The sequence below is a fragment of the Lagopus muta genome, chromosome 22, assembly GCF_023343835.1.
Source record: "Lagopus muta isolate bLagMut1 chromosome 22, bLagMut1 primary, whole genome shotgun sequence".
Lineage (NCBI taxonomy): Eukaryota > Metazoa > Chordata > Aves > Galliformes > Phasianidae > Lagopus > Lagopus muta.
The window spans coordinates 5,702,407-5,762,012 of NC_064454.1; the positions used below are offsets into that span (position 1 = coordinate 5,702,407).

Below are 59,606 nucleotides of genomic sequence, written 5' to 3' on the forward strand. Positions count from 1 at the left end.
GAACAGTGGAGCCGATTTGGGTCAGGGATTAAATGATTAAAGATCATTAGGATTTGAAATTTGAGCAACGCTGGCTGATCTGTACAGGGGAATACATGGAGCCTCCCCACCTCCATGGGCTGCAGCCGCCTCTGGTCCCCACCCACCATGAAGCACAGAGCATCCACTAAAAGGGACTTTGTGGAAAACATAAGTCATGCACAGCTCAGGGCAAACCCCACCAAACCTGGGATGTAGAGAGGGAAGTGAGAAAGGGAAGAGGAAAAAGGGCTGCTTTGCTTTCCTTTGGAATTTGCTTCTTTTGGCAAACATTTTTGCAAACAAGCTTAGCGATAGGAGTGGCAGTGAAAAGAGCAGCTGCTAAATGAATGTTAGATGGCATAAGTGGAAGACAAATATTTGATATCCTCAATGTGAATTATTATTATTTACTTTTAATAAAGTATGGCTGAGGGCCTCGGTGCTGAGTTGTCCTTGTGCTAGGTGCTGCATCCATGCTGAGAGCCTGACTGGAGGGAAACACTGTATATTCAACTGAGGAACTAGCACAATCGATTTCTGCAATCAAATTAAGTTATACTCTTCAAATACCAAGCGTCAAAACGTAGGGGGAACATTCATCAGACCAAACCAAACCACATTTTAAATCTTTCTGCAGTTGCCACCTTTTAACCAGTGCTAAGAAGTAAATCTCATGGAACGGCTCAGGTTGGAGGGGAGCTCAAAGCCCACCCAGTGCCACCCCCGGCCATGGGCAGGGCTGCCTCCCACCAGCTCAGGCTGCCCAGGGCCCCATCCCACCTGGCCTGGAGTGCCTGCAGGGATGGGGCACCCACAGCTCTCTGGGCAGCCTGTATAAATATTTTGCTCAAATTTCAACCACTTCTGTAGATAACTGCTGGGGATGGGAGGGAAGGGATTCAACTTCTTCATTTCCCGAGAAATAATACAATTAGCTCTACCAGTGATTAAAAGGTTATTTGCAGACATTGGTGGATGATCTCAAATACAGAACAAAATCTGAAAGATGGATTAGCAGCATCATAAGGCTGGGGAGCTATTAGATTAGTCAGAGGCTCTACTCAGAGAGATCTAGCATTAGTTTACATATTAACAAATTAGGGAAAATGGTCTTTTGTACAAAACAGGATGTTAGGTCTACTGCAATGCAATAGTTAATTAGAAGGAATGTTTTTTTAGTCAGAAGACCTGCCTCTGACAGCAGCCATCGTCATGTGAGAACACAGGAATGAAGTCACATATGATGTTCACCCTACCAATGCAGCATTCACCATGGCCATTACAGATTACACTAGAACCTGAAGTGCAGAACATGGTTATTTCCACAATTGGCTTTAATGTGTGCCCAACAGAAGGGTTGTTGATTTTAAGAAAGGAATTCTTCATCCTTAAACACTGAAAATAAGAAAGAAAGGGACAGACACTTTAGTGGGGTCTGTGTGGTAGGAGAAGGGGAAATGGCTTGAGACTACAAGAGGGGAGATTGAGGTGGAGCTGAGGAAGAAGGTTTGGCAGTGAGGGCGGTGAGGCACTGGCACAGGTTGCCCAGAGAGGCGGTGGTGCCCCGTCCCTGCAGACAGCCAAGGTCAGGCTGGACGGGGCTGTGAGCACTGCTGAGCTGTGGGTGTCCCTGTGCGCTGCAGGGAGCGGCACCAGGCGGCCTTCAGCTCCCTTCCACCCAAACCATTCTGTGATTCCATGTTCTGGCTGGGAGTCCAAGACTGAGAGCACACACAGTCAAAAATAATGTGAAAAACAGTCCTTATCTGCCCATCCTTTCCACCAGGCTGAGCACTGTTCAAGTGGGCTGTGTTTGGAGCAGCTCCAGCTTGCAAAATTCTTAATCTGCCAAATGCTGAACATGGTACAGCCTGCCCTGTACCCACGTCTTCTCCAGGAGTGATAGGAACCAATGGCTCTGCACCAGCAGCCTGCCAGGCAGGAGCCATAGCACCCTTTTCATTACATGGGTAAAGGCAATGAGGATGGTTTCTAGAAGGAGATTATTGCTGGAGGAAGCTATTCATACATCCTACCATTTGGAAGGAAAACCACTGATCTACAGCATAAAGAGCCCTCCTGTCTTTCCTGCTGGGCACCTGCTAAGCCTCCGCTGAGCAGGACTGGCAGCTCCAAGGGATGCTGGGTTGGCTGGAACCAATGCTGTGAGCTTGGAAACCTGACTGGGGTGGGAATAGTGCTGGGGGTTCCTCATCACTGAGGGAGAGGAGCTGGGGCTGCTGTGATTCTCCTTCCTGAGTTGCTGTTGGGTCAGTGGCTCAGACATGGGGTAGTGCAGAGCTCTGAGTGGTGCTGAGAAGCAAAACACTGTGCATAGAAAATGTCATGTTTTGAATAACACAGTACTTGAACACCCCTAAAAACCCCCACTGTAAAGGGTTCCCTTAGAGAAAGAGCGTGGAGGAAGCTTCTCCTCAGGCTCTTACAAGGAGTTGATGGGGAAAACTGTTACATCGGATAGACATGAAGGTTGTGCAATGTTGAAGTTAAAATTCAGTTCCAAAAAACCCAAATCTTTATCTCTCATATCTACATCTGGAGGTGCACAAGTAGCTAAACCTGCTGCCTGCATAATCTTATTGCTGGAGAGAGAGAACCACTAAGAAAGGCAATGAGAGGATATCCAGAGAAGGGCAACAAAGCTGCTGAGGAGTCTGGAGCACAATGGGGTGCGATGGGGAGCAGCTGAGGGAGCTGGGATTGTTCAGTGTGGAGAAGAGGAGCTGAGGAGAAACCTCACTGCTCTCTGCAGCTCCCTGACTGGGGGTTGTGGTGAGTTAGGAGTTGGCCTCTGCTTCCAGGGAACAGCAATAGAATGAGAGGAAATGGCCTCAAATTGTACCAGATTGGATATTAGGAAAAATTTCGTCTCCACAAGAGTGGTCAGGCAGTGGCACAGCTGCCCAGGGAGGTGGTGGAGTCACCATCCCTGCAGGTGTTTAAGAACCGTGGAGACATGGCACTGAAGGACACAGTCAGTGGGCAGCATTGGTGGTAGGTGGATGGTTGGACTGGGTGATCTTACAGATCTTTTCCAACTCAGTAATTCTAAGATGAGTAATTCAAGGGATTTTTCATCAGCATGAGCAGCAGCAGCAGCAGCAGCAGCAGGTTCTATGGTTCTCAGCCAGGTCCAAATTCACAATGTTTTCCTAATTCCTGACCTTGCCTCCTCCTCAGTGCCTGTGGATGCCATGCCCTGCAGATCCCTGTTCCCTGCCTACTGCTCCTCGCTCTCTGGGCCAGCAATTCACCACACACAGCAGCTCAGGGCTAATATGCAAGGAACAACACAATTGCTCCAGGAGCTGCTTCCCCTCACACAGAGCTCCTGGACAGGGAAACATAGCACCTCCTCCTCCTCTTCCTCCACCTCCCTCCTCCAGCACAACACCATCGCCCTTAATTGCGGTGCCTGCAGTGCATTCTCGGTGGAGCACAGAAAACAGCATCAGGAGACATCTGCAGGACAGAGGCTGTCAGTTTGACAGCTTTCCTGTGGCCCATCGATTCCACATCTTCTGAAGAAAATGACAATATTCAGGAAGGCACTGTAGTGTACAAACATCACTTAGACATTGATTTCTGGGAAATAGAAATGCCTTTGGAGCAAATCTGTCTCTGAACACCTTTCCCACGCAGCCTCGGGCCAGATTGGAGCTGCAAAGTGTGGGGAGGAACCAGGGCTGGCATCGGGCACAGGGCTGTGACCTTGCTGCTCCATCCTGCCCTTGACCGCTCGGTAAATCCGCAGCTGGATTAGCTGAGGCACGCTAACAATCCGTGTGGGCTCCCAGCTGGAATTAAGGTGGCTTTGCCGCAGTTAATTCAGGATGGAATTTGTTCTGTCTCAGGGCTCTGCCCACACCTGCGTCCCACAGCCCTGCATGAGCAGCCCTGATTCTGTGCTGCCCTGGCAGCGGTGTGCAGAGCTCCAACCCCATTCCCACAAGGCTGCAGGTGCCAGTCCTCCCTCTCCCTTACATTTATGATCCCATCCCCCAGCCTCCACCCATGCAGCTATTTGGATAAAAGCACTGAAGACCCCTCCTTTCAGGGCGGTTTTCTGAGTGTTGCTCTGTCCTCTGCTGAGAAACCATCGGCAGTGAAGGGCCATGAAGCACCGTCCTGTTCTGGGCAGCACCAAGAGGCATTTCCCAGTTGGTCAGGGACACTGATCCTCCCTTCCTGCTTGTGAACTAACACCGGACCTTCCTGACTTTCTCCTAAAATGAAAATACAGGAGAAGGATGGCGGTGCAGTTGGGTTTGCAACCAAAAGTCAGTTTTATGCTTTCCCCCTTTTTTCCACCAGACTAAAAGCTGAAACAGACCAAAGCCATTACACTGAGTTACAAGAAGCACAAGGTCAGCTTATTACTCTGCTCCGGAAAATAACCTTGGTGTTCATCAATACGATGTGACTGCGCCTTGCACAAAATGCTCTTGGAAACAGCTGTGCAAGATGTGCTGAACACAACAGCACTGCAGCTCTAACGTGGGCCATCGCTGTGCCTCTCAGACAGGAACGTGATCGGGTGTGGGAAGGGCAGTGGGAGAAGGGAACTGGGCTGACCTCGAGCTGTTCTGTTTCCCAAACCAGAGCCCAGCCTTTACCAAACCTCCTGGTGACCAAACACCCTTTCATGCCCATTCTTTTTCTTGATCCTGGAATGAATCTGAGCCATGGCTTTGTAATTTTGTGCAGTTATCGAGTTGGAAATGAACCGCAGTCAGAGCTCGGGAGCTGGAACAGCCAAGGAGCTGCACATACCAAATCATTCAACTCCTTTTATACTTTCCAGATACTTTTCTATGTTCCTGCTTTATTTTTTTTTCCCCATCCTGCATTATATGCATGTTTCTGCCTTCTGTAGATAGCTTTGCATTATCAAAGGGCAACAGGAGAAAAGAAGAAATTGTCGCTGCATTTAGCATTGATTTTTCCCCCTTCACTCTGAGTCACATAAGCTAACATTTAATTAATTTCTGACACTTTGACAGTTTTTAAGAAGACATTTGTAGAGCTATCAAGTGCTGCTGATAGCACTGTCAGACAGACACTTTTTGAATTATCAGCCATTAAGGACCCATATGCAACAAATTTCCAGGGTTTATTATACAAATTGTTCTCTGAATGAAAAAAGCGCACAAAAGCTCAGTGAAACATAAAGAAACCATTGTTCCCAAGTGAATTTGATATTTGCAAATGTTTTGCTATTTTGATCACTTACGTGGTTTTATAAATCTGATTTGCTTTGTCTTTTAGTGAGAAAATTAAATGGCCTTTTTTAGGGTCTGTTGAGAATGTGGCCGGATTTTCAAATCACAGTGGTCTTTATGGAGGTGAAGCTTGGCAAATATGAAACGGGTGATCTCAGGAAGTGCTGAGAAGTGAAACAAGGTCTGTTTCAAACCTGAAATCCCAAACAAGCAGCCAAAAACTTCAGCTGCTTTTAAACTTTTTGACTGCAACCTCTGACATGTCCCCTTTATGTAATAACTGCAACTGATAGCCCAGACTGCAGAAATCTGGGGGAATTAACCCAAAATGGAAATGAACTTCCCAAATCCCTGCCCAGGTACCTGACCTTCAGCTTAAGCTGTGCTCTGGATGTCCGTAGCACTCCCATTCAGCAGCTATCTGCACATGGGAATTCAGAAGCAAGGCCGCGTCCGCATGGTAATTTTGGTTTTATTTTACATGACAACATTTGACTGTTTTTCCAACACCTTCTTTGTGCAGGGTGGAGCCGGGACCTGGCAAGTTCACCTTCATGGATCCTCTAAACCTCTCCTGGTACAACACCGGGGACAGGAATTGGAGCAAGCCACTCAACGAGTCCAGTGCAGACCAGAAGCCTCAGTATAACTACTATGCCGTGCTGCTCACCCTCCTCATCTTCGTCATTGTGTTTGGCAACGTGCTGGTCTGCATGGCTGTGTCCAGGGAGAAAGCCCTGCAGACCACCACCAATTACCTGATCGTCAGCCTGGCGGTGGCGGATCTCCTGGTGGCAACTCTGGTCATGCCCTGGGTGGTCTATCTGGAGGTAGGTGGCCCAGCTTTGCCTCTCAGCACTGAACGGTTCTGGTATAGGAGTACCAAGGGGAAAGGTTTGGCAGTTTGGACATCAGCTATTTCCAGACCTCCTGAACTTCCCCAGAAGTGTTATGAGGGAGAATTTCTTCTCAGAAAGAGTGGTCAGACATTGGAGCAGGCTGCCAGGGAAATGGTGGAGTCACCATCACTGGAAGTGTTTGAGGAAAGGGTAGTTGTACTATGGAGGGACATGGTCAGTGGGCAGTATTGGTGGCAGGTTGGACCAGATGATACTAGAGGTCTTTTCCAACCTTAATAATTCTATGGTTCTATGTTTTAAATTTCGTAATAGTTGAGTTATTCAATAGACAGACATGATAGAATATGACAGGTTTACTTGAAAATACGCTACTGTTCAGAAGGCTGAATTACCACCCAACTGCTTTGAAAATCTGGCCTATAAATCCAGGGATCAAGAATGAAAGATCTCAAGTTTGTTTTCAGGACTGCACCAACAAACTGTTCCCAAGCACAAGAATGAGCCCGAAACACCATCATGGGTGTCACACTAAAACTGCACCGAGCAGTAATCAGAAACCTATTCCTGAAGGACTAGAGTAGTAAGAAGAGCAAGCAGTTGTAGAAGTAGGTTGTAAATCCAGAGCTTTTATGTCACAATATATAAGAGAAGCAGACTCACAAGTGAGCTACTTGTCACATTACTGCTGTTAGCATGTCGCTTCAGTACAAAAGAGCTCTATGCTTCTGCAGCACAGAGCCATACTTGAGTGGCACATTGTTTTAAGAGAGCCAAATACTCCCAAAATACCGTTTACCCAGCAGCACAGGACTATTGCAACAGTAAACAGCACAAAAGAATGAAAAGCATCTCTGGAGAAAAGAGTGGAAAAGAGAAGCTTCCCCCTGTCCTTGGCTGGGATGGCTGCATTCCTCAAGCAGCCAAGAGCTGGGATGCTGGCGACCGACAGAGAAAGCGTAAGACTGGAACTACACTGAATTTGCAATTCATTTTCAGGCATTTCATTAGGAGAGGAAATGATAAAACAGAGGCAAGCAGTGGAAGAAGCCATAATCAATCAGCTCGTTAAGTATTAATGCAAAGCAAAACAAATCCGCTGATGTGACACGGGCTGTCGAGAAGCCACAATACTAATTATCACTCCAGTTAATTATTGTTTGTGTGGCACTTTAAAAATGTAAAGCATTGTGCGTGTGCTGAAGCATATTAACATGACCACAGGCTGGATGTGACTGTAGCTAATGCCTCTGGGATGAGTTACACTCATCTATTGTATTTCTGTCTGACAACAGCGCTCGTGCTGCGAGGAGCCCTGGCTCTCTTTGGGCCAGCCATGGGGATAGCAGTGTTTTCCATGCACTCAAACCCATGGGTTCAGGAACGTGACTTTGCAAAGCCTTATCTCTGGCTGGGAACCTTTGCCTTCGGGCAAACTCTAGTCGAAGTTACTGATGTGACTTTGTCTCTTAAGAGATTTTTTAATCACTGAGTATTCATCTGTCACTCAAGCTTCAATGCAGTCATTCTTTCTTTTTCATGCTCCCTATGGTTATGTATATCAGAGCAGAAATAACTGAAGAATAGTTATCTTATTCATTCTATTTTCAAATGCAGTAGGACTCTATTTTTATTAGAGGGAAATATACATTTTCCATCACATGCCAAATACAGCAGTCCTAATAATTGCTATTAAACTTAATTTTCAAAGTTCAGTTTCAACAGCATAATACAGGAGAAAACGTCTACTGGTAGCTAGAAGCGTTATCTCTCAGTCTCTGTCTTTATCACAACAAGTAACGTGTCAAAGGATTTTCACTCTGAATTAAATTCATTTTGTTCACAAAAATTAATGCACATTAAATTTCTTCCCCGGCTTGATAAACAAAGACACAAAAGGAAGGATCCTTCTTCCCTGTTACTGATCTTTGCCAGGTGTAATTAAATTTAAAGCATAAGAGCTTTAAGGAAGAGCTGTGAGTACAACTAGTGTTGCTTGGGATATGCAGTCTCTGCCTGTCCTGCCAGACCCCTCCATAGCACTCCTAGCAGGGGATCTCCTGCACTGACTGCGTTCTCTCTGCAGGTGGTTGGGGAGTGGAGGTTCAGTCGGATCCATTGTGATATCTTTGTCACCCTCGATGTCATGATGTGCACCGCCAGCATCCTCAACCTCTGTGCCATCAGCATTGACAGGTGAGGGCTCTGCAGTGACAAACCCAGGGCAGCTCTTGCAGGGTAATGCAGGTCTGTGCCTCCCGCTGCAGGTACACGGCCGTAGCGATGCCAATGCTGTACAACACCCGCTACAGCTCCAAGCGCCGGGTCACCGTCATGATTGCCGTGGTCTGGGTGCTCTCATTTGCCATCTCCAGCCCAATCCTGTTTGGCCTCAACAAGGCAGGTGAGTTGTGCCACCTGCAGCTGGCTTTTTGCATCTACCAGTTTCTGTGGGGTAGAGTGCTCCTTCCATTCTGGGTGCTTTCAGATAGAGGAGGGGATGTTGGTGCAGGTCCGACAGCAGGGACAGCGAGCCCGAAACCTTCTGTCTTCCAGATGAGAAGGAGTGCATCATTGCCAATCCTGCCTTCGTCGTGTATTCCTCTGTTGTCTCCTTCTACGTCCCCTTCATCGTCACCCTGCTGGTGTACGTGCAGATCTACATGGTGCTCCGCAGGCGCAGGAAGCGCGTCACCACCAAGCGCAGCAGCCACGGCCTGGACTCGGACACACATGCGCCGCTGAAGGTAAACTCTGTGGCTTCCTTCCTTCACTAAAACCATGAGGGACTCTTGGCTCCATTGCTGCCTCTCCAGAGTAGTCTCCATCCTAGCACTCTAGTCACATTGATTAATATCTGCTTCATGCCCTGTGCTTGTGTTTCCACGTGCCTCCCCCACCAGCAACCCTTCCTAATTACTATCTGCTTGTGTAACCTATGAGCCGGTGCTTGCCCCTTAGGACAAATGCACTCATCCAGAAGACGTGAAGCTCTGCACAGTTATTGTGAAGTCCAATGGGAGTTTCCAAGTTAATAAGCGCAAAGTGGTGAGTGTTAAAGAGAAGTGGTAGTTTTTCAGAGCACTCAGCTTTCCTCTTTTCTCCCTTCTCAGGGCTCAAAATGAATTTATGCAGTGTGGGAGAAAAATAAGCTAAGAACAAAGGTTACCATTCAATCTCAAAATTTAAATATTCTTCCTGTTCCTTAGAGTGAAGCAGGGGGTTTAACACCACAGAGCTCAAAAAGCCAGACTAAGCTCACCTAAAGATCAGCTATAAAAGCCATGACATTTTAACAATTTTTGTCTCTTTGATTTTCTTCTCCTCTCTATTATTTACTTTAAGTCTTGGACTGCCTTGGCTGTGTTGGGTTTTCTTGTAGATTTTGTTTTTATTTACACCGTTAAAACTGAAATCAAATATATGAGGAGGGGAGACAGTATCTCTCCCATCTCTTAACCTCCTTGTGCAATGAAAGAGCAAGAGTCATTTCCTGCAGTTCTGTCAAACTCAAATGTATTCTCACATGTAAACAACTTTTAGACCTTTCTCCAAGGCTCTCCCAAAAAGCAGGGAGGGAGAAGAGGTGTTGATTGTTCTTCAGCGTCATCCAGCTTCACTCACAACGAATGTAAGAAACATTCATTGCTCCTCCCTGTATATTTACCTGCCTTATGGTGTGGGCATTTGCTTCTCATCCAGGAGGCGGAAAGTCACATAGAGATGGAAATGGAGATGGTGTCCAGTACCAGTCCCCCTGAGAGAACCATTGCCAAGCCAGCAGCACCAAGCAACCACCAGCTGGTTGTGCCCATCGCCTCAAGCCGGTGCACCTTGGACAGCCCTGGGAAAGTAGAGAAGAACGGACATGCCAAAGAAAATCTACACACAGCCAAGGTCTTTGAGATCCAGTCCATGCCTAATGGCAAGACGAGGAGCACTCTTCTCAAGGCTATGAACAGGAGGAAACTCTCACAGCAGAAGGAGAAGAAAGCCACCCAGATGCTAGCCATTGTACTTGGTGAGAGCGCACATTGGCTTCACCCCGTGTTCCTCAAGACAGGCAACAGCTAGTCAGGGTTAAGGCACCCAGTCTGAGTGCTCAACACAGACTGTTTTCCCAGGTCCCTAAAGGAACAGTTCCACTCAGTACATCAGAAATGTGTTCGTGTAAACAGGCAGGAGGCTTCAAGTAGGAAGGCTGCATCCCTCCAGCCAGGAATGTGGCATGAGGCTGTACAGAAGGCTCAGGAAGCTGTCCAGCTGTTCAGTGATTGCAGTGCCAAAAGACAGGGGCAAGAAAGATCATGTGCTTTCTAATACAGCTTATAGCACAAGAGGCAGCATAGTTCAGTAAGAAACCGGTGCCTCTGAAGGCCAGAGGTTTTGATGCAGCCTATTTACAGCAGCAAAGAATTTCTTTACCACTTGGTTACTCAGGATATAGTCAGAGACATAGCAACAAACAGAAGGTTTACTGTTCTCCTTCTCAGAAATTTTCCAGTTTTCAGCAATCAAGATCTGTCTCTTTCCTTTCCCCCCAGGTGTTTTCATCATCTGCTGGCTCCCATTCTTCATCACTCACATCTTGAACATGCACTGCGATTGCAACATCCCCCCAGCAATGTACAGCGCCTTTACGTGGCTTGGATATGTCAACAGTGCTGTCAATCCAATTATTTACACCACCTTCAATATTGAATTTCGCAAGGCTTTCATGAAGATCCTCCACTGTTAAAAGTAAAAACATTAACCACAATTTTAAGAATGAGAAAAAGAAACCAATGCCATTCACGCGCACAAACAGGCAGCCATGGAGAGGTCTTGAGCTCTTGCGCTGGGCATGAGGAGCGCAGTGCCGTGGAGCGCCGTGCCCACACGCCTCTTGGCAGGGACATCATGACCTTCATGCTGAGGCTCTCCCACTCCTCGGGGTGACCTTTGGGCTCCAGGACATCCATCCCAGAGGCACGTCTAAGAGTTACCCTCACACTGTGTTTGAAGTGGAAGCAAAAATCGAGACACACTCGCTTGATTCTTGCCTGTGGCCATCTAACCTTGAGTGCATTAAACACAGACACTCGCAGAGCCGCGTGCAGGCAGTGATGAGTCACTGCTGTTGGCTCGTGCATGGAGTCACTGATACGATTCTCACCAAAGACAAGAGCATCTTTTCCGCTTTGCAATAGGAGCCAACAGAGCTTGCAGAAACTCCGTACAATATCTTTGCCTTCACCTCCAGCTGACTTACCCAGCATCAAACTGCTGCAGCCCTGAGGGAAAACACACCTACAAATTTAAGAGGTCCCCAGGTGGGTTAAGAAGGCTCTGCCACCTACAGATCCAACCCCTGCAACAAGCAATGGGCAGAAGGAGAAGGGGGAGCATAAGTCTCATGCAAGACCGCTACATCAATGTAAATACGAATAAATAGGATGAACTGAACAGAAGCCCAAGCCAAAAAATAAAAGGAGAGAGAAGTTAAAGAAGTGACACTTTGTACTGCACAGTATGCACTCGCATCAAACAAGACACCAACCATCACTGATTGTCAGCCAGCCCAGCAGCAATTTCTACCCACCAGCATTTCATCTCCAGACTTTCTCAAGAAGTAAAAGCCAGGTGAGGAGCAATAGCATGATGAATGTAGAGACATGATGACTGTGCCAGGAGAGGCTGTGCATCTGGGGCCACATCTGTTTCAGATGTGAACTTGGACAGGACAAGTTAGGTCCAGTTCTTCCCACCTAACTTTAAGGCACCATAAAGCCAAGGATCACCTCAGATATGGTTTACCTATGTTTCTCAACAGGGAGTGTGTAACGCCGTGCCTACTTCAAATTAATAGCAAATGAGATCGAGACTGTGATTTTGGAAAAAAAGCCAGAATAAAAGCCCAAGAATGTCCCTAGCTAAACCTGCTCTGTGTCCAGGTGGGACTCTGGATGGGTCCGGATGTTTCCAGCATCCCTTACCCTCTGCTATGTTTCATAGTTTAAAACAAATGGAAATCCATAACAGCGTAATGTCACCACGATGACTCTGGCATTGCCAAATCCACTCTGTGCTTATCGTACTCAGTTCACAATATATTTTGTAATATCTCTGTAAATAAAATACAGTAAGATGAATAAAATGACATGGAAATAGGTCTGGCTAGAAACTGATGTAGGCTCTGGAGAGCTTCATGATGACAATAGCCATATGCAGAGGCAGGCTCCCTCGTTCCAATCACCCTCTCTTTCCTGAAGATGTTAAAGCAATCCAGAGAGCAATATAATCCCCTTTTTCTCTATGCAGTTTGTGGAATATCCACTCATTTTCTGCTTTAGATCAGACAGAGACCACTGCCAAGCAGCACTTTTTTCATTATCTCTTTTTCCTATATAGTTAACAAAGTGTTGTCCCAAGGGATGGGCTGCACGGGCTGTATGTGTTCCAGCTGTACATCAAGGAGAGACTGTGTCAGGTGGCTGTAACACTTGCTCTCAGTCGTCTTCTGAAACCAAGGCAGGAGTCCCACCTTGATCCGAAGCTTTCCCATCTAATCCTCTGTTCCTGGAAGAAGCTGATAACCAGTGTTATTAGTATTTTGCCCATGGGCTTTTATAACATTTGAACATGGCTCTTCGAGGTCTGGTCACAGCTATAAATTTAAATTACAGATGCCTGAATGTGTAACTCAAGAGGTCTCAGGCACAGGAGCCAGAGAAGTTTCCACCAGGTATGTGCACGCATTGATGGGAGTCAATTCAGACTGGTCTTAATTGAAAGATTCAAAGAATCACTGGATGAGGAAAGAAACATTGATAACCCAATGCTTATTTTTCTATCACATTTACAAAAGCAGAAATGTGCCATTTGGCTCTGTGAATTCCCAGGTGAGGAGCTGAATCAAAATGGAAAACAATATGCATGTACACAAAAAAACCCCCCAAAACAATTAAAGCATTTGGAAGTCACCATAGGTGATATTTGCTCTTTACTAACGCCTGGTGTGGGCCCTGAAAATTACCCAGATGTGGGTAAAATGTCAACCTTGTGCCATAACTTTACCTTCTGCTCAGTGTTAACTCAGGATGGGACAAAACCACCGTCTGTACTTGCTTTCTGAATCCAGCTTAACACATCCAATTTCGCGTTCATCTGGTGATGAACAGCTCTTCCAAAACACCATGGGGAGAAAGAAGTTCTCAGAAGGAGTCTGTGTTCTTCATGAATTTGCTAGTTAGGGTAAAGAAGGATGGGTATATTTTCATAGAGATTACATATCTTTTGAAAAGAATTACCCACAACCCATCATCATGGGGAGACCTCACTGCAGCCTTCCAGTACTCGAAGGGAGTTTACAAGCAGGAGGAGAATGACTTTTTACATGGGCTGATAGCGACAGGACATGGGACTATAGAAGAGGGGAGATTTAGATTGGATTAGGAAGCAATCCTTTGGTCAGGGCGGTGAGGCGCTGGCGCTGCTGCCCAGAGAGCTGTGGGTGCCCCATCCCTGCAGGCACTCCAGGCCAGGTGGGATGGGGCCCTGGGCAGCCTGAGCTGGTGGGGGGCAGCCCTGCCCACGGCCGGGGGTGGCACTGGGTGGGCTTTGAGCTCTCCTCCAACCTGAGTGTTCTGAGATGACCATTAATTGCAATGAGGCTTTAAGCCACCTGCTCCTAACACTCTGGACTCAGAGGTGTTCTATAGGAATAACTGTATCTCTGCTGTCCTTGGGAAGGCAGCATTGCCATGTCTGCTCATCTCCTCTGCAGCAGGTTTGCCTTTCCCAAAAGCACCCACTCTTAGAGAACAAGCTATAGCACTTCCCGTCTATGAACCAAGCCTCCACAGCTCTGTTAGAAGATGAGAGCTCCTGTGGCTTTACACAGAACGAACAATTGCCAAGAGCAAGAACAGCCTGCAGTGGCACAGCACCTGGCATGGTGACATCCAGCCCCGAGCTGGGCAGCTCCTCACAGCAATAAGGCAGCTGGAATGCACGGGGCAATGAGGTCTCCTGCTGCAGACCTGGGCACAATATTGAACACAATTTGAGAAAGGTTTCTTTCTCTGCTGCGAGGTGAAATCTGCTCAGAAACACCTGTTACAACCCTTAGCTGCAGTCCTTATTTTGTGATTCAGTATTTGTGTTCGAAGCTTGAGTTCTGCTTATGGAGTATTCCCATCCCTGCATTTCCTCCATGGCTCACGGCCCCATGCTGCGGTGTAGCAAAGCAGCTGGGGGACCTCCTGCCTGCACCGATGCTTCCCTGCTTGCTCCCGCTGTGGCTGTGGGTCTGTTGGTCCTCCTGACCAGCTTGTTGAATCTTGCTGAAAGGAAAAGGAGAGCAGAAAAACAAAACAAAACAAAAAGCCACTACCTCTGTGGTGAACATCTCCAGTGAAAACACGGCTCCTGGAGAGTCAGGAATGTACATTACCCATCATCAGTACATGTGACGGCAACAAATGTCCTCATCCAGCACTGTAATTAAAGAGAGACTTGCAGAAGCTACTCTGATGTCATCTGCTTGTTTCATTCTCTTACCAGAAGCTGTGACAAAGCTGCTTTGCTGTAATGGGTCAGTCATACATCATACAGACACAACAGGAAAGGATGGGCTGTAGGTGAGACCTTGTATTTTTTCTGACTTGCTTTGTAGATCAGTCGCATTTCTTCTATCTCCCTTATCTCAGTTTTTGTCCAGGAATCCCAACTTTTGTCTAGACAAAGCCTCAGATGTAGGAAAGAAAGGGTGCAGAGAGCCAGGCAGAAAAGGCTCTTAAATCTCCCCATGTCTCTTCTGGTCTAGACAGAGGCAGACTGGGGAGGGAAGGATGACAAACAGCCGGGCGCAGTCGCACTGGTACTGCTGGCACAGCAGCTGCCTGCAGTGACTTCTTGGCTCTGTCCGGCCCGCAGCAGCACAGGCTGAAGGTGGTGATTGAAAGGCACTGCTCCCACCAGGACACCATTCATCTGCTTGGCCTGCAAGAGTCATGAAAACAGACAAAATGAGCCAAACTCATCCACCAACCTGCCACCAGTTTTGTGCACAGCAATAAACAGTCCTGCGGAATGAACAAATTCTCAGTCTCCTCGTGAAGAAAACACACACAGAGCACTATGGCACTGCAGGCAATCTGTGTAGGTACAATATTTTTAACACTATAGCTATGTAGGAATGCCCAAAAAACCTAATTCTGGACTTCACTGCTCTGAGCCCACCCGAGGAGAGAATCCCCACCACCAGCAGCACTACTGAGGACAAAGGAAGGGCTCACAGGGAGCTTTTCTCTCTTGTCTTATGCTAGAGACTGCTAGAATGTGTGAGAGATGTTCATTTAGGAACATTCGCACTTGTGCTGTGCTTATGCCACACTGTTTCCTCGTGCCAGCTGCTGAGATATTTGACACTGATGCAGGAATCAATCCAATAGATGCACACAAACCTCAGCCAGGCTCAGCACAGCAGCAAGACCTCAGCCTCAGCCTTGGCTGCCACACCACTGGGGTTCTCTCCAGGATTAGTTTTCATTATACAACAAAGCAACCACAAAACCCAGCTGCCAGGGCAGAGCTACCAACATAGAATTCCGCTTGATGGCGTTTTGCTCCTCGGCATGAGCCAAAGGCCCCAGTCTACTCAGTCTTGAGCCAAAACGGGGCAAAAAGATAATTTCTTTTTGAAATTGAAGTTTTACAAAGTAAAAAGCATTTCCAAAGCTGTCAAGTTCAACTCAGACAATGTCCCCATTCTAACCCAACGGAGTAAAAGAGGTTCCAGGAAGAAGCAGCAGGACATACACACAGCAGAAAAATGAATACCAGTTGTACCTGTTAAATTAACTCATTCTCTGTAATCAAGGCTTTAATAATTAAAACAGGTCCCTCAACTCACATCTTTCTGAGGATACCAGACTGTCTGTTTCATAAATAGCTTTTGACTCATAAATAACAACTTTATTCACCAAAGGAAGAGCAGTGATGATGGGCTAAATATAATTAAGGTATAATGAATAATTAACAGACCTAGAAATTACTTTAAAGAGAGTTAAAAAGCAGAAGTAAACAAACCTCAGTTGGGAGAAAATGGGGTCATAGCTTCAGGCTTTCTGACTGCACCAAGTATTTGCTACTAGCTGTTCATTTAGCAATGCAACCATGAGGCTGGTTTTGCAGACCACAAGGAACCACAAAATTAATGCTTGCAAAAAATCTAATCTTGTCTGCAAATACTAACAGTGACAAAGGAGCTGACAACCGAGAATCTCTGCAGATCTCATAAGCTCTGTCAAACCATAAGCTGCAAAATGTACAGGGCTTCAGAGAGAAACATGGGATGTGATAAGAACAAGATGGGTTATGACACCGAAACAGAACTGGTGAGTTTGCACATAGGCTACAGAATGCAAGTCTAACAACTTGGCTGGCTGAAGGCAGGGACACAGAGAAATGCATTCATTCATCAGTAGCACAGCACATGTTCCCTCTTGTCCCTTATCAGACAAGAGATGGCAGCCTCCAGTTGTGCCAGGGGAGGCTCAGATTGAACATCTGGAAAAATTTTTTCTCCAAAAGAGTGGCCATTGGCACAGGCTGCCCAGGGAAATACTGGAATCATCATCTCTGGAAGTGTGCAGAACCACAGAGATGTGGCACTGAGGGATGTGGTCAGTGGGCCGTATTGGTGGCTGGTGGATGTTTGGACTGGGTGATCTCAGAGGTCTTTTCCAACCTGAACAACTCTTATTCTATGCACTGTTTTGCTATAAATGGCGTTACAAGTCCAGAACAACAGGGATCCAGCTCCTGCAGTACATATGAAGGCTGGAGTCTAGATGAGAAAATCACACCAAATTAACCTGGGGATGGAGATTTATGACTGAATTATTGCGGCTTGGCAATTTACTGTGCTATGGTAATTGAGTTTGGGCATGTTCTCAGCTGGTGGCAGATATGCAGTAAACTGCTCTGGGCTATACTTCCATTATGCTTGCAGTAACTCCCTTAGCTTTCACTTGCTATGAGTGAGGACTGTGTGGCACCGTATCACTGCTGCTGTTACCTGCTTGGCCCTTGAGCCCACTTAACCCAACCCTTCAGCAGTGTGAGTTGCTCTGACATCCTGAACATCTTGTTAACATGAAAACAGTACTTTTGCAAGAGTCTCAGCAGGTTTTGGACAAGTTCCACCTTTTCTCTCTTTTTTGTTGTTGCTGTTTGTTTCATGATGGCTGTTTTGTTGCTTCCCCCTCCCATTACTTCTGTCCTCTGACATCTCCCTGCACTCACTGGTGTCTCTGGGGATGAGCCTTCAGAAGAGCACAACTGTGTGCAGTCGCAGGAACAAGCCAGCCAACAAATGGCCCTACTCATCTCTCTGGGGAGACAACAAATATTCCAGCAAAGTGAGGCAGGTCAGGTTCAGCAAAGCCCTGAAGCAAACTGTCATTCCCAAAGAGACCAATTCCCCAAATCTTTTCTAAAGAGTTACTTTTTTCCTGCTTGAGGAAGGCAGATAAGCTTGTCCAAAGAACAAGAATAAAATCTGCCGTTACCAGAGAAGCTCTCCTGTGCCTCTCTGAGAAACAAGCTCTGGTGGAGAGCAGCAGCACAAGTGCCATGGAATGAGTCCAGCTGTGCCCCAGACTTAAATCTGGCCATAGCCAAAAGCTGTCAGCATCCACAATGTTTTTCCATTTCTGAAGAAGTTCACCTCTGGGTTAACAGCAGCAGAGAAAGGCTCATTTTATAGAACATAGAATAATTTCAGTTGGAAAGCACTTCTAAAGGCCATCTGGTCCCACTCCCCTGCAATGAACAGGGACACCCACTGCTCCATCAGGTGCTCACAGCCCAACCTTCCTTTATTGCATCTGATTACTGCATATTTTTTGGTCTATCCCGGCCAGATCTTCCTCTGCATAATTGCTCCAAAGGGAGATGGAATCTTTAACACAATATTTTTTGATGAGTTGCACTCATGCAACTCAGTATATCATGAGTATTTGTATTCTGGAGCTATTGCAGACAAGAAACTAAGGAAAGCTCTGGGATATTCATTCCAGAACTCCCCCTCATCAAGTGGCATTGGATGGAGAGATTTGTTATAAAACCAGATGTAAGCTGTTCACGCTGATCCCATGTGGAAATTTGTTGCCTTAGGCTGAACATAAGTGCAGGTGGATGCACAAAATGGGTGCACATTTGCAGATGTGGACCTGAAGACCCCACCTGGCAATCTATGCCTGGAATTTCCAACTCCAACAAGTTGGACACTCACCCAAAGAAAAGCTTTGGTCTCACCTTCTTGAAGAGGAGAGCAACTGATTAAATGCAGCAATGCTTATGAGTGACTCATAAAGGCATCAGCAGCATTACCTGTGAACCAGAGCACAGCTTTTCAGCATGGGTACAATGAGCAACTGCCTCTTTGAAGCATGATGTGATTCATTCTGTTCTTATAGGGTTTTATTCTATTTGTAAGTCACATATGCAGGAGAACTTGGCCCATGTTGTAGTGATTGGTAACAAAAACAATAAATGTTTTGTATACCACTAATTTGGGACTTGCTTATTGTCAGGTGCAGTTATTTGCAACCTGATTTAGCTACAGTGCAGCATTGGAACAAAGTCCTGTGGGAAGTGATCTCTGTAACAGATGGCTCTTAAGGACAAGTTAGAGAAATATGTTGCATAAAACCATTCCTGAAGACGACAGGATACCATCCCAGAGTTCCTCCCAGCCCTATTCAAAACACTCTTGGAAACACCCATCGCTGCCGGAAAGAGAGGTGCAGTTCAGTAAAGGCAGTGTCACATGCAGACAGCCTTTGAAGATCCATTTGTGTGATAAAACGTGGCAAGAGACTTGTCACAGCCTTGATCTCATTCCCTGCTGCCTCCAAGTCTGGATCACTGCAAGCCATAATGGCTTAGAGCAGGGTGGGAATGGGTTGGACAGTGGGGAGCCTAAGATCTAACAAGTCATCTTCAGAGCAAGAACAGAACAATGGGAGATAGGGAAGAACAGCAGCATGCATTCACAGACAAATGGCATCACAGGCAGGACGTGCAGGGATTTGAATGGCACCGTGCTATCATCTACTGAGCAGATTAACACTGATAGAGAGCACAGCGAGATAGAACTCAGAACACAGGTAATGCCAGGAATGGATTTCTGCTAGAAAAGACCAGAGTGTTTTGTCTCCTTTCCAGATTTCCGTCCGGAAATTTTGCAGATGTAATTCCAATTTACCTTTATCAACCTTTATTTTGATTCCAATAATATCAACACAAAAACATTTGATGTTAATGCAAAACACAAATGCAAACTGAAATACTTCATTTCAAGGAGCCACCAGTCCCTTGGACTGCACCAACAGGGAGAGGGAGGGGGTTGTGCCCCTCTGCTCTGCCCCTGCAAGGCCCCACCTGCAGTGCTGTGCCCAGGCCTGGGGCCCCCAGGACAGAAGGGATGCAGAGCTGCTGGAGCGGGTCCAGAGGAGGGCACAAGGATGCTCAGAGGGCTGGAGCACCTCTGCTGTGAAGGCAGGCTGAGGAAGGGACTTCTCCCCTACAAGAGGGGAGATATCAGTTAGATGTGAAGGCAGTGAGGCACTGGCACTGCTGCCCAGAGAGCTGTGGGTGCCCCATCCCTGCAGGCACTCAAGGCCAGGTGGGATGGGGCCCTGGGCAGCCTGAGCTGGTGGGGGGCAGCCCTGCCCACGGCCAGGGGTGGCACTGGGTGGGCTTTGAGCTCCCCTCCAACCTGAGCTGTTCTGTGTCTCTCTGATTTTCAGATATTCTCCTTTAATGAGTTTAGCATGGAAAACTGAAATCTTTCACTGAAATTCCCACAAATTACTTTCAACAAGGCAAAAGCACTTCTTCTGAAAAGAAATTTTTCAGCAGAAAATCCATCATTCCATGATAGGCATGACAAACCCCACTTGCTCACTTCCCCTCAGTTAGGTTGTAAATTTCTCATGTGAAAAATTATTTCTAGACAGATGCGACACTAAGAAACCACTTAAGAAATCAATATCAGTCACAGCTTTCACTTCTCTGGTATGAATGTGAGATGTGGCAGGACCATTCCTTGCATCCACAGATATATTTACTCTCCACTGGATTTGTTTATGCAGCATTGGTTGAGAACTGTACGTGTTAAGAGTCAGAAGGGAAGCAAGAAGCAGAATGCTGATAGCATCCATCATACTCCAAAATTCTCCATGAATGTCTGAGGACTTGGAGATCCTATGAATAGAGCTGTTTTCCTTTACATAAACAACCTGAAAAGATCTAGAAGGTTTCAAAGATGCTATAGAGATATGGTAATGGGGGGTAGCAACCATTGGTCACTTGAACACCCACAAACACAATGCAGACGCTGTCAGTGCATGGATAGTGCTCGCAAATAACTCTTTCCCAGGTTATGTAATTTTAACCCTTAGCACCCTAGCCTTTTCCCTATGGGTCTCTTTCATGGGAGCAACAGAAATCAAATGCAGACTGCTGGTCCAACATCCCCAAATTGTACCCCCGTGGCTTAACGGAGCAAAGGGTTGAAAAGCTGCTTGAAGAATTGAAGTCAGTGATACCTTTGGTCCACTGCAAGGGGAAAAACAACAGCAATCTGAATAAATAAGAGAACAGAACAATTGCTTGTTTTCCTAAAAAACAAATAGGAGCTGCTCGGATTCAATCTCCCAGCCATATCTGTGTAGAGATATTTTATGTCACCCCTGCTTCAGTATGCTTCAACAGCAAGCATTTAATTAACTAAACACATCTGAAATTGCAAAAGAACCCAGTGGCCTGTAGAACTGATCCTCCAGCATCTTCCACAATGCATAGAGCTAAATAAATGCAAAAGACTGCAAAATCAGACCAAGAGTGAATTACACTCATTGCACATACACGTCTATAACTCTGCAAGGTGCCAGATGACAGAGGTTCAGCCTGTCTGGCTTTAACTTGTTTTCCACTTTCACAAGCACAAATCACAGAGAACCCAAGTTTCAGATGCTTTAAGTCCTTTCTGTCCCACGCACAGAAGTGATGTCATCTGAACATTGCCCCTTGGCACTGTAAAGCATGTCATTTTGAGAGGGATTTGAACAACAAGAGAAGGCTGTCAGGAGCAATGACCTGGGGCTGCTCGAGCAGTGCACGTTGGCTGGGGCTGCTGCAGAAGGTGTAGATGCAAGGTAGCACTCCCAAGCCAGGTAAGCTTGGCCTACGTAGGCTGATGTGAGATCATAGAATCATCAAATCATGAGGCTTGGAAAAGACCTCTAGATCACCCCGTCCAACCATCCACCTACCACCAATGTTGTCCACTGGTCGTGTCCCTCAGTGCCACGTCTCTGTGTTTCCTGAACCCTGTCACTCTGTCCCTGCTTTCCATCCGCAGACCTCAGAGCCTTTACAGATACTGTCTATTAATGACCTTCCCAATCTTGTTGCAGAAATTAGGCAGTGGAAGAAAATCAGAAATGCAACATGCATTTCTGCATTTCAATGAGAGAAGCAAATCTGTGTACTGGAGGAACGCAATGTCCTGAGCAAGGCTGTGAGGAGCGCTGCTCTGCTTTCACCCAGGCAACTGAAAATAGCATAAAGACAGGATTTTCATGAGACTTAAGGCTGGCCTTTTAAAGAATCTGAGTGATGCACTTGAGCTGGTGGAAGATTTAGGTCTTGTTCCTGCTCCTTACAGCAGGCACAGCTGACACACACTGTCAGCGCTGGCAGCTCTTGCTTAAGAGATATATGGATGGTTATATCATGTTATCAGCAGGGACAAAAGACTGAAGCACATCTGAAGAAAGGAAAGGGGGGGGGGAGGGGGGCTTGAGGTGAAGACCCACGATTAATTATAGAAATAACAAGCAGCAAGTTGCACAGTCACAAAGAAAGTGGGGGCTGGAATGCAGCTTTCCAGAGTTTGTAAAGACTCATTTAATTTCTATAGAAACTGAGTAGCAAACAGGTAATTTTCTCTGAAAATTGCTTCTATCACCTCCGTAATGTTCTGCAAGAGGAATAAATTTCCCTTGTGCCTTCTTAATCCCCTGTTATTTTCATTATAAATTTAATTAAGCTCTTCTGGAGAGCGCTCCATGACATCTGAGCTGAGTTTTGTTTTTCTGTCAGAGCAATGATAGAAATGAGCTATTGAATTATGTGGCAATTGGATTTCTTTATTTTGTGTAAATATTTCAAGTGACAGAGATGCTCATGTTCCCCCAGCGGTGCTGAAGAGAGCCCAGCAAGGCTTTGCTCCAGCTCAGCACTGTGCCTGTGCTCCTGGGGATGTACGTACGCATGGGAAGCCAGGAGCTGAGCAGTGGTGCTTCCAACTCCCATGTCAGAGATTATAGAACGGCTCAGGTTGGATGGAGCTCAAAGCCCACCCAGTGCCACCCCCGGCCGTGGGCAGGGCTGCCCCCCACCAGCTCAGGCTGCCCAGGGCCCCATCCCACCTGGCCTGGAGTGCCTGCAGGGATGGGGCACCCACAGCTCTCTGGGCAGCAGTGCCAGCGCCTCACTGCCCTGACCAAAGGATTGCTTCCTCACAGCTCACCCACATCTCTGCTTTTTCACTTTAAAGCCATTCTCTCTCATCCCATCACTATCAAACAATGTGATGTCCCACAGCTCAGTGTGAGCAATGACTGCAATCAGCCCGGACAGGCTGGGAAACAGGCAGAAGACAGTCCCTCACGCCTCACTGTTTTCTCCTATTTGGAGGTTAAAGCATGTGAAATGAGCACCAGAAGTTTCTGTCACAGATCCAAGCCCCTGGGAGCACTCATCAACAAAAGCTCTCCCTGGACTGACTTGGGTTACTGCTGTGGGTTTGGGCTGTTCTTGGGGTTGATGGATTTCTTCATTTGTAAGTTCAGGCAGACAGACATTCCTGCTGCCAGTCACATCCATCATCCTGCAGAATTTCAAGCATCGCTGCTAAGAAAACATCTTCAAAGTGGTATTGGAGTAAAAATGTCACACCAAGGGAGAGCTGTCTGTCTGTGCCTCATATTTAATGCAATGCCTCTGACAGCTTAACAACAGCTAAACAGCTTAGGTCTCAGCAAGAGATCTCCGAGCTGTATGAGAACGAGAAACAAGACGTTTTAATTAGAGGCAAAGCTTCCAAGTTGCTAGCAGCACTGCTCTGCTCAAGGCTGTGAGCAGCTCTGCAGGTGCATGGATCCAGTCCTGGCACTGCTGTGGGCAGCAGCACAATGTCTGTCTCCAGAGACCTATGTGGTGACACTGGGCACATCCTGAGGACATCCAGGTTTGCAGTGCTGAAGGACACTCCACATGGAGGCAATGCTTGGTGTTGGCCAAGCACTCATTCTTAATTCTACTGTTGTTGATGACAATGTAATGAGTTTTCCTTCAGCATGCCAGTGGAGGAATAAGAATGTAATACAGGTGTTGTCTATTTCATTCTCCTGTAACACAAATCCAGGCTACAAAGTTCTTTCATCTCACTTGCAGCAGCCTCTAATCCCACCCTGTAAGTCTTCTTCCTCCTCCCTTTGAAAACTGGCACCAAATAGTTATTATAAGAATCAAAGTGAAATTAGCAGATGTTAAGGATTTTTGTTTGCCTTTGCTTTACATCTTATCAAAACTGGATATTCTGACGCTACAAGGAAGCAGCCAATGAATCAGAGAATCACAGAATTGCTGAGGTTGGAAAAGAGCTCTAGGATCATCCAGTCCAACCATCCACTTATACTGCCCACTGTCTGTGTCCCTCAGTGCCACATCTCCACATTTCCTGATCACCTCCAGGGATGGTGATCTCACCATTCCCCTGGGCAGCTGTGCCAGTGCCCAAACACTCTTGTGGAGGTTTTCCTAATATCCACTTTGAACCTCCCATGGCACAACCTGAAGCCATTCCCTCTCATTCTGTCTCTGTTACTCAGGATAAGAGGCTGACCGCCTCAGCGCACCACACCAGCAATGAACAAGATGCATGCCACACTTGTTGAAGGCCTTGCTGAAGTCACCCACGTGTGCTGCAGGAGGGGACAGGTGTGAGCAGAGAGGAGCTGCACCTGTCATTGAATCACAGCCTCACGCAGTTTGGAAAAGATGTTCGAGATCATCCAGTTCAACTGTCCTCCTACCGCCACTAAGCCGTGTCCCTCAGTACAACGTCTGAATGGTTCTTGTGTACCTTCAGGAATGGTGACCCACCACCTCCCCAGGCAGCCTCTACCAATGGCCACTTTTCTGGAGAAGCTTCTCCTAATATCCAGCCTGAACCTCCACTGGAGTGACTTGAGGCCATTCCTCTCCTTCTATCACTGTTACCCAGGAGAAGAGCGGACCCCCAGCCCTCCTCAATCCCCAGTCAGGGAGCTGCAGAGAGCAGTGAGGTTTCCCCTGAGCTCCCCTTCTCCACACTGAACAATCCCAGCTCCCTCAGCCGCTCTCCTGTCCAGGTCCTCTGTAGGGCTGCCTGCCCTCAGGCAGATCCACGCTTCCCCAGCATGGTGTTGTCTGCCAACTTGCTGGGATGCATTCAGTGCCTTCATCCAGATCATCAATAAAGTTATTAAGTAAGAAGGGCCCAAACACCGACCCCTGGGGAGCCCCACAGCTGCATGTAACTCCATTCACCACCATCTCTGGGCCCGGCCCTCCAGCCAGTTCTTTCCCCAGGAATGAGTGCACCTGTCCAAGCCAATTCCATTTCTTCCAAAGTAACATCATTCATTTCCCCACAGAATGCGGCTCAGTTGCAAACAGTGCCCACACACCAGCAGCACACAGAGCTCTGCTCCCGTGGCTGGAGGAGGTTTCCCAGTTTCTCCCTGCCTGGAAGCAGCCCACCTCCTGCCCTGGGTTTGGCAATACTTCGCTATGAGTTCAGCTTGTCAAATTTCAAAAGGAAAATAAATGTGCAAGAAGGGACAAAGGGACGTTTTATAGCAGTCACAGCCACTGCAGCCACCCCACCTGCTCTTTTATTTAGCACAGTCCAGACAGCTTCAGTGGGTTGGAGCTCAGGCAAGGGGAAATGTACGCTGCATTAAGCAGTGAAATACAGTTATGACTCACATACAGCAATATATCTTCAGTCTCATGGAGCACTTAAAGATGCTTCTGTTCTGTCTTTCTTCTCTGCTCTGATCAAGCAGCTGCCAGCTTTCCTAGGACAATGAGCTCTTCTTATGCCTGGAGTGAGCTACTAGCAGATCCTCCCTATACAGGGCAGCTCCTGTTGTTGGCTGGGGTGGAAAAGGAGTTCCCTGCCCTGTGGCATTCGCCCTGAACAGAGTAAACAGAGCTGTGGGTTGTTTACTGGTATTGCCACATCTTTCTAGCTAAAATGAAAGAGAGAGACATCATTGCATATGAGTCTGGAATGGCTTAGCAGATCACAGTGGGAGTATCAGAAGTGGCACAAAAATGCTGCTCACTGCAGCAAAATCCTTAAAGGCTACATGTTTTCCACAAAGGTCGTCAAGCTCTAGAAAATCTTCCCAATAGACAGAAAAGACAACTTCCCACTGGTGACATCACTTGAACCTTCAGCTGAAAATAGCAGGTTCTGTTCTGCATCAGCCTGATCTGGCGCCCACAGCAGGGGTTGGAATTAGATGAAATCCAAGGTCTCTTCCAACCTAACCCACTCTATGACTCTGTGATCACTTCTTTTGGCCCCAAAGTCTCCCCAGCTGGCACACTGCATCACCTGCACTGCTGCCTAACTTGCTTCAGGACAATCCCACTGATTTCTTGCCTGTAAAAACAACCCTTAAAGTAGGACCAGCTGCATAAATAGGATGCATTTGTCATCACGCCTTTTCTACGCATCCACAGAAACATCCACAAAAACATACTATCAGCAAAAAAAAATTTGAATCTAAACAATTTCATTCAATACCGTGAGCAACACTTTCCAGACAAGCCTGTCTGGTCAAAGAGAAGAGGAGCCTGAGAGCAGCCTTGCAAACTAATAGCCCTCAGCTAAGGCAGGAAGGAACCCCACCTGACTGCATCCACCAACTGCACCCATTTCTTGGTTTATCCTTCAAGATGTCTTTGGAATGACAGCCTGAGTGGTTAAGGGATGGAGTGGAATTACTTTGCAGTGCATTGCATCCATTTAAATACTTCTCACCAGAGATTTTTCTTACTCGGTTTATTTTTAATAAAGGCTCTTGTTACAAAAATGAGATGTCAGAAAATCTGACACATCACTGCACCATTTGCTTGGTGTCTATTTCCAGCAGCAGGTGAGAAGACTCAATTCCCACCTGCGCCAAGCTGTTTTACACCAATCTGCTCTGTCAGAAAACAAAGAATAAAAGCAAGAAAACATATGGAAGACACCTGTATGTGCACTGCTGTGCATGATTCCAGCAGTGTCCGCTGTAAAAGGGAGTACACATATCCTTTTCCACCCCCACACAGTGAGTATCAGAACAGAGAAGCACAGCCTAACGCCAGCATCACCAAGCCAAAAGGGGCTATAAATTCAGTCACTCTCAAAAATAACTTGCCATCTTCCCTCTGTAGCTCTCTTTTATTCTTTTAGTATTTATACTCAAGAATTGCCGTTGAAAAAAAATCCCCTGTAATCGCCAGGTGACAGGATATAGTGACTTAAGGCTCTGATACTGGAAAATTTGAGTGATAAATGCCAGATGCTATGAATCTACAAATCTGTCCTTCTTGGAACAGTTCTGGGTCTTGAAATCTGAACATCATTCACCAGGGTCCTATTCTGCAATGTATTCATCTGCAAGTCCTTGCCTTGGAGCAACGTAATGATGTTTTCTTTCTGGTGCCTAATTGCCAACTGGAGGGCTGTGCAGCCAGTAATATCTTCCACATTGAGCAGAGCACCAGCCTTAATCAAGGTCTTTATAATGGCCATGTTGCCCTTGAGGACGGCGAGGTGCAGCGGTGTCCAGCCCACTTTGTTCTTCACGTTGACGTCTGCCCTGCACTCCAGGAGATTGATGACAGTCAGAAAAGAGCCCCGCTGCACTGCAAAATGCAGGGGGGCCCACTCGGACTTCTCGGCGATGTTGGGGTCTGCCCCACACCTCAGCAGCTCGCTGACCACCGGCTCTTCACTGTAGCGCGTGGCCAAATGCAGCGGTGTCCAGCCCATGCTTCCCCTGACGTTCAGCTTGGCACAGCTGTCTTTCAGCAGGTGGATGATCTCGATGTGTCCTTTGAATGAAGCCAGGTGCAGGGGGGTCCAGCCTTTGTCCGTCCGCAGCTCGACGTTGGCTCCGTACTTGATGAGTTTCTCGCAGATGAGATATTTCCCCCTCACCACGGCCAGGTGCAGGGCGCTGTAATGGTTTTGGTCCAGGCTGTTGACACAGGCCCCGTTCTTCAGCAAATAGTGGACTACCCTGAACTTCCCTCTCTCCACAGCCACGTGGAGTGGAGTCCTGTGGTTCTTCTGCTTCTTCTCCAGGTCTGCTCCCTGACTGGCGAGGAGCTTCACCAGGCCGACGTGCCCAAAGCAGGCTGCCACATGGAGGGCGGTTTTCCCATCCACCTCTTGGGTGTTGGAGTCAGCCTGGCGAGAGAGCAGCACTCGGGCCACATTCTCAAAGTTGTTCTGGGATGCCAAGTGCAGAGGGGTCCACCCGTCGTGCTCCTGAGCGTTGACATGAGCCTGGTGGTCCAGCAAGAGGCGAACAATTCTGTCATCCCCATTTTGAGCAGCGAAGTGAAGAGGTGTCCAGCCATCCTCATCGGGCATGTTGGTGTCCGCACCGTGCTCTATCAGCACCGAGCAGATCTCTGGTGATCTCTTCTGAACAGCCACGATGAGCGGGGTGTAGCCACAGACCGCCTGGCTGTTCACATTGGCTTTGCAGCTCAGGAGAAACTTCACCTTTTCCACATTTCCTTGGATCACCACGAAGTGAAGCAGTGTGAGGCCGTTCTCATGAACTCTCCAGATCTCTTGATACAGGATGTCCTCTGGGCTTTCCATCTCACTGTGAGAAGGTGGGCCGTGAACCTCCTGGTGACCGGTTCCTAAAGGCAGGGGAAACAGAACACCAGGGGGAGAAAGGCAGAATGGAACAGCTCGGTATGCACAAAACAGGAGGGACAGCATGCGGCTCCTCATGTTGTGTGATGAAATAAAAGCGTCCTAGAGATAGGGAATGTGAAATGTTTCTTTCGAAGCCATGAGATGTTTGGTCTCTGCATCATGGGAACTTATTTCCCATATAGTTCATTTTGTTTAATTTAAAACGAAAAGTCACACACAGAGAAAACCTCCTTGAGACATATCCTTATCTCTGGAGAGCAATGAAATAGCCTATTCTTCTGGTTTCCCTCTTCCTTATCTTGATGAAGAAGAGTTCCCTACTTACCACTGGCTCTGGCGTCTTGAGAGAAGATAAGCTCTTCTTTGTCACTCTCATTTTCGGGAAGGGGGAAAGAAAAAAACGTAAGAGAAAGTTGCTTATTTGCATTATATATCTTTAGCACAAATTTCTTCTTTGCTCCAGAGTTTTGTGTGGTCATTCGTGTGTTTTTTATCCAATCCTGAGAGCAGAGCAAGTCATGACACTAACGGGCATGCAGGAGCCTGAAGATATCTCAGGACATCATGGGACTTTGCTCCTTAGCTCCAACTTTTTAGATATGACAAAGCCACCGCAATAGAGCTGTAAGGAAGGACCTTTCTGTTGGACCATCTATCGTTTAGCACAGTGGGCAGCTTCCTAGATTGATTTGGACTTTTCCCATCCCCATAAATGAATGACAGATGTGCACCCTATGCAAGCACACACAGGGTGTTGAGGTGCTCTGATGATAAATAGTGATGGGAGAGGAAATACTTCCTCAGGAGCTAGTAAGAAGAGGGAGGGACTCAGAGCACTTCCCCAGGCACTAAGCAGCCTTGCTTACCTGCTGGTTCCCAGCAATGGCAGGTTTGTGGGACATCTTTCTGACAAGGCGCTCGTTCTCTGGATCCACAACAAGGCTTTGTATCAGTGACAGCAGCATGTCTGTTTCTACAGGGATATCTGCAGGAGCAGGGAGACTGTTAGCTGTGCAGATTACCCAGTCAGCACCCAGGGCTGTGGGAGTCCTCTGTTATCCTCTGCATGGGGAGGAAGGCAAGAGGGACAAAAAGGATGTGTTGACAGCAGATGGGTACCAAGCATTGCCAAAGCGACAGGCACTTTATCTGGCAGCCAGTTACATGCAAGCTTATCCCCCAGTTGTTGATTCCTGCAGCTGACCTTTGCCTAATCCATTCGCTGTTCAAATACTGCACCTGTAAAGCTCGGTCTTTGCTTAGGGTCTTGATCCCAGCACCTCTTCATCAAGTCCACCATCTGCTGGCATTCCCCTGGCCAGTCGTCACTGATGGGTTCCAGGCAGGGCCTCTTGCCTGCTGCTACCTTGACGATGATGGCCATCATGTTGGCTCCTGAAAGAGTCACAGCAGCATACATTGGGCTTTTTCTCTGTGGAGGTGGCTGTAATAAACATTTAATGAGTGCAGAGCATGTAAGAAGTGGATTCACTCTCATACTTACCTGCATAAGGCTTCTTCTGCATAAGCACCTCCCAAATGACAATTCCAAAGCTGCAATGAGAGATTGTGAGCAATCATTTCCATAGAGTTCTCATCGGACACAAACATAAAATCCACTAATTACTTTTGTCTTCCCAAGAAATGTAGGAAAGTTGTCCTTCATGATGGAAGAACTGGGAACCCACCACACCCCCAGAGGACAATATTCTATGAATCATCACATGCATCTCTGATGTCTGCCACAAGGCTTGAGCAGTGGATGAGTGACTTATAGCATTTCTCATGACAGCCTACATCCCTATACAGCCCATTTTATTCCTACTGCGCTATCGAGTGCCTGACTGGTGCAAGTGCATGTGACCACATGAATCCCCCTTTGCTATTTCTCTCGGATCACTGTGCAGTGCAGTAGTGAAGGAGCTGACAGACATCCAGAACATAGCTTTTATAAGTGGGCTGCAAAGCAATTTGGCCAGAAGAATATTTGAATGCTGTCTCACCCATGTGCAGAAAGGCAGCCCTTACCTGTACACGTCGTATTTGATTCCTGGAGGCTTGGTGTTCTGCAGAAACATTTCTGGGGGGATGTAGCTCAAAGTGCCCCTCAAAGCAGAGCTTTCAATATATTGCATTCGGCTTGACTGCTCCATCCATTTGGAGAGCCCAAAGTCTGAGATCTGCAAGCAGAGAACATGACATTCTCTCTAACATTCACCATCTCACTTCTCTTCATTTTAGCTGGGAGATATCTCTGTCCTTCATGATCAGGAATATGAGGAGGTGTCTGATAAACCTGAGAAAACCCAGCTAAAACCAAAATCAGTGCTTTTCACCGAGTCCAGCAGCATCTGGATCAGCATTTTCCTCTGTATTCCCAGTTCTGGCACAATTGGGGCGGTGAGGCGCTGGCGCTGCTGCCCAGAGAGCTGTGGGTGCCCCATCCCTGCAGGCACTCCAGGCCAGGTGGGATGGGGCCCTGGGCAGCCTGAGCTGGTGGGGGGCAGCCCTGCCCTTGGCCGGGGGTGGCACTGGGTGGGCTTTGAGCTCCATCCAACCTGAGCCGTTCTGTGATTCTATGAATCTCCTACATAATCTGGAATATATCATGCAATTTGTTTACCAGCTGCTTCTTGCAAGCTGCAGATGTCAATCTTAATGATGAGTGTTAGGCTTCTGGACTCAAAACAGCCTATGTACTACCAAGAGAAATGACCTGTCCCTGCAAACAATAAGGCCATACCTTGACATGCATATTCCCATCAAGGAGGATGTTCCCTGGCTTTAGGTCTAAGTGAAGCAAAGGAGGTGTCATGCTGTGCAGGAAATTCATAGCCAAGCCCATCTCATGGATAACCCGGAATTTGAGCTGCCATGACATTTTGTGAGTGGGCAGGATTTTCTCCAAGGACCCTCTGGCCATGTATTCCATCACTATGCCCAGAGGGCTGTTGCAGACCCCGTAGATAGTTACAATGTGCTGGAATTTTATTTTCTCCATCTTGGTTGCTTCTTCCATTAGACAGTTCACACTAGTTCTGGGTCAAAAAAAAAAAGAACCAAGAGATGGTGTCAGTGCTGATCCATAGGTGGAGTTCCTGTACAGCAGCTTAGGGCTATCCAAGCAGCCCTGTACACCCCTAAAAGATTCAAATTTCCCTTGAATTGGTCCCGAGGCAGTCTAGACAAGTCTGCCCATTGCTGCCAGCTCTGCCAGACTTGCTTTACTAAATCTTTGCAGTTCCCAACCTGCTGAACAAGTCGGGGTGCCCAGAGTGTGCTGACAGACATCAAGCAGTACAAGTGTAAAGACTTCTAGAAGTTAGAAAGCATACCCTGGGAATGAATCTGAGCTCACAATGACATTCTGCTGGGCCACCCTCGTATCTAAACACAGTTCAGCCGATCAAAACCCTCTGCCAGACTTTCTCCAGTGGAACGGACCCCACACCGGGTTACCCCAGGCGTGTTATTTCCAGTAGAAAGGCTCACTGCAGAAAGGCACAGCCTGCAGCATGGAGTGCTGCACAAGGAGGGACCCGTGTGGTTTCTGGCTCCCTTCTGGGGCAGAGCTGCAAGGCATGGCCCCCACCTGCTCCCTTCCAGCACAGGATGGTGGGTGCTGGCACAGCACTGCTAAGCCCCTGCCCTCTTGCTTTGGGGGTATCCATAAGATTAAACTTTCTTGAACTGATACATACAGAAGTAAAACTGATCAGCTTGATTCACTTATTCCCCAGAATAGAAAGACTAAATGCAATATGCAGAGCACAAACACTGCAAACCAAAGGCATGGTCACTGCCAAATTAAGCCATCTCCACGGGAGTCAGTAACATCACAGGAAAAGAAATATCAGCATGTGGCTACAAACCAGACGGGATTCATTCAGCTTGAATGCAATAAAAATTTAGAATAAATACCTTCATCAACTCATCGAGCCCAGCAACAACTACTGGAAACTCCTCTGCTAATTAGGTTTAAGACACACATACATGCCAGATTGCAGTGCTGGAGGAGAGCAGGCATTACCTCTCTGCGCCGGGGTCGTGCAGCAGGTACGGGGAGCATTTCACCGCATAGACCGTCCTCCACTTCTTGTGCTTGACCTGGTACACACACCCAAAGCCCCCGCTGGCCACTTTCACCCAGTCCTCCTCGAAGTCCTCCTTGCTGAAGACAGTGAGGCTGCCACATTGCTGCTCTGTCCCCGAAGCCATGGCATCAGAGGCAGCCCTGCACTGCCAGTTGCTTCAGTGTGTGTAGGAATAACTTTGGAGCTCCTCCACACCCAGTGGGGATGGGGAGGTGCGTGGTGAGCCAAGGGGTGGGTCTCCAGACCTTGTATGTAAGGAACATGAGCACGTAAAACTGAGAAACTGCTTGAAAAGAAATGTAAGCAGCATGGAGAGGCAGGGAGCAGGGATGAAGGAGCTGCTGACTGCCTGGAGGGGCATTTCAGGTCAGGAAAGCACAGCAAGGAGCTGGTCGAGGCAGTTCAGCCAGCTCTGGCTGCTGGCTGCTTTGGTGGTGGTTGGTGAACCCACTCACAATGGCTGCTCCCATGCTCCATAGTGCATGCAGCAACTCTTGTGGGACATTGATAGGATGGCTCAGTGAGCAACGGGCCTTCCTGCAGCTCCAGAGGGCTCCTGCAGTTATTACCAACAGATCTTTATTCAGAATTGTAGATTATAGAATGGCTCAGGTTGGAGGGGAGCTCAAAGCCCACCCAGTGCCACCCCCGGCCGTGGGCAGGGCTGCCCCCCACCAGCTCAGGCTGCCCAGGGCCCCATCCCACCTGGCCTGGAGTGCCTGCAGGGATGAGGCAGTCACAGCTCTCTGGGCAACCTGTGCCAGCGCCTCACCGCCCTCACTGCCAAACCTTCTTCCTCAGCTCCACCTCAGTCTCCCCTCTTGTAGTCTGAAGCCATCTCCCCTTCTCCCATCACACAGACCCACTATAGAGTCCGTCCCCTCCCTTCTCACAGCCCCTTCAGATGCTGACGGGCCGCTCTCAGCTCTCCTTCTCTTGCCTTCTCTTCTCCGTGCTGCTCAGCCCCAGCTCTTGGCCTGTCCTCGCAGGGAGGGCTTCCATCCCTGCCGCCATTTCTGTGTCCCTCCTCTGGCTGCGCTCCAGCAGCTCCCCGTCTCTCCTGCCCTGAGGACTCCACCTGTGGACGCAGTGCTCCAGGTGAGCTGTCACAGCACAGCAGAGGAGCAGGAGCACCTCCCTGCCCTGCTGCCCGCGCTGCTCTGCCTGCAGCCCAGGGTCCGCTGGGCTTTCTGTGCTGCCAGGGCACACTGCTGGCTCATGTCCAGCTGCCCCCCACCAGTACCCCCGGTCCTTTTTGGCAGGGCTGTGCTCTATCCTTACGTCCCCCAGTTGCACTGACAGTGGGTGCTGCCATGACCCAGGTGCAGACCTTGCACTTGGCTTTGCTGAACCTCCTGAGGTTCCCCTGGGCCCAGAGCTCAGCCTGTCTGGGTCTCTCTGGATGCCTTCCCATCTATCAGGAGTGTCAACAGCACCACACAGCTTGGGGTTATCTGCAAACTGCAGAGGATGCACTCAATCCCACTGTTGATATCACTGATGAAGATGTTAATGAGCACCGGCCCCAGCACTGACCCTGAAGGACACCACTTGCCTCCCATCTCCATCCGGACGCTGAGCCATTCACCACCACTCGCTGGGTACGATCTCCCAACCAGTTCCTCCTCACCAAACAGCCCATCCATCAAATTCATAGATTAACAATTTGGAGAGAAGAATGTTGTGGAGGCCCGTGTTAAAGGCCTTACTGAGGTCCAGATAGGTGACATCGGTGGCTCCTCCCTTGATCACTGATGCAGTTACACCATCAAAGCCACGCGGTTGGTCAGGCAGGAGCTGCCCTTGGTGGAGCCATGCTGCTTGTCCCATATCACCTCCCTCTTCCACGTGCCATAGCACAGCTTCCAGGAGGATCTGCTCTGTGATCTTCCCCCACGCAGTGGTGAGGCAGACAGGTCAGTAATTCCTCAGGTCATCCTTTCTACCTTTTTTTTTTTTAATAAATGGGATTTATATTGCCTTTTTCCAGTCAACTTCATCCTTATTTATCTCTTATGACCAGCTTACCCTAGTTGTGAAAGGGACCACTTTAAGAAACAAGCTTTCATCACATAAAGCATAAAGGTGCCAGCTCTTTATTAACAGTTTTCACCTTTACAATGCATGCAGGTACTGAAGCTCACCTTTGCAAGAGGCACCACAACACTGCACAGTGCTGGGCCCTGCAGGATGCAACTGAGTTCTGCAGATAGCAGTGAGTGCAGGCACTGCCCCAGCACCACACAGCACTACTGCAGGGCCACACACAGCTGCAGAGTGATTTCTTCCCAAAAGCACAGCTGCACTGCTGACGAATCTCTGCAGCCCAGCGCCCTGTCACAGCTCCGGAAGGTTGGGATGTGTTACCAACAACCACTGAGCAGCCCTCAAGCTGCAGCTTTGCACAGAACCTGCTGTGATTGCAGATGTGTTGCAGGGAAGAGGGCAAACCTTTGGTGCTGGGGCACTGCTCCTTTGTAGCTGTGTTACCTTCGATGCACACATTCTTGGACTCGCTCTGTGCCTTAACTCTCCAGCAGTTTTAATGGCACTTGTCTGGGGCATAAATGGCATTAACAGCTTAGCACAGGGACTACCTCTGTGGGTAAGGCGATGTCAAAAGGCGTGTGGTGCTAATTTCCACAGCACTACTGCAGTGCAAGGAATAATGAGTGCTTCTGCAAGACAGACCCTGAACCCTGACCTAGAGGTTTCAGCTTCCTGGCAGATCTATTCTCCCCTTTGGGTGGGCTGCTTCTACAGTCCTCTACTCTGCAGTCTGTGGGCTCACGCATGCAGAAGGAAAGAAAGGAAGGAGAGAGATCTTCCTCCCTGGGCCAACAGGTCTACAAAAGCAATACAGTGTGCAACTCAAAAGCGTTTGCTTTTCTGATTACTGTAGCAGTGGAGTGGGATAGGCAGGACCAGGCAGTTATGTGTAGTTCATAGGCCACGTATTTCTCCAAGTTCTGGATAACTTAGGTTTTTAGTTTTCTGTCTGTGATGCAACAAAAGGCAGATGAAGACACTGCCCAAGACAGCAAAGCCAGTCAGGGATCCCAGCAGAATGGGCACCAGCATGGCAGAATTAGGACCTGGAAAGAGAAAAATCATCTAGCTGTGAATAGCATTAAGGGAGAGGAGAAAGGGGGTTAAAATCCCTTCTTCTTTCCAGCATGCCAAGCAGGGGTGGCTGCTTCTTTCCACAGAGCAGTCTCAGTGACAGCCATGCCTATGGCAGGAGGTTGGAAGTAGGTGATCTTTGAGGTCTCCTCCAACCTGAGCCATCCCATGGTTCTGTGGTGCTATGAATGGTAGTCCTCCCTCAGACACACTGCCTGCTTTGCCATAAGGTCTCATCAATATTCTTAGCAAAAAAAAAAACAAAACAAAAAAAGCAGTCAGACATACAAGAAATTAACTGAGATGGTGGCAGTGAGCTCTGGAGGTCTGTCATGCTCTTGATGTGCCAAACTGAATCCCTCTCCATACTAACAGCTGGGCAACATCTAATTAACAGAAACCAGCTGCTGCCTTTCAACTATGGAGGAGAAGAAGAAAAAAATGCTCCATAAATTGAGCTGAGATTTCTGCAGGATAGAGCTGCAAGCAGGAGACCCACCTTCTGCAGGTTTGTACTCTAAGCTGTCCATTGCTCTCAGAACTGGGCCGAACGAGACCAGGTTGTGCGGGTTCCCATGCCTGTTCCTGTCCCCTGGCAGGAGGAGTGGCTCTGCACCAACAAAGCAATCCTGAAAAGAGATGGGAGCAATGAGCAGAGCCCAGCACTGCCTGCCTCGTAGTGCTGTGCCTCTTCAACACATGGCAGAACAACAGCGAGCACAAGGCACTGGCACGGGTTTGGCAGGCACCCCATTGCTGAGTCTTGCCAAGCTTGGGGAAGGAAGCCTTGGATCTTTGGAAGGTGCTCAGATCAGCGAAGGAAGACCCTGCCTGTGTACCTGCTCACAGCCTGTGTGGCCCTGCAGGCAGACATGGAGCTCACAGTGCAGGTAGGCCACAGAGTGATTTAGCATCTGGAACAGCTGGATGGTGAAGCTGGCAGCTCCGGGTTCACTGCTTGGCAGTAGCTGGATGTGTCTGCATTCAGCTGGCAGCCTGGCAAGGGCAAACAGAAAAAAGCTTCAGCTTCCAGCACTTCCCAGGTAAGGGCAGGGAAGGGCAGACACTGCTCTGCATAGGCTGTCTGCCACCATGCCCCAGGCAAAAAAAAATCCCCAAAATCTCAGTGTCGCAGCCCGGATGTTTGCCTGCTGTTGTTTCTTGGATGTTTATTGTGCTAAAACCTCTAAAACAGCTGCAGTAGTGTGGTTCTCATTGCCTGACTCAGATGCAGCAGCAGCACAGGGGTGAGCTCTCACTGTAGCCAGGGTCTCCCACCTTTGGGCTGCTCTGCTCCCAGGCTGTGTGCTCCTCCAGGAGGAAGGGCAGGAGGATACTGTACAATGATAACACTGCACAAGAAAGTGGGACAGGTTATTTCTACGGGTCAGAGTGTGAAGGAAGGACAGCCATGTGTCTCATGGTGCTGATCACAGAACATGTTTCCCAGCCCAGCCCCACCTGGAGGTCCTGGTGCCATACCTGGGCAGCGAGCAGCACACGGCGCTGGGGCCCTGCAGGCTGCTGGATGGTGTCACACAGCAGGAACGGAGCCGCAACACGGGGTGGAGGCTGCTCTGCACAGCTACAAGAGCCAGGAAGGTGTCCTGGGTGGGGGGTGAGCCCTGCAGCCCCAGGCTGGTGTCTGCCACAGGGCGCAGGGTCATCCGCACTGTGTAGTTCCCGGAGCCACAGAGCTCATCGCTGACAACTGCAACGCTGCAGGGGAAAGAAGAAACCAGCTGAGCCCAACTCTGCTGTGCAGCTGCTCAGTGCTAGAGTCGGTTTCCTTGGTGAAACCAAACAGATCTGCAAGATGTTTGCAAGCAAGTTGAATGAAATGAAGAGCAAGTAGACCCTGGTGTGACCAGAACCACCTCCTGCCTCTGCACAGCCGTGTGGGGAAGGTCCACATTTAGCTGGCATGTCTCATTGTGCCAGCAGATGCTCCCACATCACAGAGATGCACATAGAGCTGTTTAGGAGGAGAGGCAGAGAGTCAAAGGCTGCTGTGCAAAAGAAAGCTGGGTCTGGAAGGACAGAGATGTAGAAAGATTGTTTTTTTTTTTTTTTTTTTTTAATACATTTATGAAGTCACTGCAGAATGGACTGAGTGCTTTCAAACCAGCCCATGGAGCACTGTAGATGTTGATCCCTCCACCCTCTGAGCGGCATCTCCTGCAGCAATTACCCGCTCAGCACGGTGCCCTCCGGCTGCACGGCGCTGCGGCGGCGGGGCTCTCCCGGCTGTGAGCCCAGCGGTGTGAGCTCGGTCACCGAGCCTTCGGCTGCTTCTTCTGTCACCTCGCGGGGTCCGACCTCCTCTTCTTCCTCAGTGCTCAGGAGCAGCCCCACAGCCGATCCTGTTGTAGGCGGTCCAGGGTGCTGCTCAGCGGAGCCGTGTGTCTCAGTCGCAGCTTCTGCGGACGCAGGTTGCACTGGGGATAAAGCAGCCTCGCTGTCCTGCACTGCTGCGGGGTGCCGCTCCGGCCTCGAGTTAAACACAGCTGGCAGAGGAGTGCTGCTTCCTGCGAGTCCTGTTTTCCTTGCACTCGTGCTGACTTCAGCTGGCTTTGCATCTTCTCCCACGTTTCCCTGTGCTCGGGTGCTCCGGTCGTGTTTTGTGGCTGATGGCAGGAGAACGTGCATGGCCACAGAGGAAGGCGGGCCTGCAGGGGACCCGGTGTACATTCTCGGACGGGTAACTGCAGCCAGCAGCTTCCCAGATGCTGCTGTTTTCACGTGAACCTTTGCTGAAAATGGTGACAGCACTGGTGTTGGGGTCTCCATCGCTGCAGAGGGCTTGGGCACAGTGGGTGTGAACTCCAGGTGCTTGGCAAGGTCGGGCCTTAGAGATGAGGGTGAGGTTGGTGTTGCCCTGGGATGCAGAGCCAGTCCTGGACAGGCGGTGCTGCCCGCAGCTGAACCTCTCCTTTCGCTGCCAATGGGAGGCGCTGGGGATGGTGGTACGGTGCTGGGTGCAATCCCAGCTGGTGACGGCAGCCTCTGGAGCGGCTCGGAGCTGAGGATGCTTTGCGGTGTGGACTGCAAAGGCACAGTGCTTGTGGGCAGCCTCAATGGGTAATTCGTGGTCCTGGCTGAGCGCAGACACTCAGCGCACTGCACACGGGCAGAGGACGGTGCGGGGGCTGAGACCAGGCCGGTGCCTTGCAGTGCTGCTTCCTTGCTGGGCTGAGCTGGATCCACTGCCTCTGCGATTGCAAACGGAGGCTGGGCTGGGAGTGGGGGATCGGGCAGTCCTACGGCTGGTAGTGATAAAGAAAGCAACTTCCCAGCTGTGAGAGGTGCTTTGGGGGCAGTACGGGGGATGCGTGCGGACACCACTGGGATGTCATGGCTGTGCTCAGCAGTAATTGCATTCACACCTCGCTGGTTGCTGAACAAGAGGGTTTTGTGTTTGCCTTCACCCTCAGGAGAGGCCCCCCCCTGTAAGCCTGGTCTGTCGGTGGGAAAGAGGATAAATATGGGCTTAACCAGGATTAAGCTGGAAAAACTCATGTTTGGTAAGTCCCCTAGATCTAATAATGAAGCATTTGACACTGTGAGGATTTGCTGAGCAGAAACCAGAGTCCCAATGCTGATATTTGGGAATTGCATAGGCAAAGGGGAATCCTGTGTGGGAAGCAAGCATAGCATGCCATCGGTATTTCTAAGCAGGAAGGACAAATATGGGAATGATGGTAACACGTTAAGGTGATCGGTTCTGATAGCACTGAGGTTTTTGGTAGGTGTGTGGTGTGATGTACCCGACTGCTGCACCAGCAGCTGTGCCAGGTGTGCTGGGATCCCATCAGAAACAGCAGTCTGCACCACTTTGGGATGTGCAGTTGTGCTGGGCAGGCTTTCCTGAGCAAAAGGTGGGTGCAGAGACCTGGAATGAGCTGAAGTGTGTGAAGTTGGTACGTGAAGTCCTTGCCCAGCAGAACTGGGGATGCCTGCTAACTGGGGTCCAGCAGGAGGAGCAGATACACCTGTTGGCTGAAGTGCTGCAGGAACAACATCAGGAGTGGGTATGCCCAGGGAGAGTGCAGATGTAGCTCCTTTTGTCCCTGTAGTAGTCTGGAAAATGTTTAAGGTGGACATCTGTGACTGGCTTACTGAGGATGCACCAGCAGAAACCTGTGGCTTCTCAGGGAATCCGGATTTTTCAGGTTTACTTGTCATCTGATGATCAGCATCTTTTTGCAAAACCGGGGCTGTGCTTCCTTGAGAGCTCCTGTGGGCTTCCTGGGAGGAGTGCTGTTTGGTACAGCTGAGAGTCCGGGGCAAAGGGAGAGGCTGCGGTCCGTCAGCAGCATTAGTGGGCTCTTGAGATGGAGAGTGGGGTAAATCACCACGATCCAGGGCTTCCAGAGGCATCAGTGGGGAAGAGGAGTGTGCACGGCCTTGCAGAACATCCTGCAGAGCAGGCAGCTGGGCTGTGTGTCCAGACCCGCTTACAATGGCTGCTGTTGGGTTCCTGCCCTCGCTGCCTGCCATCCCTCGCTTCATAGGGGAGAAGTGACCAGCAGTTGTCTGTGTTGTTCTGGAAGGAACTGCAGCAGGGCCCCCTGAAGCTGGTTTTGGTAGGAATGCAGAAGTGGTGACCTTAGCAGCTACACCCCGAGGCTGTGCAGCTCTGCTGTGGGGCTGTGCCTGGGGGCTTGCATCTCTCGACCTTTTGCTGGTGGGAGGTGCTGACGGTGGATTGGTCACCATCTTCTCTCTGGTGGAAAATGGAGATGCTGTTTCTTTTCTGGGAGGATGGAAATGTGCTGTTGAAGTCAGAGATGTTTCAAGACTTGGTGCCTCCCTCTGCTGGATGCCTGGGGTGGACAAGGCAGGAACACTGTGCTGCATCCCTGCACTGGGAATGGACTGAGGGGTGCCAGCACCAGAGCCGGCCGGGCTGGTAATGGTGGCAGCCTTTCCTGAGGGATGTGGGTGGGTGGCAGCCCGTGGCTCCCGTGTGGAAATGGGGCTGCTTGTGCTGCTCAAGATCTTGTTAGGAAATGGCTGTCTGTCCTGGGGCTTTACAGCAGCTGCCGTGTGCCCTCGCTCAGACCCCTCCACATCCCTCACTGGCTCCACTGGCAGCGTGGCTGTTGCTCTTGCAGCCACCTCTGTGTGGCTGGGAATGAAATCTGCTGTCATTTCATTTGTAGGATCGGCCGCCAGAGTCTGAGCATAATTGGTTGCCTCACCCAAGTCGTCTTCTGTGACTGACAGCGGACTGGTCCCAGATATTGGTTGGGGTTCTCCAGGAGAGCTCAGGTCTGGGGCTCCACCAACATGGTGCTCGGCTCTGGGGGCGCCTAACAGACAGAAATGGAGCTTTGTCTATTTCCTTGTCCATCAACTTCCAACAGTTTGCAGCAGCATTTTGCAACAGGCTGAGAGGGAAGCGGAAAGTTAGGGAACTACTTTGGGAATCGTGAGCAGAGTAAAGGGAAACCAAAAAGCAGATATTGCAAAAAAATGGATTCTGATGGATGATGGAGACCGGGTTGTTAAGTCTACAAAAATTATGAATTATGATTTTGAACAAATAGGTGGAACCTGCATAGCTTAACCTCAACTCAGCAAAGCAATACAAGTATCTATAGACAGGCATGAACTCAAATTCTTTCATGAATCAAAGTCTCAGACAAGGAAAGTGACACATATACATAAGCACAACTTTATGGGGATGAGACTTTGCTGTGAGTGGCAGCAGCCCTAGGAAGCCCTTGCTTGAGACACAGCAGCATTACAAACTCGATTTGCTTTCACACTGTCCATAGTATTTGGCCAGACAGCTGTTCCCAAAGAAGGCTGTGCTCACTCATCCCCTCACCACACACCTGAGAACCACACCCAGAACTGGAAAGAAGGCAGAAAGAAATGCCATGGGAACAGAATGCATCACTCACCAGAGAGATCCAGCAGCTCCGATGCGATCAGAACAAAAAAGGGAAGCAGGTCCTGCATTTTGCAAAGCAGCTCCTGAGTCAACCCAATAGCAATGTGTTCAGAGGAGGCAACTTGCTAAGCAGCCATTGCTGCCTCTCAGCAGAGAGCATTGGCTGTGTTTGTTCTGGAGGGGCAGAGTATTGTGTTACTTTATAAGAGTTTAGGTCAGGCCACAACCAATAATCTTGGTCCCAAAAGAAAAAAAAAAAAAACCAAAAGAAAGATTCTGAAGCCTGGACCAATGGGAATCAACTGATTTTTAACAAAAGAAGATACTGTGCTCACGTGCATGACAAAGACAGAAAAACTGACTGAGTGTGAGAGGCAGTGTGCAGGGCAGCACTTCTATTTGGAAGAAAAGTTCAATGTGCTACCTGAGCCAAGATCCAAAGCTTTTGACAATATCTGTGAGCCACACACAAATGGATGAGCCTGGGTCTCAGCTGGAGGATCCTCATAAAGCAAGCTGCCCAGCCCTGTGAGCCCAAATAACAGCCTTTCTCCCCAAGAGACCCCCTAGATGTGTTCAGTGGCAGGAAGGAGGCCACAGTTCTGCTTCTGTCAGTGCTCCAGGTCTGCAGAGCCACACCAGGGTTTGTGCCCCAGTTACAGAGCTGAGGCTCAAATCAATGGAAGTGGATCCCAGCACTATGCTAACTCTGTCCAGACCAGAGCAGTCTGAGCCAGCAGCTGATGTCATCTGCCTGCAGTTGTGCAAGGCCTTGGACGTGGTCCCATAGCACATCCTTATCTCCAAATTGGAGAGAGATGGATTTGAAGGCTGGGCTATTTGGAGGATAAGGAATTGGTTGGATGGTCGCAGCCAGAGGGCTGCTGCCAATGGCTCCATGTCCAGGTGGAGGCCGGTGATGAGTGGTGTCCCCCAGGGGTCCATCTTGGGACCGGAGCTCTTCAGCATCTCCATCAGCGACAGACGATAGGATGGAGTGATATATAGTGATAGAGATAGGATGGAGTGCAGCCTCAGCAGTTTGCTGATGGCACCGAGCTGAGTGGTGCAGCGGACACAACAGCAGGAAGGGACGCCATCCAGAGGGATATTCCATGGGGAATGGCTTTAAGTTAAAAGAGAGGAGATGTGGGTGAGCTGTGAGGAAGCAATCCTTGTGTCAGGGCGGTGAGGCGCTGGCGCTGCTGCCCAGAGAGCTGTGGGTGCCCCATCCCTGCAGGCACTCCAGGCCAGGTGGGATGGGGCCCTGGGCAGCCTGAGCTGGTGGGGGGCAGCCCTGCCCACGGCCGGGGGTGGCACTGGGTGGGCTTTGAGCTCCCCTCCAACCTGAGCCGTTCTATGATTATGATACAATTTAAACTCGCATAATAACAGAAGAGAAGGCCAGGGCCTTGTTTGGCAATCCTGTGCATCCTTATTTCCTTTAACAGTGAGCCCTCCTGTCCTTGCAAACATTCACCTGGAGCTGGAGAGCAGCATCACACAGGTAGCACCAGGCACCCACACACATACAGAAGCAAAAGCAACTCTGGGAGACAGGAAATTTGGAACAATGCAGGCTGAGGAGATAAGAGAGAACATTATTACATAGCCGTGAATGTCATGAGCGTAGTGGAAATCACATCTAAAAAATGAGCAACATTCAGATAAGCAGAACAACAACAGCTCAGAAGAGCACTGTAAAAGACACCAAGGAAGAGGCGATTGCTCTTGAGGGAAACCAACAATAAGGCATTATCTGTCCTGCAGCAGGCTGATGAAGCACAGCCCAGCAGATAGTCCTGATCTGTGCCCCATCGCTCATCAAGGTCACCTCCTTCCCACTGCCACAGCTGTTTGGGAAAGGCACTTATCTTGACTGGCATCTGGGGCAGCCCATCCTGGAACACTAATGAACTAATGTTTTGGGTTTTTCGGTAAGACATTGTTGGCATTTGCCAAGCTTGAAGTGCAGTACTGCTTATTTGGACATGATTGCTGCAGAAAGGTGTCAAATATTTGTTACTTATTTGCCTTGGCTGGGTGCAATTTGCTGGTAGGGATTTATAAAACACAGTGAGATTATTGATCAGATGCTTTTCACTTCCAGGGAAGAAAAGCAGGGGCAAGAGGGTTTCTTCCTTCTAAAGTGAGAAGATCCAGCTGCTGTTCTGGAAGGAAGATGATATCAAAAAAGAGATGATACACAAATTATAGGCTACTGTTCTAAAGGGATGAGATTATGTACACAGACCATCATGAGTGTCATGGAAGCAGCTGGAAAAGAAAGCCATTTCAAAGTCAAACACAACTGACCATGCTTCGCCATAAACATAGTACATCTCTTGGTTTCCATGCTCAGAACTAAGGCCAAAAAGAACTGCGTTTATGGTCACGTCCTTGTTTGGGTTAAGTTCTGCAAGCTTTTACTACAGATTTGGATGTAGGTTCACCTGTTTATTTTCAAAGAGAACATTTGTTAAATTTGATAGCCTTTAACCAGCAGTGCTACTGCTGCTCACCATGAAGAATCTGCTACAGATAACCTTTCAGAAGCATTGAAGACATCCACTAAAGCTGTGGGGCTTTGATTCATGGATGATTAAAGCACACTTTTGGTGCTTTGCCTTCATGCTAAAGCACTGTTTTATAGCAGGCAATGAACTTCAGCAATAAAACTGCTACACTTCAGTGCAGAAAGACAGTTCTTCAGACTAAACTCCTCTTTATATGATTTAAAATGTCTTTTTGGAAGGACACTTAAGAAGAGCAATGCGTTACTGCCTTTCTTTGCAGGTCACACTTAACTTGGCACTGCTCTTAATTCGTTATTGACCTCTCCAGAAAACACAGACAGGAAAGGATGAACCATTTGTGTTATGGTCTCCTAACAATTAGAGATGAACACAAGAGGCCACGAGAAAGTCCTTAGGATCAAGCAGGTCATCAGCTGTTCTTACTCCACTCAAATATAAAGGCCAAAGGGATTCGACCAAATTTACAAAAGTAATGCTGCTAAATGAGACCCTAATTCATTCGTTAACCTCATTACCATAAGTTATCGCTAAGACCCACAGCTCAGTAAATTAGTATGCTAAAATCAATGTATTTAAGCAGGTGAGATCACACATGCAATATCAAAGCATAAAGTAGCCCCCAGGAGATGAAGGATTGTTTCTGTTTTCTTCTAAGCTCTGGGCACTGACTCACACCACAAGGCAGGTGACCCTTTGGTTGATGATGAAGCAACAAGAGACTTGGCCCCAGGAAAGGGCAGCATCATTTACTGAAGTGAATATGAGCAGAGCAGAAGTTGTTATTTTTAGTTAGCCTAGATAATAAATTACCTTCTTTCTCCTGATCTTTATGTTGATATCATTTCTCTGGCTTCTATGTATGAGCAAACACTTGAAAGCGATTGAAAAGGTTATCTGCTTTGAATGAGCTTTATTAAGAAAAGAAGAAAACATGGAACAGTAAGGGATATGAACAGCATTTATCAAAGCCCTCTGGGGGACGTCAGGAGCTGTGCACATATTTCATAGAGGAGTTGAGGATGGCCATGCCATTGAGCTCCCGCAGTTGACAAATATGCCTGAAAAGACAAAGGGAGAAGTTGCTGAGAGGATGGGGAGTGACTGACTACAGGATTCTTAAGCTCCCACTGCTCTGCTCCGCCCCCAACGAAACCATCAAGGTCACTGAACACCTTAACTCCAAAGTACCATGACAGAAGGTTTCTAAATGGCTATTCCCCATGAAAAGGAAAGCCAGAGTTCCAAATGATACTTGACAACTGTTCATATAGGCGACACCCCTAATAAGGTTCTCACATCTCTGCAGTGTTTTGCAGAGCTCAGAGCAGATCCTTTCTTGCTCATTTGGGAGCTCCAGGGAACACAAAGCACTTCTGGAACTTCACCATTACCCTTTGCATTACCCGTTGTTTTCTGCAGTGGCTCAGGAGGTACAGAAACATTGGTACTGGAACTCAGTTCTCCTAATAAGAACACAGCTCTGTGTCCACCTGGCAGCGTGCAGCCAGCTGGGGCTCAGCCCACTCTTGGCAGGCAGCAGCACAGACATTCTGTGCTGACATCTATACTTTTGTTGTGCTTTCATTTCTGACCTCTACAAGCTTAACTGATCAGTCTTCCTCTGTCCATTCTTCCAGCACAAGTAACATGAAACAATGCAAAATGAGCTCCTGCAAGCAATCGGAATGAGAAACAAAAAATCCTAAAGCAGGATGTGGCAGACAGTACAGCAAATGGGAATTCCAACTAGAGGAAGAGTGGCATGTCATAGAACACTTAAACAAGCTGCTCATCTGCCCCGTACTGCCGCCTCTCTGCGTGGAATTGACCCACACTGGTTTGGCGTTACTGGATTCCTCGTTTTCCTCCCCCTACCATGTCCCAGTTCCATACAGGTTCACATGTCAGTTTTCCAACAATTACCAACAAGTAAAATCTGGATGGTGCAGGAGAACAGCAGTGTTTTGTTTCCACTGGTTTTGCTGTGGTTTTGTGGGTTTTTTTTGCAATACCTTGGTTCTGCAACACACAGCTTCCCCAGAGCAATTGCTGCATTCTCCTGCACTGAAGTTCTTGCAGCATCACCACCAGCGTGTTTCAACAGAGCCATCACAACGTTGGAATTCAGTAAGGATGTTGCTGCTCCAGGAACAACAAGGCACTGACCAAGGCAGAAAGCAGCATTTCCCACAATCATTTCATTTTCTGAGTCCAGGAGCTTCAGCAGTACGCTGAACTCTGTGAACAAGAAAGATTTCACGTATACAGTGAGCCCAGACTTGTTCAAATAGCACTGATATCATAGAATCCTTTGACATGGAAGGGACCCTTAGAAGTCATCTAGTCCAACTGCCCTGCAATGAACAATATCTTCTGCTGCTTTTATCTAAGCAATAGAGCAGAACCCCCAGCACTGTTCCATGGGGAAATATTTTCCTAGAAAACCTGGAAGAGCAAAAGCATTGCTTCTCCAGGCTCGGGGTGCCATGTGCTTTCTCCTCTTCACCTGTGAACACATCTGTCCCAGCAAAACACATCTGCACACCAAGAGGTTCTTCAGTACAGACTTTGTGTTTCTCCATTTGTTACGCATTCCCCTGAATCTGAACGCGCCACCCTTGCTGCTTGCTGACTAAGAGATCTCGCACTGTGATGGGTTTTACAGCTCAGTTCCAACAGGAACGAATCTCCTAGCAGCAGAGCTAAGTCTGTGTTAGCAAAATGATGACAGAAATACTGGCTTTTCACAAGGTGAATATCCAGAATTTTGGTGAAAACAATCAGCTCTTGCTATCTGAGGAACCGGAAGCTTCATCTGCAGATGACAGTGAAACTAATTTGGGTGTACAAAAGGAAGATGATGCTCTGAGAGGCTTTTAATGAGTGAAAATCCTTTGGGTTCAAGCAGAGCTACATGAGCTGACAATTTCTTGACAGGTTCAACTATTTAGATCACACTTAAGTATTCTCTGTGGTAATTACATAAGCACTAATTGAATCTGGATTTTAAAGCAATCTAAGAAGTGTTATACCACACAACCAGAGCAAACATTAATAACTCAAAAATACCTCAAGACACCCACCTGTCTGATACTGGCAAGCCACCTCCTCACCCATTTCCTATTAGTATATTAATAGGAGACCAAATATTATTTTTTATTATTATTTATTTTATTAATATGAGACCTGATATATTAATATAAGACCAAATGTCCACACAGAAGTTGAAGGAACCTGTAAGCAACCCTGACCTCTGGAATTCAGCTGTCTAAACACAGCTTCATCTTTTGGCCACCAACTTCTGAACTGTAACAGAAATTGGGTTGCATTTCCAGAATTTTCAGAGATTTCTGCCCTCCCAAAAAAGTATTTCAAACCATTTTATGAATGTAAAGGGCAGTTTCTCTAACCCAAGTTTTCTATTTGATGCACGTATGCATCCACACAAACTAAGGCTCATTAAGGATTTCTTACAAAACATGACAGAAGTCTTGCAAGAGTAAAACAAGTGTAGATCTCTGTCCTAGAAGGGAGGAAGGTAGGTGGGCAATGCTGAGATTCTTGCATTCTCTCTCTAATTAGTGAAGCTGTCACTTACTCTTATCTGACTTCACCACCTCTTCCTGGGCTTGTCTGCTGCTTCTTGTGCAGATGGAAAGAGTCCTTATAGCGTAACTGGATGTGGTCTGTCCTCCAGCCTAGATTTGGATTAGAATAAAGTGTAAACTAATAAGCATACAGTCCATGCCCCAACTTAAGGTTACAAAACAGTTTAGACACCACAGATACAGTTGTTCACTATGCCTAAGATCATATCCCAAATAAAGACCTCAGAATGGACAGAGATTGAAAAATAGAATAGAAACCATTCCTCCCTGCCAGAAGCACACATACAGAATTATCTCAATCTCTGGAGCCCAGTTTCTTTCCAACAGCTCTGGTGCTTGCTAGTTACAGGAGTTAGACTGTTACAGTCTTTTGTTTAGGCTGCTTCAATCTGCAGGACAGCAAGTCTGGCATCTGCACAAGGCTGCATGGATACAAACCCCATCAGTGCACAGATACACAGCCAAGCAGTGCCTACAGACTATTTCATGTATATACATACCTAGGGATATATTCCTCCCTGGCCTGATTCAGCACTCACTGGTCATCAGGGCAAAGGGCTCCATTGCCTTTCAGTGGTCCAGATTTTATCACCCCATCTTAAGCTTTAATCCTGCAGTGGAGCCTGCAGTAGTGGATTCCTGCATTTGCAGATCTCCACAAGTAGAGCTGTAGGGGCATTTGGCACACGGAGAAACAACTCAGAAATGTGGGATACAGACTACAAGGCAGCAGTTATGCTCCAGACTTGTTGAAATTGTGCTAGAGAGCCCCAGCACTCTGATGGAATGGATGCAAACACATGCAGAATGACTGCACAGGTCTTTCTTCTTGGGAAAGGAGGCTGAATGCAGGGGCAATTCAGGTTTTCTTCAGGGACTTCGAAAGGAAAAACAAAGTGAAATCAGTGGAATTACTTTACCTTCAAGAATTTGATCATTTTCTTCACCACTCCTCCTTTCACTGCTTCTTCTACTGCCAGTGGGGATGCTGCCAGGATGCGACTCAGCACTCCAATGGCTCTCTGAGTAAGAAAAGTGTGGGAGAAGAGAAAAAAATGCCCAACATTTATTTGTACAGACAAATTTATTTAAAGAGTTTTCAAATTATTTTGGTTTTGCAGATGGCAGAACAAACCCGAAGTCATTCAAATGACAAAAGGAGAAGTTTACAGAAATATAATGAAGAACATCTTTAGGACGCAGATTTTTTTGTTGCTTACTGGAAAGTGAGCTCAGCACAGCTTCTAGAGATTCCAATACAGGGGGGTGATACCAAAGTATGATCAAGGACACTCTGCACACTTATTTTTTGAAACAAATAGCACCAGTGACAACTTGAGCCTCTAATTGCACATAAAACAGATCAGAACAGCTCATGTGAGTTCAGAGAGGTGAAGAGACTCCCAGCTGAGACCACATCTGCTTCCACCCATTTGCCTTGAATAATTACTATCTGTGGGAGTTACACACCATTAGTAGGGGTACAATGTCCTAGGAATGATTCACAACAGGAACTATAAAAAGGAACAGCTGTTAAACACCCAAACTGTTCTTGCTCCTTTGCTTCCAGATTGATTTAATGCTTTGCACTGAAAACCATCCAAAGGATGAAACGATTTGTGCAGGCTTCTACTTTGTAGGTTTCAAGAAAACACTGAACATCTCCTTCATCAACCAGAATATAAATAATCCAAGGGCCATGTTATTTTTTGTTGTTGCTACTACTAATATTCAACATTTGTTTTCGGCTTCCAAGCCTAACAGAAAGGCTTCCACAAAGCTTGCACAGGTCAGGATTTGGCACTGCAGTGTTCAGGTCTGACTGAGCAATGTGATCTTTTCTTACTCCAGACATGTCTACTTACTGTCACAGTTCTTCCATCCTGATCCCTGAGCAGGGACATGCATCTGCCACTTATGTCCAAAGCAAGGCACTGCAAAACAAAGCCAAGAGCTCAGGAACAGCTGACTGCCACAAAGCATTCAAGCAGAAATGCTTGAATGTAACAAATTGCTCTATGTTACAAATGGAGATGGGGGCACACATGGCCCCAATTAATAACTCTTCAGCAGTTGTTCTTTTTTAACGTTTCTTTACTTTAAAGTAGTTTTGGGATGTGCCAAGCACCTAAGAACATTCCAGAATTGGAGACTGATGCAAAACAAACCATTTGCAACACGATGGCATGGAGCCATCTATGCCTTACGCTGCATTTTTGTCAAAACTGTGTGTCTGTGGGTGAATCATAGAATAGTTATGGTTGGAAAAGCCCTCCAGGGTCACCTCATCCAACCATCCACCTACCACCATAACCCCGTCCCTCAGTAGCACATTTAGATGCTTACACAGGGTGGTGTTAATGAGCATTTCTTACATTCTTCTGCTTTTTAGCTTACTTGAACTGCCAAGGACCCCGACTGGTAACCTTAAACACCAACAAAAATTAACAATTAACTAAACACCAGCAAAATCTGACGTTGGAGCCTTAGGAGCATCTCAGCACGTTTGTTGTGAAAGAAGGCTCTACATCCACACAGCATAGCTGTGCTCCTCTCCTGGTACAGACTGTGAGGCTCATGCTGTTCTGTGGCCATTCCCTCTCTCACTCTATCAAAATGTTCCCATTTAGCTACAGAACTTTCATGGGGCCCATTTACAGTAACAAGGGAGGAAGGTGCTCAAACTGCTCACAGAATTTTGTATCACCAAGAAAGCGATCACAGGAAGAAAGCTACCAAAGAAAGCTACCAAAGAACATCTCTGGTCTCATTTACCTGGATGACGGAGTTTGATTCAAGCAGTAAGTTCATCATGAGGCCCAGCACTGCAAACACACACTCCCGATATCTGGGGGTGCCAACATCAGCACATCCATCCTGTGCACAAAGGAGAGAAAAGTGTGATCAACTCAGAGGTTCAGCGCTGCTGGGGGAGGCACAAACACATCTCACAGGTGCCATTTTCAGAGGCAGCAGGGCAGAAAATGCTGCTATAGGGAGCCACCAAGCCTCCTTACCACCAGCTGTAAGCAGGCTTGCCAGCACTCATTGCACTCTGCCATCTGCACTCGGATGGCTGCATCTGCACACAGGTTCCCCATGATGCCAATGCAACGTGAGAGGGCTGCCTGGTCCACCTGCTTGGCTGAGGCCTAAAAACAGAAGAGTAGAAGAACACATTAAGAGCAAATTACAACATACGGGTGCTCCTATCTCTCTGACTGAGATTTCAGGATCTTTCATAGAATCACAGAATGGTTTGGGTGGAAGGGAGCTGAAGGCCGCCTGGTGCCGCTCCCTGCAGCGCACAGGGACACCCACAGCTCAGCAGTGCTCACAGCCCCGTCCAGCCTGACCTTGGCTGTCTGCAGGGACGGGGCACCACCGCCTCTCTGGGCAACCTGTGCCAGCGCCTCACCGCCCTCACTGCCAAACCTTCCTCAGCTCCACCTCAATCTCCCCTCCTGTAGTCTGAAGCCATCTCCCCTTCTCCCATCACACAGACCCACTATAGAGTCTGTCCCTTCCCTTCTCACAGCCCCTTCAGATGCTGGAAGGAGTTGTCATGAGACATGTTACAGAAGAGTATGTTGGAAACACAGAAATTAAGAACTTTCATACCAGCAGTTGGATGAACAATGGTAAAACAGATGTGGAAAACGTGAGGCGACACTGTGCTTTGAACCTGTGAGGATAAAGAAAGCCATGTTTGGACACTTAGAGCTTTAGAATAACAGACAAACAAACAACAGGTTTGTTTATAAGCAAACAATAAGCAACAAAACAGCAACATATAGAGAAGGTAAAATGAGTAAAGAAGGCCGGCAGCCTCTATCAGAAGGTCACTTAGTATATACTATTGTAACTTATTAAAAAAAAGGAAAAAGTGCAAGTTACTTTTCCTCTTGACTTAAATCCGACAGAATACTCATGGCACTGCCAGCCCTGGCATCAGTGCTGTTGACAAACGTCACCAATATCTGCAGCCATCTGTCATAAATAAAAAAAAGAGAAAAAAACTGCATGTCAGCTTTGGCCTAATTATTAAAGACATTTGCAGGGAAGATCACTGTTGATGACTGTGTGGTTTAGAAGGACGTGCTGAGCAAACCCAACAGTTTTTGGGGGTGAGTGGGTGTTTTAACCAAGAAGCTTTACAGGTCTTGGGATGAACATTGTATGTAACACAGTGAAGTACACATCTGTGGAGAACCTGTTCTGTTCATCCACTGGTTTAAATTTTTAGTGCAAAGTAGCACATTAAAAATTTCCGCTCTGGTTAACACAGGTTAACTGGGGAAACTTGGAAGAGGGTAGATTTAGACTAGATATTGGGAAGAAATTCTTTACTGTGATGTTGGTGAGACACTGGAACAGATCACCCAGTGAGGCTGTGAATAGTCCCTCGCTGAAAATGTTCAAGGCAGGCTGGATGGGGCTGTGAGCAACCTGGTCTAGGGGGAGGTGTCCCTGCCTATAGCAGGGAGTTGGAATTAGATGATCTTAAAGACCTCTTCCAACCCAAACCATTCTAAGAAGGAAATGGCAGGACAAGAGCAACGAGGTAACAGGCTTTTTATTTCTCCACTTAGTGAGCCTTGGCAACACCGACTCATCATAAATGCCAGCTGCCAGATGAGGAGAGAGCAGCTGTTTGAAAGCATGAGCTATACCAAGAGGCAACAATGGCAGCTCTTACTGGAGTGCTAGGCACACAGCCTTACTGGTTTAAAAAGCATAACTATGCTTCCAAGTTACACCTCTTCAGAAAGGAGGACCTCCTTAGCTTAGCTGCTTAGCTTCACAGACATCTCCAGTGCAAAAGTTTGCTGTCTCCCTACACCTCACTCCCACTTCTGCTCACCTTGGCCTAAGTCTCAACATCATGACACCCCTTTCAGAAGCCTGTCACCCACCTGGTGCTCTGCTTGGTGCCAGTGGAGCGAGCTTTGGACCTCTGCAAGCCCAGGGTGAAGGGAGTTCTACCAAATTATAGTTGCATTTTTTACCTGGATAGGTCCTGGTGCCTGATCAACAGTCTCCTCCCATTCTCATTATCTGAATAGAGAGCAATTAGTGCCAGCGTCTCCTTTTGGATCTCCAACACACCAGAACACAGCAATTCCAACAGCTGTGCATTCACATCAGGGTGAGTCAACAGCAGCCGCTGATTTTCTTCTGCAAAAAGAGGAATCTAAGTACAATGTCACAGGCGATGCAAGCCCCGTCATCACTCCTGCTCTCACTAACTACACAATTCCTCATGCATCAGCTGGACCCAGCAACACACAAGTGAACACAAGTGCAGGCACAAGCACTCTTCTTTTCCCCACGGCAGCCTGCACCACTTCACCACTTCAATCTGCTCCCGACCTCCCTGCAAACCTCAGGGAAACAGAGGCACGAGCTACCCAACCAACGACCCCTTACTGCCGATGCCAAAGGAATTCACCCTTCTCTAACAGCACTCCTGCTTTTTACAGGTAGAACTGCTTAAAAAAGACAAAACGAACGTGATGTTATCTTAAGAGCCAGCAATAATCACAGGGAATTGACTTTCTGCCCCTTCAGCATACATAACACGGGCACAGAAACAGACTGGAAACTCAGCCCCGTGCTGAAGCAGCACTCAGCAGAATAGCTCCAACCCTCATAAAGCTTTGCTGACAGCAAGGCCTAGACCCAAGTGCTCTGGGAAAGCGATTGCTTGTGCCAAACAACAATTTTAGACCCAGTGTGTGCAATATTAACAGAACATGAACAATGATTAATGTTGATCACATTTTTACCATTCCCAGCGCACACAGCTTGCCAAAGGGAGAGAAGAGAAACACACAGATCCACTTCAGCAGTGCTCTTTCTTCCTGCACAGAAGCCCCTAAATGAGAAACATTAGCTTGCAGAAGGAACGTGGGGCAGATGAAACAGGGTTAGCTCTTTGGCTGGGGACATCAGGAAAGCCTCACAGCGATGAGGATCTGCCATACAAACACTTAAGCTCATAAGCTCTAATAACAGCGTTTAACCAGATGTGCCTTCCAGACGACCTCCTCCAATGCCAGACTGATGTTTTGCTGAATCTAACCGCCCTGAGCACACACAGACCACCCACAATCAGTATGCAGCACTGTAATGTGTTCAGTTCTGCACTGACTGACTGTGGTGAGCCAGGGAGGGAGAGCGTGGTGCGAATCTGGAAGCACGCAGAACAGCTCTTCCCTTTTCCAACCAGGTCACACTGTTCCAAACAAACTTAGCTGTGCAAAATTTTCAGATCACATCTTCCCTGCGGATCTTGCTTGCGTCTATGATCTACTAGGCAAGAGATCCCTTACAGGACAAAGTTTAGAAAGCGATTGAACTGGATTTGTTTCTTGGTTACCAAAACATCTAATGGCCGCCCAGAACACACAGCAGCAGAGAACACAGGTCCCAGAGGGAATCCCCCCACTCAGTTACAGGACTGAAGAATTTTACAGGTTGAGGAGAGATTTTGCAGAGCTGAGGTGAGACATTTACTGATGTCCAGCCAGACATACTTCAGGCAACTATGCTTTTATATCAGCTGTTCTCTTCCAGTAAGCTTTTACAGCCTTGCTCTCACCATTAGAGATAGGGGAACTGTGCAGAAATAGGAGATCAGAGACAGAAGCAGAAACTCATGAGTCCACTGCATCCAAAAGAGCCCTACTTGTTTGGGTCAGATACAAGTCAGTCTATTCAGACATCACAACCAGTTATTTCATTATCTTGTGATCATTTCATCTGCATTTCGTGAGGCGATTGAGTTTCTCAAAAACAACACTGTCACTTCCTCATGCTGTAACGTGCTTCTGTTCTCTTCTGGAGAGCTCTTACCGTCTTATGACCTCGTTGTCATTGATGATACTGAACCCATTGTTTGTTCTAAATAAAGTTTGCTCAGTGCCTGGAAAGAGGCAGAGAGAAACAAGTCAGCTCTGTGAGCCATCTGGCTGACGCACCACGGCGAAGGCAGACACCTGCTCTGCTGCAACACAGCGTTGAAGGAAAAGGTCACCGGATCAACAGCTCTGGGGAAAGGAGGTTTGCAATGTGAAAAGGGGAAAAACTTCAAGAGCACTTGAAGCAGAAACAGGTTTGAAGTGGAAGATCACTCTAATTGATGCCTGGTGCAGTGGAGAAAGACTGACTTCATGTTCAAGGGTTTTTATGAGGACTTAAACAGGAGAGTGGTCCTGCAAATCATTATTCTCCAACAGAGGACTGCAAACTTTTCAAAAGTAATTTGAGACCTCTTCAATTATAGTGACAAGACAAGGAGGAATGGTTTTAAGCTACAAGAGGGCAGATGTGGGTGAGCTGTGAGGAAGCAATCCTTTGGTCAGGGCAGTGAGGCGCTGGCGCTGCTGCCCAGAGAGCTGTGGGTGCCCCATCCCTGCAGGCACTCCAGGCCAGGTGGGATGGGGCCCTGGGCAGCCTGAGCTGGTGGGGGGCAGCCCTGCCCACGGCCGGGGGTGGCACTGGGTGGGCTTTGAGCTGCACTCCAACCTGAGCCGTTCTGAGGTTCTGTGACATGACTAAGTCCTTAAGAAGTATCAACAGCTCAGCTACAGAATTGGTTTAGTTATTAAAAAAAAAAAAAAAAAAAAAAAAAAAAGGAAACATCCACTGTACATAAACGTTGAAATAGCAAACACCGTTTGTTATATGTTTTTTTTAACAGAGGAATGGCTTTTTGGTCTTTCAAAAACTACTGCAGTTGTATTCATCCACCCGGGTGGGTTACAACCCCTCACGGAAACAAGCTTTGCATCAAACACTCACACTCCTTCACGGCTCCTATCAGAACTTGGATCCCTCCCGTATAGTAGAGGATATTCTGGTTTGGCCTGTTGAGTTTCTGCAGCAGATCTTTTATGGACAGAGCTGCATGTTTTCCGGACTGAAATGCTTTCATCGCTCTGTCTTCCTCTTGCATTCTTTTTTCCTCCAAGTTAACCTCATTCATGCAATCTTGGAAAGCAAAAGAAATCAAAGTAAGTTAACAGAATGTTCTGATCAGAAACCAAGAGACAGGAGTAGCAAAACTGACACTCCTTACCTTTAAATAAAATTTTCTTTTGGGGATCAAGCTGTAAGAGCTTCTGGTAGCACTGCCTGGACTTAATTCAGAAAAGAAACAGGCTCTTATGTTCAAAGAGGAATGAGGAGGTGCTAACACTCCTGGCTGTCAGTTCCTGGCCTACACAACTGTAAAAGTCTGAGGAATAATATTTACAGAAGGAAGCAAACCACAGCTTTGATGTTCCATTATTTTAACAGTTTTCAGCTCCCATCAGGACTTCAGACATGAATGTGGAACTGAATCTTTTGTTTGACATTCAGCATCACAGAAAGAAAAAGAAACACTATCACTCCCATTAGCAGCTTTCACCTTAACAGTTCAGTTAACCCGAAATGCAGGGAGCTTTCCTCCTTCAGAGGTGACATACAATCACCTCTTATTGCTATGCAGTTTAATTGCTCTGTGCAGCAGAGCAATTCAAGATAAAAAGGTAAAAATACACTTTGCTCATTTGTCGCCAAGTGGCGACAAATCCCCACCAGACAAAGCACAGCCACTGAGCACAGCGCTGCCTCTCTGCCTGCAGGCTGCCAGTGCAGTTGCCACACCTGAGCAAACCATCAGAAAGGACACAAGAAGTAGAAAAAAGACTAGATTTTAAAATTATTTGTCTTTGCAGGAGGACAGAATCTCTTTCAAGCTCCATGTACACGCCTGTCTGATGCAAAAGACAACAGATTAGTCCCTTCACCCACAACATCACATCAAAATCACAGGCATGGTCTAGCAGACAAGAATTAGTCAACTCACCTCATCATAGTGCTTAAGCGCCAGGTGAGCTTTCCCCATTAGAAAATAGGCTTTAATGCATTTTGCATTGCACTGTTAAAAAAGGAATTTTACACAAAGTGTTTAGAAACTTCAAATACCTCCCCCCAACATATTCCCACTGCCATTAGCATGCCATCTCCGTACTGACAGCTGCACACAAACACTCGACCTGACCACAGAACTGAACGTACCTTTAACGCCCACTCACAGTCACCAATGGCTTTTCCATATTCATGCATCTTCAGGTAGGCCTGAAATACAGCCAAAGAAGTCCCTTTTCTAAGCCTCGGAGTCAAGCAACACCCATCACCTTTTGTGAAACTCCCACAGGAAGCAGAACCATCCTTTTCAGGCCTTGTGCCACTAACAGAACACAGAGAGCAGTATTCTGGTCAGCACGCCAGCAGCTCCTGCACTGACCTGTGCTCTGTTGGTGTACAGCTCCGGCACATCCTTCAGCTTCTGCAGGCCATCAGTGTACCTCTGGGCAGCTGTGCTGTAGTCCCCTTTCCTGAAGGCATCGTTTCCCTTCTCCTTCAGAGCTGCAGAACAATACACACACACTCCAAGTAACACTTTGGCATTTGTTTTGTCCCCATGCAGTGACACATCTCAAAGCACACCAGCTGGGTACCTCCCCAAGGCATCAGCTGCTTGAGCCCCTGCTGATTACCATTTGCTAAGCGTTCATTTATCTTCCTTCGTTCAGCTCGTTCTTTTGCATCCTTCTCCAAAGCAGCCAGGAAGCCCTCTTGGAGGCAGGAGGAGAGTTGGTGGCATTTTTGTTATGAAAAATTAATAAAGAAAAATTTACTTTATTAAAAATTGAATTGCATACAAGAAAAAAAGTCATTTCCAAGGTACATCTGAGCCATTTCTCTACAAAGAATCATAGAATCCTTAGTTGGAAGGGACCTTTAGAGGCCATCTAGTCCAACTCCCCTGCAATGCCCAGGGACATGCACAACCCATCAGGTTGCCCAGGGCCTGATCCAGTTGCCTGATTTAGCTTTGCCTTGAAAGTCTCCATGAATGGGGCATCCACCACATTGTAAGAAAATCTGAAGGAAACGCTTTGGAAATTAAACTGGAATGGGAATGTATTACACATCTAAGCTCTTAGGATTGTACTTTCCACAAAGCAGCTCACCTCCAGACAGGCATTTCTTTCTTTCTGAATCCAGAAAAACAGCCTTTAACATGCAGCAGTGACAAGCTATACCAATGGACATGCTCAGCCACACAGGTATGAGCCACAGATGCATTTCTAGATGTGTCCAAAGAGTTTGCCTCCACTTTAGTGGCAGTGGAACAAGGTCTTGTGTGAGCAAAGAGCAATCCTCAGTGCACCACTGCTACTGCAGGCAGAAGGGGTGCTGAGGGCTGCAGGGAGCACCGCTTTACCTGTGTGCACTGCCTTACCTGTGTGCACTGTCTCTGCGTTCACTGAATCCTAAAAAAAAAAAGAAGTAAAGCACATGTAGGTTTGCATATGGATAATTCAGTAGAATCCATAGCAGCAGTGAAACATGTGGTGAAGTACGCCTTCACCAGAAGGGAGCTTACAAGCAGCAGGGGATTGACTTTCTACATGGTGTTACAGTGACAGGACAAAGAGGAATGGCTTTAAACTAAAAGAGAGGAGATGTGGGTGAGCTGTGAGGAAGCAATCCTTTGGTCAGGGCGGTGAGGTGCTGGCGCTGCTGCCCAGAGAGCTGTGGGTGCCCCATCCCTGCAGGCACTCCAGGCCAGGTGGGATGAGGCCCTGGGCAGCCTGAGCTGGTGGGGGGCAGCCCTGCCCACGGCCGGGGGTGGCACTGGGTGGGCTTTGAGCTCCCCTTACGCATCGTTGGAGATTTTCTGCTTGGCAGGAGTTGAAAGAGCACCACGTGCAGAAGGCAGGAGCAGGGTACAAACCTGTACGGGATGGCGCGTGTTGATCACCGTCCTGTCCACCCCGGCCGCGCTCTGCTCGCTGCCCCGCCGCTCCCGGAGCCGCCGGTCCGCCTCGGCGATCGCTCCGTCCCGGACAGCGGCGTCCGCAGAGCTCAAGCCCTGCACCAGGCGGCCTGGGGAGACCCGACAGGCAAGATGTGGACGAGGAGTGTTCCATTCATTCCCCCTTCCATCTCCCGGCCGTTTCACCCCCCCTCTGCCGCACTCACTGATGTCGTCCACGCGGCGGAGGAAGCGCTGGAATTCTTCCTCCTGCTGCGGGTCGGCCAGCGCGGCCATGGCGGGAGGCCGCAGGTTGCGCAGCGTCTGCGGTGTTGCCATGGATACCACGCTGCTGACGTAACGACAACGCGGAGAGAGAGTAGGGGCGTGGCCACGCTAAGAGCGGGCGTGGCTACGCGCAGGGAGGCGGGGGTTCGCAGGCCGCCATTTCGCGTTCTGCGACCGCAGCGCTGCCTTGTGGAGCAGTGTGTGTTCGTTGTCTTGGGAAATCCAGGGAATAAAGCCACCCCGAAGATCAAAGAGAGTAAAAGCTATCGCGGTTAAGCCGCACACAGCACAAAGAGCTCGTTGCTAAGCTAGGGCTGTTTTGGAGGTGCCTCCCTCCTGGGCTCTGCAGATTTCAGCTTCGGAGCAGTGATGCTGTTTGCTCTGTGCTTTGCCATTTAAATCAACACCACAAATAATTCCCCGTGCTGGGTGAATGACAGCTTGCAGAACCCCGGGTGATGCCGTCCCACTGCCCATCGCTGTCACCACGTGCTCGGCGCCGTGTGTCACGGGATGGCCGCACTGACATCGCCTCGGGTGGAGCAGCTGAGGAAGGGCTGGAGAGGAGAAGGACGCTGAGTGATGCAACATCAAGTGCAGCTTGTGCAGGAGACTTTGTTCAGCTGAATTCAGTTGGAAAAGAAACAATGGAGGGAAGTGTATCTGTGTTACCTTTGGTGCTCAGCCCCAAAAGGGGACGTTCCCAGACCCTGAAGAAGTGGTTTTCCTATGGAAGCCACGCTGCCAATTAATGTCGACTGTGACTGCTTCAGCCCACTGTTGTGTTCCGAGGAGATGGGGACAAGCTTGTGTAAAGCAGCAGCATATGTGGTCTATGTGGTTTATGTGGTCTCTCCCAGCAGCTCTGCTCCAGCATTGCCCTGCTGCACAGCATGCCGAGCTGCGCTCAGAGCAGAGCACAGCGCTGCTGGGGGTGCAGAAATGGCAGAGCTCTGTGTGGGATAACAAGTGTTGCAGCTCAATACACGTACCTGTGTTATTTTCTGTGTGCAATTCCAGCAACCAAGGACTGATGTACAGCAGAGCTCTCAGC

The 59,606-nt window shown here is 48.1% G+C and overlaps 4 protein-coding genes across 7 annotated transcripts in view; 1 reads left to right on the forward strand and 3 right to left on the reverse strand.

Annotated features, from left to right (window-relative positions):
* The window catches only part of DRD2 (dopamine receptor D2), a 21,740-nt gene extending 9,564 nt beyond the window's left edge, over nucleotides 1–12,176 (forward strand). Inside the window, exons 2-8 of one of the 2 annotated variants that reach the window (XM_048968394.1) lie at nucleotides 5,788–6,094; nucleotides 8,208–8,317; nucleotides 8,389–8,525; nucleotides 8,678–8,868; nucleotides 9,083–9,169; nucleotides 9,824–10,142; nucleotides 10,666–12,176. In XM_048968394.1, the coding sequence (XP_048824351.1) occupies nucleotides 5,819–6,094; nucleotides 8,208–8,317; nucleotides 8,389–8,525; nucleotides 8,678–8,868; nucleotides 9,083–9,169; nucleotides 9,824–10,142; nucleotides 10,666–10,859 (1,314 nt within the window). In that variant the 5' untranslated portion in view covers nucleotides 5,788–5,818 and the 3' untranslated portion in view covers nucleotides 10,860–12,176. The remainder of the gene's footprint in view (nucleotides 1–5,787; nucleotides 6,095–8,207; nucleotides 8,318–8,388; nucleotides 8,526–8,677; nucleotides 8,869–9,082; nucleotides 9,170–9,823; nucleotides 10,143–10,665) is intronic. The other variant, XM_048968395.1, reaches the window with a different exon arrangement.
* A 14,640-nt stretch (nucleotides 12,177–26,816) lies between these two features.
* On the reverse strand, nucleotides 26,817–32,402 carry ANKK1 (ankyrin repeat and kinase domain containing 1). The gene is made up of 8 exons (XM_048968388.1): nucleotides 32,215–32,402; nucleotides 30,928–31,222; nucleotides 30,213–30,364; nucleotides 29,689–29,738; nucleotides 29,424–29,579; nucleotides 29,051–29,169; nucleotides 28,510–28,555; nucleotides 26,817–28,165 (listed from the first exon to the last, which is right to left on the reverse strand). Exons 1-8 carry the CDS (start codon nucleotides 32,400–32,402, stop codon nucleotides 26,817–26,819), a joined length of 2,355 nt encoding a protein of 784 aa, XP_048824345.1.
* A 797-nt stretch (nucleotides 32,403–33,199) lies between these two features.
* Nucleotides 33,200–39,497, reverse strand: LOC125703540 (proteoglycan 4-like). Its single transcript, XM_048968132.1, has 5 exons — nucleotides 37,593–39,497; nucleotides 36,884–37,120; nucleotides 36,241–36,397; nucleotides 35,873–36,030; nucleotides 33,200–33,356 (listed from the first exon to the last, which is right to left on the reverse strand). Exons 1-5 carry the CDS (start codon nucleotides 39,056–39,058, stop codon nucleotides 33,200–33,202), a joined length of 2,175 nt encoding a protein of 724 aa, XP_048824089.1. The 5' UTR covers nucleotides 39,059–39,497.
* A 5,217-nt stretch (nucleotides 39,498–44,714) lies between these two features.
* TTC12 (tetratricopeptide repeat domain 12) lies at nucleotides 44,715–58,608 on the reverse strand. Of its 3 annotated transcripts, none has more exons than XM_048968386.1 (22): nucleotides 58,492–58,608; nucleotides 58,244–58,395; nucleotides 57,749–57,779; nucleotides 57,477–57,593; nucleotides 57,000–57,077; nucleotides 56,747–56,868; nucleotides 56,518–56,577; nucleotides 56,306–56,377; nucleotides 55,532–55,592; nucleotides 55,255–55,443; nucleotides 54,307–54,376; nucleotides 53,238–53,326; nucleotides 52,458–52,626; nucleotides 51,346–51,438; nucleotides 51,070–51,133; nucleotides 50,466–50,600; nucleotides 50,224–50,325; nucleotides 49,314–49,382; nucleotides 48,369–48,470; nucleotides 47,439–47,538; nucleotides 45,853–46,078; nucleotides 44,715–44,898 (listed from the first exon to the last, which is right to left on the reverse strand). In XM_048968386.1, exons 1-22 carry the CDS (start codon nucleotides 58,601–58,603, stop codon nucleotides 44,823–44,825), a joined length of 2,289 nt encoding a protein of 762 aa, XP_048824343.1. In that variant the 5' UTR covers nucleotides 58,604–58,608; the 3' UTR covers nucleotides 44,715–44,822. The 3 variants fall into 3 exon arrangements, with proteins under 3 accessions (XP_048824343.1, XP_048824342.1, XP_048824344.1); XM_048968385.1 differs by having other exon boundaries at nucleotides 57,477–57,644; XM_048968387.1 differs by lacking the exon at nucleotides 57,477–57,593 and having other exon boundaries at nucleotides 44,716–44,898.
* Between the last annotated feature and the right edge of the window lie 998 nt (nucleotides 58,609–59,606).

What these genes read in the sequence shown, in the direction of transcription:
- ANKK1 (XM_048968388.1), bottom strand. Translation starts at nt 32,402, where the DNA reads ATGGCTTCGGGGACAGAGCAGCAATGTGGCAGCCTCACTGTCTTCAGC. An exon ending in GCAAAGACCGAGCTTTACAG is followed by an intron (nt 29,170 to 29,423) that starts GTGCAGTATTTG and finishes CTGCTCCTGCAG; the next exon opens with ATATCCCTGTAGAAACAGAC. An exon ending in CCATTGCTGGGAACCAGCAG is followed by an intron (nt 28,556 to 29,050) that starts GTAAGCAAGGCT and finishes CCCGAAAATGAG; the next exon opens with AGTGACAAAGAAGAGCTTAT.
- LOC125703540 (XM_048968132.1), bottom strand. Translation starts at nt 39,058, where the DNA reads ATGCTATGCTTGCTTCCCACACAGGATTCCCCTTTGCCTATGCAATTC. An exon ending in GAGGGCACCGTGCTGAGCGG is followed by an intron (nt 37,121 to 37,592) that starts GTAATTGCTGCA and finishes TTTCCCCTGCAG; the next exon opens with CGTTGCAGTTGTCAGCGATG. An exon ending in GTGTGCTGCTCGCTGCCCAG is followed by an intron (nt 36,398 to 36,883) that starts GTATGGCACCAG and finishes TGCCCTTGCCAG; the next exon opens with GCTGCCAGCTGAATGCAGAC.
- TTC12 (XM_048968385.1), bottom strand. Translation starts at nt 58,603, where the DNA reads ATGGCAACACCGCAGACGCTGCGCAACCTGCGGCCTCCCGCCATGGCC. An exon ending in CGCAGAGACAGTGCACACAG is followed by an intron (nt 57,645 to 57,748) that starts GTAAGGCAGTGC and finishes TGCTCACACAAG; the next exon opens with ACCTTGTTCCACTGCCACTA. An exon ending in AATCAAACTCCGTCATCCAG is followed by an intron (nt 49,383 to 50,223) that starts GTAAATGAGACC and finishes TTTGTTTTGCAG; the next exon opens with TGCCTTGCTTTGGACATAAG.